Here is a 72,089-nt window from a genome sequence, read left to right on the forward strand (position 1 = left end):
TGTCCGGTTGCAGTGGTCATGTCCTGGCCGCTGTAATCGGAGAACACCGTTTCAAACCGGGAGAAGTATTCTGATTCGTCTTCCTGGGGTTTCTGGCGACAGGCCGTTACTATCGACCAGTCCACCTTCCTTTCTGGGACTAGGGTTTTTAATTTCTGCACGATCTTATCTGGTAGGTTTAGAATGGCTTTCAAAGGTTTCTGTCCCGGCTCTCGCTGTTTGTCTACATCACCGAGTTGTATCCAGGTATGTCCGAACAGCTCAAGGTGGTCGACTTCCCGGATTTGCTTCCACACATCAGCTGGCAGACATAACCCGAAAAACAAATCGATATCCGCTAGGGTCATAATCGTCGAACCCAAAGCGGTGGCTAATTCTGTATAGAAGGCTGTGGGGTTCTTTCGCAGATCAGGCAAGGACTTTCGGAAAGTCAGGATGTCTTGCCGATCCCATGGTTGGTAAACCCAGTTGTAAACTACCCTCCCTCTCGCATCTTGGTGGTTAATATCGTCGTGTGTTCCCTGTCCTCGTGGGGGGACCCAATAGGGAGCTGCCTCCTTTATGGGCATCATAGTGTCAATTTTTTCTACTCTGGCTTCAGTCGCTGCAGGAGTCGTGGTGTTAGTCTCTGGTTTCAGTTCCGTGAGGTGGCGGAAAACTTCAAGCGTACGCGTGAAGAGGTTCGTCACATCACACTCGCCCCCATCTTCGACATCAACTTTCCTATACAGGGTCGTTAGGTTTTCAGGGCCTTTTCCTTGGTATCCGTCCTCGTAGGCATTAAGGGTGTGGTAACAAAGGCATACGACAAAGTGTCGTCTGTGGCTATTGGCATATGTATTGTACATATCCGTTACATAATCCTCACTTTCCTTTCGCACCACCAGTGTCTTTACAATCTTATCGATCCCAGCTCGTTCATCCTTACTTAATCTATTCGATCTCGCAGGGTCTTTCCTCCCAGCTTCAGGATCATCTGAAATCGCTGCTCGCGCTGCGCTAAGTGCGAGGGGTTCGGTCGGCGCAGAGGCCATGAGGACCGAGGCTCCGGCACTACTCTCGCCTGTCGTTGGGGGTTGCGGGTGCTGCGCTAAGGGTTGGGAAGGGGCATATGGAGGGGGCATGTAGATGATCGGGGGACCTAGTAGTAAATCATCGTTCGTTCGCTGTTTCGAAGATAGCTCGGGGTAAAGTGTAGAGGGTGTCCTGACGGGACACTGGCCCGATGATTCGGAATCTTGTTTTAGCTTGGTTTCCTCTCTTTCTTTTATTTCTTCCTTCAATTTGTTAGCGGCTAGGTGAGCTGCTTTGCGTAATTCCTTTTCTAACCTGACCTCATTTCTCTTTTTCCGCTGTTCTGTTTCTTTGCGCCACATGCCGAAGCTATCGAGCATAGTGGGTGTTGTCTTATTGTTATAAAGGGCTGTTCCCAGCACGTTTATTTTATCGTTATCAAAGGATCCTATCAGTGGCCACTGATTTTCCCGATCCTTTCTCGTGTATTTATGCCACAGCTTACTATAAGCCACGGTGACTAGTCCATATTTAGTAAACATGTCCTTATTAGGGGTGCCCTCCAGTGGAGCCGGATGGTTCACCTCTAATAAGCGGTCCGGGCTGAACCAACTACCAACAAACGGGGCGAAGATAGGCATGACGGGTTACAAAGGGGACAAAAGTCTGCACTACCTATCCTTCACTATCCGCAAAGACTAAACAGAGTATTGCGACTCTGTGCTTATTTGTGAATAGAGAATAACCCAAAGAGAACCAATTCCGAACGATCAATGTTCGGATAAACAATCAATCAAATGAGGGATAAAAATAGGCACGACGGATTACAACGGGGGCAAAAGCCTGCGTTACCTATCCTTCACTATCTGCAAAGACTAAACAGAGTATTGCGACTCTGTGCATGTTTGCAAATAGAGAATGATCCAAAGAGAACCAATTCCAAAACAGTAAATGCTTGGATAACAATCAATCAAATGGAGAGGGAAGCAGGCACGACGGATTACAACGGGGCAAAGGCCTGCGTTACCTACCCTTTACTATCTGCAAAGACTAAACAGAGTATTGCGACTCTGTGCTTGTTTGCAAATAGAGAATCTCTCAGAAACAATCAAATGAGTAATACTAGTATTTTCAAACAATGAAACAATCAATTCGCAATTCGTCGTGTTACACGACCTTACCCGGACCGCATGGACGGTTTCTCGTCTTCCGCTTCCAGCGCCCGATCGTCCTCTATTCTCCGTAATTGCTGTGGCACTCCTGATGGTTCCCAGTCAGGACCGTAGATCACTCGAGAGAGGTCTGCTCAGAACCGGTGAAGTTCGGATGATCGGCTGCCAGATGAGGGTCTATCGGGCAGGAGCTCTTCCCGACCGTTGCAGTTGTTCACACTGTCGTCGGGACATCTCCCACTGGATCCACGTGTCGCTGATGGGCCCCACGTTGGGCGCCAATTGTGAAAAGGTAGGGCCGATGTCGACCAAGAACCTTCAGTGTTTGCCCGGCGTTAGCCGCCTCTCATACCATCCGATATTACCAAACAAAGAGGCAGGCGCTGGAGACAGGAAGGCAGGAAACAGGAGTTTATTCCGACGGAGCAGAACACGTCAAATCAGACAACAGGGTATCTTCTCGAGGTGCTCTAACCGCATCTCTGAGGCCTGGCCTCTTATACACAGGTTTATGGCTTTATTACATACACTGCATCCGTAATGTTTCTTTAAAGGACAGAAAAGACATCCTCGGAATCCCCGGTCCAGGCCCGTTCCCACACACATCTACAGTAGAGTTCCCACCCCAATCTCAGCATGTGGTGGTTATCGCGCAGCTGGACATTCCGCTGGGAACGGGGATGTGTGTGATCAGTCGGATCTTTGGGGTGCGAAAGCGTTGATTAATCCCCGCTCCTTTGATGGGGTGAGTTCCTACTGTAGGGGGCAATAAACTACATCTGTTGGGCTAGGTGATGGCCTGGGATCAGGCCGGACAATCGGGCAGGGAGGAAGAGGTTATCAAAAGGGCCTGTTCTTTGAATGAGATGAAAGAGCGAGGGGGTTCAGCACGGGATGTGGCTCCGGGACAGGGTCGCGTTAGAGGTGCATTTATGGCCCAAGCAGGAGAGACCGGGGGCTGTCGGGGCACGGGGGAATGCTTGCGAGGCCGGGGAGTGAGGGGGAGAGACGCGCAGGCTATTGGGAGTGGGCAGAGAGGCCATGGCAATCAAAATGGCTGCTGCTTACGCGCACGTATGGATCTGAAAAGGACAAGATGGCGCCGATAATGTTTACGCCACAATCCAGATTTTAACAGATTGTTCCACGACGCATAATTTACCAACACTGCTTTCCACATTACACTACTTTGAGCCTGACTTCCAAGCGGTAGCTGTGCTGTTAGATGCAGCAAAAGCTTTCGACTCTGTCCACTGGTCCTACATGTTCACTGTACTGAGTAGGATGGGACTCCCCCCCTTTTTTACACAGTGGCTAAAGGTACTATACAACGGACCGGTTGCACGGGTGTGTGTGAACGGCAAGGTGTCATCTTTATTCCCTATTGAGCGAGGCACCCGGCAGGGTTGCCCCTTGTCACCTATGCTTTTTTCATTAGCGCTAGAGCCGCTGGCATGTAAACTACGCCAGAAGCATTCGGACGCTGCGTTGCGCTTCAGGCAGCGCCCACTGATCGTCTCCTTATATGCGGACGATATGCTGCTTTATGTCAGAGAGCTATCAGTGTTTCTATCCCCGTTGCTCAGGGAATATGTCCTGTTTGAGACATTTTTGGGACTCGGAATCAACTTGTCCAAATCGATGGTCTTTCCACTCACGTAGTACACTAAGGAGGTTGAACTCGATTTCCCATTGTCCTGGACCTCTGATCCCGTGAAGTACCTGGTAGTATGGGTGCATCGCGATCCCCCAGTGGTGGTCAATGAGAATTATGGGTGTACAATCACCCGCATATCTGTGCAGGCTGAGCGGTGGTCCCACCTTCCCCTTTCATTGGCAGATAGAATAGCAGTCATAAAAATGGTCTTTTTGCCTAAGCGGCTATATTTTTTTGTTAATATACCCATTCGACTCAACATAGTACTGTTCCGCACCCTGCAGTCAGCTCTTCTGACATTCGTGTGGGGAGGAAAAAGCCTTGTTGCCTATGGGATCTCTTAGTGCAACCATTTGACAGGGGGGCTTTGAGGCTCCAGACTTAAGATTATATTATTTATGTGCACAGGCTCACTTCGCACACTACTGGCATTACCCGAAGCGTTCTCAAGAAGCAGATGCAGTGCTGCCTGTCTGGCTGCAGGCGATGATCCTGTCGGGTGGCTCTAGTGGGCCAAGAATAGAGATAAACCCACCACAGTGCACGCCTTGGGCTTGGCGCGCGCTGGCAGCCAGGGCTCAGCTGCCCTACCTGTATGCCCCATTACAACCTCTAGCATCTTACCCTGAGATATCAGCGGCGCGTGAACCTACTGCCCTGAAAAAGCTTTCAGCTGCGGGCATTACTAGAGTGGGGGATTTATATAAGGAGGGCCGCTTTAAGACCCTGTGTGAGGCACAAAATGGTGTGGAGCGCGAATTCATGTTTAATTTTTCATATGTCCGTGTACGCCAGGCTGTTCGCGCGGTATATCCTGATTATCCTACTGAGCCAACTGCGCTTCGTGTACTACAGGCCTTACTATCGGGTGAAGACCGCAAGGGACTAATTACTAAGTTAATATAATTCCTCGCTGCGGGAACAGGATCAGGAGGAGTGCTCCTCATGCCTGCGCTGGCAGGCCGCGATAGGCCACCCCATCACTCCGGAGATCTGGACGGCTTGCTGCCAACTCACAGGACGACTCACAGCCAATTGCAATCTCAGTCTTATTTATTTTCTTCAAAAAATATAGAATTTTTTATTTTTTTATTGTTTTCAGTTTATCATTGTTTATTTATTTTTATCTTTTTTCGTCATTACTTAGTTCATAAAAGACAATTTAACAAATATAAATTTCATAAACAGTTTCATGGTTCATACAAAAAAGAAAACATACAATAAAGTAAATACGACAATAACTGTATACACAAAAGCAATTCACCCAAATACTTGTGCCCCTGGTAACTAACAGTCTATCACAGCAGTCACTCACAATCATACCCTCACTACATTTATAGCCACAGCATCTGAAAAAAGAGAACTGAGTCTAGATTGGCAGAAACATCCTGCCAATTTGCAGGTCTCAGGACCCAATATGAGACCCCGCACTTGGTCGACGCGCGTTTCGGCGGCACAAAGCCACCTTCTTCAGGATCTCTTCCAGACAACCAAACCCAAATATCCAGGGGACGATTAAAACCAGTTTACTAATCCTAGCCCTTGCAGAAAGATGTCAAAAAGGTGATGAACCATGTATAATTGTAGATCATGACGATTCAACTTAGGCTCCCTCAACATGAAGAGAAAATGAATTTCGTTTGCGCTGGGTTGGTTTTTACTGAAGGAACGTTTCGAGGGTATTCGCCGATTCAGTACATAGTGTGTCCCTCAACTTTTTATTTAGTGAGACAGACGTATCGTGTTCTACCTCGAATATTAATCGGAAAAGAAACAGAGTAAGGAGTATCGAACGGAAGAACACGATACGTTGGTTGTCTGAAGAGGTCCTGAAGAAGGTGGCCTTGTGCCGCCGAAACGCACGTCGACCAAGTGCGGGATCTCATATTGGGTAAGACTATTGTGTATCTGTCACCTGCATTATATCAGGAATGGGATATATACCGGTATTGTAATATTGTGGCCATTGAGGGAATATTGCTCTCGTAGTTGTGTCCTTTTCATTCCCCTCTGTTCCCTGGCCGTAATTTAATTTTGAGGGGGTCCCATTATATTTGCTATTAAAACTGTTTATGAAATTTATATTTGTTAAATTGTCTTTTATGAACTAAGTAATGACAAAAAAAGATAAAAATAAATAAACAATGATAAACTGAAAACAATAAAAAAATAAAAAATTCTATATTTTTTGAAGAAAATAAATAAGACTATTGTGTATCTCTCACCTGCATTATATCAGGAATGGGATATATACCGGTATTGTAATATTGTGGCCATTGAGGGAATATTGCTCTCGTTGTTGCAATCTCAGAATTATACACTTTAAATACCTGCATCAGGTTTACTACTCTCCTGTGCAACTATACAAATATGGCCTGATGGAGTAGGCGAAATGAGTGAGGTGTGGGGCTGCAGATGCAGATTTTTATCATATCGCCTGGGTGTGCAGCGATGTGTTTGCTTATTGGACTTCGGTGGTTCGCATCCTGTCAGATATGGTGTTGGAACCGGTGAGTTGTATGCCTGACCTGTGCTTGCTGGGATATGTAAAACAGCTGAAACTGGCAAGCAGACGTATTGTGGCGATCTCCACTTTGTTTGCAAAGCGAGCAGTGGCGCAGCGCTGGGGATCCAGGTCAAGGCCCACTATCAAACAGTGGCTCTGAGATCTAGTTTATTGTAGGTATCAATTGAAAGTGTATGAAGAGGAGCTACCCGAATCCTCCCGCCCTAAGGACTTTTGGGCACCTGTCACGTCCTATTTAATGTCTAACCCTGATATACTCTCAATGTCATATATCATAAACTGGTTCTTTCTATCGTTTTTGGATTGCTCCTGTATGAGACAGTGTGCAGCACCTGGCCTCCTTCTGGCAGACGGACATTAAGGCAATTTTCATGGGGCCTGCCTCTCATTTATTGATCAATGTTTTGGCATACAGACCATGTGCAGCTATGTCTAAGAGCAGAAGTGATTTTGTTATGGATAATGACTGGGAGAGGGTTGGGGGGGTGGAGCAGGATGTTGGGTTTCTTTGGGACTGTAAGTTCCGATTAAGCAGCTGTATTGTCTGGATATCTACCTGTTTGAAACCAATAAATAGATCTAAAAAAAAAAGAGAATAATAAAAATAAAAAGCACGTCTAACTGGTGAAATGATCTACCAATCCATTTGTATTGATGCAAAAGATGTTCAAGTTTACTCATGTCATATTTGTGAAAATAGTCTGCACTGTTTATTTGTTATTATTGAAGGAAGCAATGCTTGTTGTCGTTTTGGGATTACTCGTGACATTTGGTTGTTGGTAACTATCTTATGACAATCAATCACCATAACACGTGGATAGACTCACGTTGGTCTCCGATCTGCATACTTCTGCTAACAGTCAGGCAAGACCCATGTGCAATGCTTGGTAACGAACACGCGTACCGAAAAAACGCGCACCTACAGTGTTACGCGTTCAGCTATAAAAAAAACACCGCTCGCTTCCTGGTGCTTCACTTCAAAGCGTCACCGCTGGTGTTCCGGAACCGCTTCCTGAGGAGACCTGTTTACTCACCTGAATTCCGGACCCGCTCCAGACCTGCTTCCTTTCTTTGAGCCTCGGTCCCTTCGGTTCCCTTCCGGGGATTCCTCTCTTCCTCTTCCTGTTCTGGCGCCTCGCCCTACAACTTCCGGGCGACTCTTCACGGCTTTCTCCTGCAAAAGAAAAATCAGTTAACAAGGATCAAAGAAGTAATTTATTCTTTTACCCAAAACAGAAGGCAGACAACGGCGGTAAGACTTTTGTTTAAAACCTTTGATACCCTACTACGGTTTTGAAAAAAAAAACCTTTGATACCCGACTTCATGACAGAAAAGCGCTTGTACATATTGCGCTAAAAGAAAACATTTAAGATAGCGTGTTTTGAGAAAGACGTAACAAGTCGAAATGCATGATTGAGAAAACTCGTTATATCGCGCTAAGAGAAAACATTAGGATTAGCGCTTTAAGAAAACTATTTAATAAGCTACACTTGCAGAGATAATTTTGTGATTGTTTTGGCACAGATTTTGTGGGACAGAAAAATTCCTAAAAGACAACGGTTAATTGTAAAAGTTAAGGTGCTGATGCAACTACAAGCACTATTGTCCAGTGTATCGTTCTTTTCTTGTTATTTTTCAGAATCATTGTAGGACAGACCTCTCAGTGATCAAAGGTGATCAGTGCCGTAATTGAGAAAACTGAGATACTTACCTTACGAAGTGTATGCATGGACTTTCCTGGATTGGGATGCACAGGTAATACCCAAGAACAAGGAAAAGAAAGGCCCAGAGTCACTTCATGCTGAGAGACAACGACATGACTCCCATCAGACAAAAGCCAGAGTCCTGTGTTTCTTTGTTTCTCATTCCAACTCCCCTTTCCCCCAGGGATGAATCGGGTTGGCAAGAGTCATCTTTCCTTGCTACTCTGGTTTGTCCAAGGAGGAATTAGGAATACGCAGCATCAAGAAGGAAAAAACCGGAACACCAGTGAGTGACTTCGTAACAGAAAGCGAAGCCAACCTTCCCTTGTTTCCTCTTTGTGCAATATAGAAGAAATGGATCCAACACAACTGACCCAATTAGTCTGCAAATTGAATGAGGAAATATAAGAGTTACGATTGGAAAATCAGACCCTTAGACAAGAATTAGATAGGACAAGGTCAGGGTTTACAAGTTGGAGGGATCCATCTGGGGAAGACAAAAGACCTGTACTTACTCCTAAGTTTGCTTCGACCATATTTCCTCCTCAGAGTGCATCCAGTCAAAATGCAGAGCAACCCTTGGAAGTTACCATAGTGACCCCAAATCCGATCCCCCTAGCAAACCCAGAAAGGTTCACAGGAGATAGTAGTCGTTACACAACCTTCATGAGTCAGTGTTAATTGCATTTCATGTGCAAACCACAGGTTTTTACTACAGATACATCCAAAGTAGCCTTTATTATTTCCTATTTGGGAGGTATGGCAGCCAATTGGGCTATGCCCCTGGTTGATACTAATGAACCATTGTTACACAATTTAACCAATTTCAAAGCAGCCATATCTAGTTTATTTGCTAAACATCTTTTCATTCAAGCCTCAGACAATGAGCTTTTAAATGTATGTCAGGGATGCAAAGATTTGATAACATATGTAACTAATTTTAATAGACTGTTGGCAGAAACTCATTGGCCAGATGAAAAGAGAGTATCCTTGTTCTATAGAGGCCTTAGGGATGACCTAAATGATTCTTTAGCGCTCATTGTTAATTTACCTGAGGATTACACAGAATTTCTGGATTTAGTAGTCAAGTTAGACCACAGACTGGGGAGCAAAAAAATGAGAGACCCAGAGGGGACATCAGAAATCTACATTGTAAGGTAGAAAAGAAGGAAACTGAAGAAAAGAATTCTCACGTAGAACCAATGCAAATTGGCGGTTTAAAAGGACCGCTTTCAGCTGAAGAGAAAGAACGTAGATGTAAAGGAAACTTGTGTCTCTATTGTGGCAAATCTGGTCACTGTGCTAAAGATTGCCCAGCAAAGACCAATAAAAAGAAGGCAATAGCTGTAGTCAGTGGGTTACCACAGGGTCGGAAAACTAGCTTTCTCGGGGAAAGATGAGATTGTTTCTTCGAGATTACTTGACAAGCAGATCTCCCAGTACACCACCAATGTAATTAACCACACCCCTAGACACATTACTGTAACGCTGACTTTTATCTTAACCACTCAACAAAGACATAGTATTCCTGTTCTAATAGATTCAGGAGCTACTGGTAATTTCTTTGATTTCGAACTAGCTCATAAACTACAGATAACACAAGTGCCCAAAACCGAGCCGGAACCTTTAAGAGCCGTGGATGGCTCAGCATTATCCTCTGGTCTAATCAGGTTTCACACTTCCCGTTTGACCATTGTTGCGGAGAATGGACATACAGAAGATACAATATTTGATCATATTGACACACCAGCCTTTGGCGTAATTCTAGGAGTTCGCTGGTTGGAACTTCATAATCCAAAAATTGATTGGATCAAACGAACAGTAACTCTGGATTCACCATACTGTAGGACTCACTGTTACCAAAAGACTAAAGATCCAGTAATGCCTCTTTTTTCCGCTGCCTTGAACCAAGAACCCTCCTGTATTACTGAAGATTATAAAGACTATTCTGATGTGTTTGATCCTATTAACCAAACTACCACCACAAGAATTTATGATTGTAGAATTGACTTAATTCCAGGTGCAGTCTTGCCCTGCAGTAGAATTTACGCCCTGACTTAACCAGAGAATCAATACTTAAGATCGTATTTGGATGATTTGCTAGAAATTGGCTTCATCCGACACTCAACATCGCCAGTTTCATCGCCACTTTTCTTTGTGGCTAAGAAGTCTGGCGATCTGAGAGCGTGTATTGACTATCGCGCGGTAAACAAGGCAACGATAAAAAATAGATACCCATTGCCCTTGATTCCAGTCCTGTTAAATCAAGTGAAAGGCTCGAGTATCTACACCAAATTGGACTTGTGGGGGGCCTATCACCTTGTCCGCATAAAAGAAGGTGATGAGTGGAAGACAGCCTTCCACACAAAATATGGCCTATTCTAGTATACAGTAATGCCTTTTGGTCTTTGTAACGCCCCAGCCACGTTTCAGTATTTCATCAATGAAGTCTTGCATGCCCTCCTGGACATCTGCGTTATTGTATACATCGTTGATATACTGATTTACTCGAAAAACCCAGAAGATCATATTGAACATGTTCACTCTGTTTTACAGAGATTAAGAGATAATTCCTTATTTGTTAAGCTGGAAAAGTGTGTATTCAACACAAAAAAGTCGAATTTTTAGGCTACTGGATTTCCCTGGAAGTAATAACCATGGATCCAAAAAAGGTGGAAGCAATCTTGAAGTGGCGTACTCCATCATCAGTAAAAGACACACAAAGAATTTTGGGGTTTGTCAATTTCTATAGGCGCTTCATATAAAAAATGTCTGCAATAGTAACACCGATCACTCAGTTGCTTAAAAAGGGAAAAACGTTTCAATGGAATTTTGAAGCGGAACAAGCCTTCGAGAAATTAAAAAAGGCTTTTACTTCTGCGCCCATTTTGATTCATTCTGACCCTGATAAGCCGTTCTTTGTCGAGGCTGATGCCTCTCAAACAGCTTTGGGAGGTGTACTAATGCAAAAGGATTCTGGAACAGGGCATCTACACCCAATAGCCTTTTACTCATGTAAGCTGTTACCTGCAGAACAGAACTACACTATTGCTGAACGTGAATTATTAGCAATAAGGCAGTCTACCAGGAATGGAGACACCACTTGTTGGGTGCTAAGCATGCAATCACAATATTTTCCGATCACATGAACCTGCAATTCTATTCAACAGCAAAGGCACTCACTCCCAGACAGATGCGTTGGTTGCAATTCTTTAGTGAGTTTGATTTTCTCATTACATATCGTCCTGGACCAAAACAACTCTTGTCCGATACCTTGTCTTGCTTGGTTTGTGAAAAACACAATGACCTAATCACTAATGCACAAAGTGTAATTCCTGCTGACGAAATAATTGCAGTCACCCACTCTGATGTGTTCCTAAATCAGGTAAAAGCAGGAGTCGAGACCTTGAATCAACACCAGTGGATATCTCAGAAACACAATACCATTCATGAGGGTTTATTCTTTCACAAAGATAAACTATATGTTCCTGATGAGGAATTATGTTTGCAAGTGTTGAACTGGAATCATGATTTAGGCACAGCTGGTCATCCAGGAGTCAATAAAACCCTAGAGTTATGTCAATGGTATTTTTGGTGGGACAGTATTAAAAAAGATGTACAACAATATGTAAAAGCTTGCCCAGTATGCGCACGACAAAAATCTCTTCATTCTTTACCTATGGGTTTTTTTACAACCAATGCCTATTCCTCCCCTTCCTTGGCACACAATTAGTATAGATTTTTATTACAGACTTACCTAAATCTCATGGCTTTACCACAATCTTAGTAGTGGTTGATCTGTTATCTAAAATGGTACATTTTATTCCTTTATGTAAACTACCTTCGGCAATAGAATTCAGTGAAATATTTTTGAACAATGTTGTAAAACTTCATGGCCTTCCAAGTAAGATAATTTCGGACAGGGGCCCCCAATGTGTTTCAAATTCCTGGAACCAACTTAGCCAACAGTTAGGATTAGAAATAGCATTATCATCAGCTTTTCACCCTCAGACGGATGGCCAGACCGAAAAAGTAAATCAGTATCTTGAACAAAGCTTGCAATGTCTGACCTCTATGGTATCGGCTTAATGGGATGAAGTATTACCATTAGCAAAATTTTCATACAACAACAGTTATCATGCAGCTTTAGGTTGTTCACCTTTCTATTTCTTAACTGGTCTACATCCACGTTCTATTCCAGTTATATTTCCTGAAGATGAACAAATTATGCCCGCTGTCATTGAACGATTGACTAAATTGCAAAAATTCCAGGAACAAGTTAAAAAGAGTTTGGCTAAAAATAAAAAGGTAAAATCATTAGTTGACAAACACAGATTACCAACACCACCATATAAGTTAGGAGACCATGTCTGGTTATCAACCAGAAACATTCAGATCGAAGGTCCCAAAAAACTAAAGCCAAGATTCATTGGACCATTCCCCATTAATAAGATTTTGAATCCGGTTTCTGTAAGGTTGAATCTGCCTAAAGACTATGCTATTCACCCAGTTTTTCATGTGTCCCTGCTCAAACCTCACAATCCATCTACACTACCTGATAATCCACCTCCACCAATAGTCATAGGAGATCACCTAGAATATGAACTAAACCGAATCTTGGATGCAAAACGCATTCATGGCCGTTTACATTACCTGATTGATTGGAAGGGGTATGATGGGTCTGAGAGATCCTGGGAACCAAAAAAACAATGTACACGCCCCAAGATTGGTCAAATCCTTTCACGCTCTACATCCTGAGAAACCTTGCCCACTACGACGACCTTTGGGGGGGGAACTGTTAAGGGTAACTCAAATTCAGCATCAAGCACGTCTAACTGGTGAAATGATCTACCAATCAATTTGTATTTATGCAAAAGATGTTCAAGTTTACTCATTTCATATTTGTGAAAATAGTCTGCATTGTTTATTTGTTATTATTGAAGGAAGCAATGCTTATTGTCGTTTTGGGATTACTCGTAACATTTGGTTGTTGGTAACTTCCTCATGACAATCAATCACCATAACACTTGGATAGACTCACATTGGTCTCCGATCTGCATACTTCTGGTAACAGTCAGGCAAGACCCACGTGCAAAGCTTGGTAACTAACACGCGTAAAGAAAAAACGTGCACCTGCAGTGTTCCGCGTTCAGCTATAAAAAACCCACCCGCTCGCCTCCCGGTGCTTCGCTTCAAAGCGTCATTGCTAGTGTTCCGGACCTGCTTCCTGAGGAGACCTGTTTACTCACCTGAATTCCGACCCGCTCTAGACGTGCTTTCAGAGGAGTTCCTTTCTTTGAGCCCCGGTCCCTTCGGTTCCCTTCTGGGGATTCATCTCTTCCTGTTCCGGCACTTCCGGGCGACTCTTCGCGGCTTTCTCCTGCAAAATAAAAATAAAAACACACCATAGAAAATACATTACCAAGCAACAAGGATCAGAGTGGTAATTTATTCTTTAACCCAAAACAGAAGGCAGACAACGTCGGTAAGACTTTTGTTTAAAACCTTTGACACCTGACTTCATGACTGAGAAGCGCTTGTACATATTGCGCTAAAAGAAAACATTTAAGATAGCGCGCTTTGAGAAAGACGTAACAAGTCAAACTGCATGATTGAGAAAACTCGCTATATCGCGCTAAGAGAAAACATTAGGATTAGCGCTTTGAGAAATCTATTTAATAGGCTACACTTGCAAAGATAATTTTGTGATTGTTTTGGCACAGATTTTGTGGGACAGAAAAATTCCAAAAACACAAAGGTTAGCTGTAAAAGTTAAGGTGCTGATGCAACTACAAGCACTATTGTCCTGTGTATCTTTCTTTTCTTGTTATTTTTCAGAACCATTTTAGGACAGACTTCTCAGTGATCAAAGGTGATCAATGCTGTAATTGAGAAAACTGAGATACTTACCTTACCAAGTGAATGCATGGGCTTTCCTGGATTGGGATGTACAGGTAATACCCAAGAACAAGGAAAAGAAAGGCCCAGAGTCACTTCATGCTGAGAGACAACAACACGACTTCCATCAGACAAAAGCCAGAGTCCTGTGTTTCTTTGTTTCTCATTCCAACTCCCCTTTCCCCTAGGGACAAAGCAGGTTGGCAAGAGTCATCTTTCCTTGCTACTCTGGTTGGTCCAAGGAGGAATTAGGAATACGCAGCATCAAGAAGGAAACAACTGGAACACCGGTGAGTGACTTCGTAACACCAGGTGGACAGGACATAACTGGACAATAAGGGCAACACCTCAGAGGAACAGGAGACATCAGGGAAGATCAAGGGAATCCAGGAACTAGAACTACTAAAGCTGAAGAACCCAGGAATTCCTAGAGTTTATCAGAAGCAAAGAAACACTCCATCAGGAATTGAAAGAAGTGTTGTGACGCAAGGAGTAAAGGAAATCTGAGCTATATATACCCTAACCACAGGAAATTACCTCACAAACAAATAGTCGCTATCATGAATTAGGAATCTTAAATGATGTTCATTAGGGTGGCAACCATCTTGGTTTGCGCTGAATATACTTCCCAGAAATCCTCACTAGAGGATTCTGGGAAGCAGAAAGTTTCACAGCATGGAAACGCTGAAAGCAGTGGAGCGAGGGCACAGAACACTCTACTGGTGGGCCAGCTACAGTAAGGTAAGCTTACAGGGAGAATGCAGCAGCCCACTGGTATCTCCACTGCTCGACTCGTACCCAGCAAGTCACATGTCTCATTTGCAGAAGACCAACTCATGATCTGCTATCAGCTGGGGCGCTGTCAGCGGCACAATAGTGGTCACCCTTGACATATTTTGGTAATCCTTGGAGGTATAGAGCACATCCTTGGCATAAAGGCAGATTGTGTGCACCATTGACATATTTGTGGGAGAAACATCCATTACAAAGCTGTACATTGCATGCCATTGCAACGCATGCCATTACAACGCATGTCACTACAACGCATGCCATTATAACGCATACCATTACAAACCATGCAATTGCAACGCATTATAAGGTAAGGGTTGTAAGGTTATTTCTTCTCTTTTTTCTTTACATCAATACTCTCCCTTCTGTTCATCCTGAATGACTGGAGAATGTTGTAGGATGTCACAGAATGTTGGTGTGTGGCTTGGTGAGAGTGGCAGTTGAAGATGAGAGGCTGAGCAGACAGGGAGTCTGCTCCTGGTGGGGCTACCCTACTATCTTACTTCCATCTTATTTACCATCCTACTATCATCTTACTACATCTATAATTGAAACCTAATAAAGGAATTACTTGGAACCTACAACTTGTCTGCATGTGGATTTTCATACTACAACAGTAAGTACTGGAGATTTTTTAGTTTTAGGGTGGGTATGGGTTTTGGGGTAGATGGGAATAGTCATTTTTACCCCTACACTATCCACCACTTTCACTACTGTTGCACTCACTGGAGTTGGAATAGTAATTGTTACCCCTAGACTATCCAACATTTACCCTACTGTTGCCCTAAAAGCATTATGCGTTGAAATGGTATGCGTTATAATGGTATGCGTTGTAATGGAATTCGTTGTAATGGTAGTTTTTAAAAATGCGTTGTAATGGCATGCATTGTAAAATCAAGCGATGTAATGGTAGTTGCGATGTAAAAAACGCGTTCTAAAAGCATGCATTGTAAATGTTTGTGTTGTATTTGAATTTGAATTTAATGGTATTTGTTGAGCGCTCGTTTACCAGGCGGTTTCATGGCGCTGTTGAGGAGGAATCCTGAGTTAGATGGCAAAGCGGATTAGATATTAAAAGCCTGTGAAAACAGAGTGGTTTTCAGGGTGCTGCGAAACTCCAGATAGGATGGTGTTGATCTCATTGGGAGAGGTAAAGAGTTCCAAAATTGCGGAGCAAGGACAGAGAACTTAGAACCTCCCATTCTGCTCTTCTTGAACCTGGGCATCACCAAGAGGGACAAAGAGGAGGAACGGAGTTGTCTGCTGGCGGTGTAGGGTGCGATTTTGGACTTAATAAAAGACGGAGCTTTTCCCGCAAGGGCCTGGAACGTAATACATCCCATCTTAAAAAGGGCCCTTTCTCTAATAGGGAGCCAATGGAGGGATCTTAGAAGGGGTGTAATGCGATGTGATTTAGGTAAGCCGTAGACCAAGCGGGCAGCTTGGTTCTACACCAGTTGGAGCCGCCGGAAGGCGTAAGCGGGGGCACCATTGTACAGAACGTTACCATAATCTAAACGGGAAAGGACCATAGCCATAAGGATCAGTTTGCGAGCTGAGAAGGAAAAAAACGTGAGATCTTACGAATGGTGCGCAAAATAAAAAAACAAGAAGAGACCACCGTGCTGATCTGGGAGTGTAAGGTGAGATGTTGATTGAGCGTGATCCCCAGTGTCTTAACGGAGGGAGAAGGAGAGGGGGGAGGACCAAAAGAGGGGGGCCAAAAAGTAGAAGACCAAGGGTTGAGTTTACCACCAGTGAGGAGAAGCTCGGTCTTATCAGGGTTGAGCTTAAGATGGTTAAAGCTCATCCAATCCCTGATAAAGACCATCACCGACTGGAAATTGTGGATAGAATCAGGAGAATCAGAGAGGTTAAAAATGAGCTGGAGGTCATCGGCGTAATTAAACACCGTGACCTCCATCCTCTGCAGGGCAGAAATAAGTGGAAAGATTTACAAATTAAAAAGAAAAGGGAAGAGAGAAGATCCCTGGGGGACGCCACATTGCACTTTGCGGGCAGGGGAGGAAAAGTTCGCCAGATGAACTGCCTGTGAGCGGTCGCTCAGAAAAGAGCTGAGCCAGGCCAGGGCAGAACCTCCAATGCCTGCCGCCTCGACACGGGAAAGAAGGATGGTTTGGTCCACCGTGTCGAAGGTGGCCGAAAAGTCAAGAAGAACCAGTGCCTGTGGAAGATTAGCATCTAGCCCCTCTCTAAGTGAGTCCATGACAGAGACCACCACTTTTTCGGTGGAATGGAGAGGGCCGAACCCTGCTTGTAACGGTGCGAGATAGTCACTGTCTTCGATGAAAGAACTGAGGACTTTAGTGGCGTGGCGGTTAAGGACTTTGGCCAAGTAAGGGAGAAGGGAAATAGGCCGATAGTTTACTAACGCTGTTGAATCTGCGCCTGGTTTTTTTAAGATTGGGATGATGGTGGCTGATTTGTGACAAGGAGGGACAATTCCTGACTTGAGGGTCTCATTGAGAAAAGTAAGAGGAGGGGAAGGGCAGGTCAGGAAAATGTCGCGCAAGATGTAAGCCAGGCAGATGTCGGAAGGGGATCCAGACTTGATGCAGGGGAGCAAAGAGAGAAAAATGTCTTTAGACAGAGGAGTTATATGATCAAGGTGATTGGTATTGGGTGATGGGTCGGGGTTTAAAAAGGCTGGGGAAGGAGGGGGAATGTTAGCCTTAATATCTGCAATGTTATTAATAAAAAAAATCATTCAGAGAGTCACACAGGGGCTGGGAAGGTACAGGTTTGGAGGTGGTCCTGTCCGAAGAGGCTAATTCAAAGACTGTGGCAAAGATTTCTCTGGGTTGGTTCTCTGCCCGGAGGATCTTATTGGAGAAATAGCTGGTTTTAGCATCTAGGATGGCTTTCTTGTACTCAGCCTGGATGGAGGAGTACAGTAATTTAGAGGCAGTGCAATAAGTACGTCTCCAAGCACGCTCTGCTCGGCGGACAGACAGTTTTTTCTCCTTGAGCTCCGGGCTGAACCATTTGTTGACGTCATGGGCGCGTCTTACCCTAATGCGCCTTAGGGGGGCCACCTGATCACAGGCATTGGACAGTCATTTATTTAAAGTCTCTGCTTGAAGCGGTATGGAAAGTTCCTCTATAGCTGGACTGGAGGCTAATAGAGAGGAGCAGAGAGAGGGAATATCAACTGTGCCCCAGTTACGAGCCCAGGTGTTCTTGGGCAAGGGGGGTTTTGTGGTTAAACTTAGATCCAAGGAAAAGGAAATCAAATGATGGTCAGACCACAAACAGGGGGTGACAGTAGGAGCAGGGATAGGGATATTGAGAGACCAGACTTGGTCCAGAATATGACCCTGAACGTGGGTTGGAGTATGAATATGTGATATGAAATTCAGACTGTGAAGTGATTCCGTGAAGTCTCTGGAAGGGGCGTCTTCAGCCGGATTAGGTGGCCAAAAATTAAAATCTCCAAGTACCAGGACCGCCGAGTTATTCACAGCCAATGTAGCTAACAGGTCCTGAAAAGCCGGAAGGAAATGAGGCATATTTTGGGGAGGGCGATACATCAAAACACAAGTGATTGGTGTCTGAAAGGAGTTAGAGCGTACAACCAAATAGTCAACTGCTGCGATTAGTGGGTAGGATAATAGTTGAAAGTGTAAGTCGGAACGAATGATCAGAGCCACTCCCCCCCCTGTTTTGCCAGGAGGCCGATCTGCCCGTAAAGCATAGTACGAAGTGGGCAGGGCCGCAAGTAAGTTGGGCAGGGAGTCCTGGCAAAACCAAGTTTCCGTGAGGAACAATAGGTCCGGTTTTTGAGTGTCCAAGAAAATGAACAAGTCGAGATGGTGTTTAACAGGCGACCATGTATTTAATAGGAAGACATCATGTAACATCATATATTCTATTTGTGGCCTTGTCTGTCATTATGGTAGAAACCTGTGGCTTGAAGGCATTATAGGCTGAATCTTCATTGCATCACAGTTATATTTATGATTTATAAGTGAAAATAAAAAACTTCTGCTTCGGAATCAAATGTGTATATAATAAAAATGAGGAGCAGGTTTTTCTGACTCGTGCCATTGACCGAGCTGCACTGTACAGGTTATGTTATGTCTATACCACGCTCGGTCACCAAACGGTTTCATGGCGCTCATAACAAATGCGGAGGGCAGGAACGGGGATTACTCAAACGCTGACTGAAAAAGGAAGGTTTTCAGCGTCCTGCGAAAGCAATCATAAGTTGAACAATGTCGGAAAGCAGTCGGGAAGGAATTCCAAATCTTGGGGGCCAAAAAAGAAAAACAAAGACCACCATGCTTTTTACGTTTGATTTTAGGGATGACTAATAGATTGTGTGAAGTGGAGCGGAGATCTCTCAGGGGCACATATCGCTTCAAACAAGAAGAGATAAAGGCAGGAGCTTGGTCAGACAGAGCTTTAAAGATTGTACAACCAAGTTTAAAGGTGCAACGTTTGGCCACCGGGAGCCAATGCAGGCTCTGAAGCAGCGGCGAGACGTGCTGGTGTTAGATGTTGTGAGAGTAGAGGAATGAGCTCACTGCAGGACAACAGAAATCTGCACCTGCAAAAATGCGAAGGTGTAGTCAATATATACAAGGTGACCAGGTGGCTGCTTTTCAGAGCTGAAAAGAAGTGCATGATCTGCAATATCGTAAGGATTGCTGGAGTATGGCTTAAGGAAGTGGACGAGAATCAGAGAAAAGTAATTTTCTAAACGAGAGGCTGAACTCAAAACGCCAACACTGAACTATATATTTATTGAATTAGGTAGCACAACTCCACCAACCATATTTTAGAGCAAAATAGTCAGGCATATATTGACTATGGTACTATATAAATAAGGATTGTTTTTAGCAAAAAGTATTTGCATAATTTTTACAGGGGAAATTAGAATGAAGTTATAATAGAGATGAGTGATGTGTTTCAGTAACATGAAAACTCAAGCACAACTAAATTAAGCTCAACATCAGCAACACTTAAATACATTAAATAGGTATCAGGTGGTCCCTTGTTTTGCATCCCTGCCAAGTACTACGCATCCGAGGTTAGACTAACGCATTTTAGTGAAGATGCCCTCAGCATGGCTCTAAAATGCTTAGTCATGCATTTCTAGCTCCTAGCAGTGCAACAAGGCATCTACAGGCGGCTTGAGGGAATATTTGGACTTTATCCAAAGCAGCCAGTCCTCTTTCTGTGTGCCGCTGCCTCTGGCATTAATGAGACAAGCCCCGTTCGTGTAGAGGTGATTATCTGCTATGGTGACCTCCTCAACGAGACCGTTGTTATATTAACTTTCAGCTTTGAAAGTGCTGCCCAGCGGTTGGAAGCATAGAGCACTGGCAGGTGAGCTGCAGACACTATTGGAGCGCTGTCTAAGGCCAGCACCACCGGTGACCCCCTCGCACAGGCCGAAGGTGCTCTAGCTGAGCCTGAAGACACAAACCCTGGGTACCTTTAGATTCTTCAACATAAGCAACATAAGGAAAAAAGACGTAAAATTGGCCTGGATATCTTTTCTTTTGTGGAAAAAAGTGATGAAGGCTTGAGCGCAAACTGTCCTAGAAATGAAAGAAGAACATTGGTGGGAAATACTCATCACTTGAAGGGTTAAACGATTCTAAAAAGGCTTATGTATAACAACAGCAACACTTTCGCCAAGATCAGGGCTTGCTCTACACTAGGTCTGGGTGAAAAAGTGCCCAAAAAACTATGTGAGATTACTTGCTGTTATGCAGAATGCTGATTTTGGCCATTGCATTATATTTATTGTGAAAAGGGCACTGACGTTAATTTTTGGTGCAAGAACTAAATTCGTGCAAATAAATAATGCAAAACTGTATTTGGCGTGAACAACAGCAGCTGACATTTGTTTGTTTTTTTGCTTTCTACATCTGCTCCCATAGAAGGATTTTTACTCAGACCAGGGGGCATACATACAAGGGGATATCACCACCAGAACGTCACTTTTAGTGACGTTCTGGTGGAACGTCACTTTTAGCGACCTTCTGGTGGTGCTATGCCCTTCTCCATATTTACAAAGCGGCGTTTGTAGCTCAAGGCCGCTTTGTATATAAGGCCCCTTTACATGCATCACTTAGCATGCAGGGGGTGTGTAATGGGTGCTGCTGTGGGCGTTCCACTGCAACGCCTATTGCTTTTACGCTACCCCAGATTTATAAGGAGGTGTAAATCTAAGGCAGCGCCAAAAACTAACACCATGCAAGGGCACTCATTAGAATGGTGAAACAAAGAGATATACTTCCATTTCTCCTTGTTTTTGCTTTCTGCAGCACACATAGAAAGAGCAAAACACCATGAATGATTGTTTATGTGCGGAAGGTGTCGCTTCCTGCACAGTAACAATCATTAAATAATGATGATTTGCAACTTCTATGTATAAAGCATTCTGCAGCACACATAGAAGTAACAAATGACCATTAGTGATTGTTTGTGAGCAGGAAAGGACACCTTCCTGCACATAAACAATAATCGTCTGCAATGCAGGCACCCATGCACTATAGTGCTAGATAGTTAATTTTAGCACCTGCGCTAGGGAAAGCACAGTAGTGAACAGAATTCTTGTGAAAATGTCAGAGCGTGGCGATGCCAAATGTGGCACATCTTCGTTCTCCGACGTTTTCTCGTAAATGTGCCCCCAAGTTTCAAGTACGTGATGGCCTAATCGGAGGCATTTTGTGTAATAATCGTAACATGAAATGTTAGAAATAACAGCGGATGCGCCCTGTCCCAAAGAAGAGAGTGCCCAGGCTGCTATCCTATTATTTCTTACCTAATTTTCATTGTGGGTGTTGTTTACTCCATTCCCAGAATCGCTTAAAGGATTTACAAGTCTTAGGCTTGGCTCTATACAGAAACGTCAGCCGCGGGTGCCTTAGAGAGCTTGTGGCTCACATTTGTCTGTCAGTCACATGGTCTGTGACTGCCGGCCACCCCCCGCCTTAACATGCGTACTACAGTTACACATTTATCAGACTGACACCGAATTTCTTTGGAAGGCAGGGGGTCTGGAGCCCGAGACCCCCCGGCCGTATTTATTAAAATATGAAACAAAATTAAAAATTTTAATAAAATAACATTTACATAATTATTAAATGCAAACTTCAGAACATTAGATTTACATCCATTTGGACAGGTATGATGGGCTAACCTTAACAAATGTCTAATACAGCGTGGTTCCTAACCGAATCTAACATCCTGATAAATTTTTGCATTCTAATAATTTCTGGTCCTACGGCAAGGTCGCTAACCGGTGTCAGATCCTTTTACCAGCTACGCTCTCACGTCCGAGATGCGCATGCGCAACAAGGGCCCGTTTACCCTTGTGCGCTCCGTGAACTCCATTTAACCATAACAGGAGGGCCCTTACACTTGCACCCCTTGATGACGTCATAGTGTATGTGAGGGGTGGCTACCAGCCTGAGGAAAGCGTGACTCCCTCCCCCGCACCCTTTTCAAGTGATGGATATCCTGCCCCTGAAGTTCTGGGAGAGACCAGTGGCCCCTCCCCCTGGGCGGCCCCTTTCGTGAATGGGACCGCCTCTCCCTAAGGACCTTAAATTGCTGCTCACCGATTATGACCTTACCGCCAGATCCACATAATAAATACGACAATATTAATCTAAGAGGGAAAAAAGGCCTAAGGAAAACGAGTTAGTGCAAAAGCAAAACACATACAGAAAACACATACATCTTAACAATGCCTGTAACATGGGAAAAAAGGCCTAAGGAGGAAAAACTACGGGGCATATTACCAAGCAATAGCGATAATTATCGCTATTGCTTGGTTAGAGACAAAATTTTACCGCTGAGCTGCGGGGATTTTTATCGCAGATAAACCTTGGTATTACCAAGATTTATCGCAAATGCGATAAAAAACGGCCGCAATGCATGAATATCACTGAAAAGTCAGCGATATTCATGCATTACCGAGCTAATGCTCTTAGCCATGTTATCCACCTCCCATTGGATAACATGGCTAAGAACTGCTCAGGGCAGGTGTTAGCTTTTGGAGATATTCGTGCTTAGTGCGAATATCTCCAAAAGTTGGTAATAGGAGATAGCGATGTTAGCAACTGTTTCCAGTCGCTAACATCATGGCACGCCCACTTTGCATATCATTAGTGATAAATATCACTGACATGCAAAGTGGGCCCCAAGATGGTTGCTATCTCCTACTAGCTGTCGCTAACTGGTGTTAGCGACAGCTAGGTAATAGGGAGATAATTTTTTCTCCGCTTTCTTGGCTTTCAAAGCCAAAAAAGCGGAGATAAACCCCCTTGATAATATGCCCCTACATTCTTACAATATTGCATAGTATTACACCGTATACCTACTAGTGTCCTTACGAAACTTCTGCTACCAGGGGATGGAGGGTGGGGAAAATTAACGGCCCCAACAGCGGGGCGAGGAGCGAGCCTGGGAAGCGCGGGCACAAAGAGGCCGCTTCCCGCGCTCCCCAGGCTCTTAATCCCTCCTATGCCGCGATCCCGCCCCCTTGCCCCGGAAACGCAAAACTGCTTCCGGGGCAATGGGCGCGACACGCGACCAACCAGGACCAGCGACATGGGGGGGCCGGACCCAGCCATGTGTGCGTGGGGGCCGATCGGCCCCCCCTTTCCTGGGGCAAAGATACCAGTGGTGCAGCCGGTGCAATGCGCCATGACCCAAGGGTGGAAGGGGGCTAACTACAAAGGGCCCGTGAGCCCTGAGAGGGCACCTACTACCAGAGGCGCTGGAAGTAATGGTGCAGGTGATGCTGTAGCACCAGGCGGCATTGCTGCAAGCTTCAGAACCATGGCACCATTTTAAAACAGCATTCTTCATCATTGTTTACACTTCCAAGATGGGAGAGTAAAGCAAAGCTTTACTTTTTAGTTTTTTAATTGAATCACATGCCCTCCCCAGGAGCTGCATTTTTTTTTCTTTTGTTTCTTTGTTTCTTTCTTTATTTTAGCATATCCTTGCTCTACAAAGAAAACCACTACCTTATTTTTTTTATTAGAAGTCAACAAGGACTTCCCTGCAAGTCTACAAACATTGGACTCAGATAGTTGGTGGTGCTAGTCCAAGTGTGATAACCTCAGTGGACATTTAGGCTTCAATGTAGCTCATCTCAGCATCTTCGAATCGCACTAGTGGACAGATGCACCAGATACTCAACCTGCACCTCCTTTGCAATCACCTGCCCCTTCCTGGTGAGCGGTGACCTGTGTGTGAGCAGTGTGCTTGTGTCAGTGCAGGACAGCAACCAGGTTTTGTCAGTGCATTATGATTGGTGTGCCTGTGTGAATGCACAATGAACATTGCCTTTTTAGTTAGCTCAGGGTAAGTAGTCTACAGGTTGAAAGTTCTGCCTGTGTCAGTGCAGAGCGAGGCATATGCCCGTGTGAGTGTTGCGTGAGAAAAGTGCCTATGTGAGGGCAGCAGGGTGAGTGTGGGATCCGTGCAGATTATATTTTTGTGTACATGCACTTTACAAGCACCAAACCTTTTGCCTTTGGTCATTTTTTTAGGGTTATGACTTTGGCTTGCAGAAATGCCGCGCAGGGAGTGGACATACAATAGTGAGTGTATGAGAATGGTGCCATTGCAGGGGTGTCCAAAGAAGGCCCAGGAGTGCCAGATTTTCAAGATAAACACTATGAAAATGTGCTCCATATACAATAAATTTACTTTACATTGATTTTCTGAAAATCTGATGTAACTCGTACTCTCCTGTAGGATGGACACTCCTCGAACACTCCTTCTATGTCCTCTTCTATATACCCTGGAAGAGTGAATGCCACAACTTCAGGGCCCTTCTGGAAGCAGAAAGAGAAAGTGTTTGAGACACAACTGTTTTCACTTCCATTTCCTTGTAGCTGACAGCTCATTCTTATTTTTAAATCTTTTTTATCTTTTGATTACTAAATTGCTCGATGTTATTCTTAGCCACCTCAAATTAGATGCAGGTGCAAATGAACGGTCTAATTACAGGAGCTCTGAGTCAGCCAGTGCTCTTTGTTGTGCTGAGGACAGGTTGCAGCCCTGCTATAAGATGCTGTTCGATGCAGTGACTGGTGGGCGACTAATGCTCGCCTCAAGCCGCGCTTTGTGCTCCTTGGTGCACACCTACAGAAGTATCCACATGTGACAGACAATACACATGAGAACAGAATGCTGGCAGGGCCTTGGCAGCCAAATCCAGGGAATAATAGACCCAGCAGCTGCATAACTTGCTCATACAAAAAACAAGCACTGGCAAACCCAACCAGCCTTGCCTTTTAAAAGCAATGCAGAACTGATAGAGTGCGCAGGTCACCCGACTATAATTTTACCATATACGTATTGGGCCCATACATTTTCAATTCACCATATTTATAAATCGGGTAACCTTACACTCTACTACCAGTAACCCTCTTCCTTCCTATTTTATTTCCAATGTACCCAACTTACCAATCCACCGTTACGGGTACCTATGACCACAATGGATCAGGGAGCTAGCTGTAAAAGAAAGGCAGACACCAAAATACAAAATACCTTTTCTATGTTTGCACTCATATAATAACCACAGACTCGGGAAGTTTTAAAACCTTTATATAGTTTTCATCAAGATCCGAAAGCATAAGGTTCACAGCAAGTAAACTGTCAATAACTAAGATTATAAAGAGCACATATTCATACAGGAAGTAAATAAAACCAACCATTTAGGACTTTAAAGGAAGGTAAGAACAGGGAACATGCTAGTAAGAATTTTCAGGAATATAGACTAGACGTGGAGTGTCTAAAGGACGGGAAAAATAAGGAACATGCTAGAATGTCATAGTTTGTATACCCCTCTAAAGTGGGCAAAACACGAGAATTTAGTCAGTCTATGGGAACTCAAAGGTAACATGTATCTATAGGGAAGGTAAAAGTGGAACACGCTAATATTCCAGAGCAATCATTTCATTTAGCTAAAGGAAGGTAAGGTAAAAGGAACATCTATATTTCATGAACTGTATGCAGGAACGTACTTAAAGGATAGGGAAAATTGGAACATGCTAGTATAACAACTATAATGTATGACTTTTTCATTTGTCAATGCAAAAGGAAAGCATGGAAAATCAATATGCAAGAACACGTCTTTATTAAAGCAAAGAAAAAGGAATGAAGGATGCAGAATAGGTTCCCCAGCACTATATTTACCTAGAACGACGTGAAGACCAACCCTGGCCACGGGTCAGTTAAGGACAAGAGAAACCCCAAGGAAGGACAGTCGCCAGTAGGCCAGCAGGTGCTGAATGGACATCCCAGGACAGGACAGGAAGACCAGATTAGGATCAGGACAGGACCATCAAGGAAAGACCAGCACCCGCAGTTCGGTAGCAACGCCTGCGCTACACCCTCTCTGCAGCTATCAGTCAGAACCCCGTTTGGGTTATCGAATTCCCCAGCAAAGTGCTCCGCCAGCACTTAAGGTTCTTAAAACCCTGATTGAGTCTCAGGAAATTACGGACAGAGTGCTCCGCAGCTCTCTGTATCAGTCACCTATTGAGTGCGTTGGGTCAGTGACAGGTCAGCTATTCGGACAAGTCGGACAACTCTCTAGCTAAACCTAGGCTAGTTATACTGTTTTTGGGTCAGTGTACCACCCCCCAAATGTTGCAAGTGTAAGAATCCTCAATTTCGATTGGTCCACAAGTAGGACTGGTCAACACACCAACCAGGATTAGACTTTTACAAGTCCCAATTTACATCTTTTGGGACCGCCTATTGAATTTGGGGTTCCCAGGATATGTGCTCTACCTAACAATGGTGCACACAGATTTTATTACAATTGTTTCAAATGCAGTACATCTCAGCTTCGTCCTGCTGGGTCACAGGTCGGTTCTCATGAGCATCTTGACTGTGGCTGCCAGCTGGCTAGGTTCCACTGGTACAAGGTTTTCTTCCCTCTGCCCGGGTGACATGCGCAGTAGGGACTTCTAAGATGGAATTTCAAACACCTCCCAGGCCCAAACGATTCGCCACATGAAAAGTAAAGGAAAACAATTTAGAACATAGAAATAAATTAATACACTGTATACCAGGAATCCCTATATGACTCCCATTACTTTATACTAATTATAGCATTAGGATTAGTGCAAGACGAAGGAGTTGGCCTAACGGCTAGGGCGCTCGACCTCGGACCTGGGGATCTGGGTTCGAGTCTCGGTAACGACGCCAAAACCTCCTGTGATTCTGGGCAAATCACTTAATCTCCCCGTGCCTAAAATGAAAGTGTGTCCTCATGTAACGTAACTGGAAAATATGTCAAAGCCCTCTGATACCTGATTCGGTTCGGGTCTAGTTCACGCTATATAAAACTCTGCAAAAAAAAAAAAGAAAGCATCGGACATGTGAGAACACAAAGCAGCCATTTTAACTAGTGCGCAGGCGCAAAGTTTTCCCACTAGAACTGCAACTACGTCACGTCACGTGAGTGTGACCGACGCATGCGCAGAAGAAATTCCCGCTAAGCAGCGGCATTTTAGAGGCAAGCGTATTAGGATAAGTAAACACATAGGCAAGCGTTACTGGGAAACCCCGTGTAATGTAAAATTTGCAATATTAGTAACACGAACAGGTTGATTATATTTCATTAATGTTATTTTAGGTTCTTGATCCAAGCAAGTCGCTTTACGTGCGAATCCTTGCTCCATCAGAACGACTGACTTTTCTCATGCCTTTTGCTTATGCTGCTACTCATCAGTAAAAGTAACAAAAATTCTTGTTTGTCAAAAGAAAAAAAAGTTTGATGATCACTGAGCGCGCATGTGTCATGAGACTACGGTGAACCAGCGTGATGATATATATTTGTGCATGCATTATCGTGCATGCACTTGCACACAGTCAGTATAACAAGGCAGCAATGTTTTTTATTATTTTTTAATAAGTACTGGGGCAGCAAATAAAAAAATGAATAAAATGTGCAAAAGCAGGTGTTAAGAAAAAGAAAGAGGAGTGATCTGGCAGCAAATGTAAAATTCGTAAAAAACAGAAACCTGATGGTGGTGTGGGGAGCAGGGGAGCAATGGCGAGGGCGAGCCAATGCCAGGGAGGAAGTCAATGCCACTGAGCAGTAAGAGCAGCAGGAGTGAGGGGGCAGCAACGGAGTGGAGGGGTGTCGGGCAACAGAAGGGGGAGTCAGGAGGTTAAAATAAGTTTTAAAAAGTAGCAGTGGGAGCAATGGAATAGCTGAGAGGCAGGAGTAGGGGGTTTTAAGTGGGGAAGCAAGAGGATATATGTTAGAATTTAAAACACACAGCTGCTTCTCAGTACTACTCACTGCCTGTACTGATAGGAAGCTGAGCAGCAGAGGAGACACGCCTGGGTGGAAGGTATGAATGTAGAGTTTGTCTGGTGCCAACTTGGCAGAAGGACTGTGGAGCACTGTGTGTGGATGAAGGCAGAGAGACAGAGATCACTGGCAACTGTCAGGACCTGCCACAAACTTTAGAAATATGGATGCAAGCAGGTCTCTTACCTCCCAAGAACAGAGTACACTCATGCTTGAATGACAGCCATTCACAAAGGGCCGGATATAGATCTCCTCAGCGGATATCCCATCTGCCGAAATATGAATCCCATTATATCCTACGGGATAGTAACAGACCGAGGGGAACCAGGAAAGAAGAGGCGGATAAAAGAAACACTTGTCCCGATAAGAAGTCTATTGTCACCCCAGTACCGTTAGGGTATACAAAGTCACAAAAATTATTGTTAGTTATGTCAATTGACACACTTTAACATATTAAAAACATAATATATATACTTAACATTGTAGGCTTGGCCGAGGGTACAATTGACAACAATTTCCTCAATAGTGCACGCCAGGAGATGGAATAAGTAGAAAAGCTGTGAGGCTGGAGGACCATGAATGCCCTGAAGACTGGAGACAATAGGACTCTAATAGTAGGGAGAAGCTTCAGAGAATGTAAGTACTCAAAGGAACAAAAAACAAACCAAAGGTGCACACAAAAGGAAGCAGAGTGTGAACTGGCATGAGATGTAACAAACCCTCAGCAAGCACACAGTGGGCAGGTTAGCGCACATGTTGAGCACCTTCTTATGTATAGCACTGCTGGTTGTGACCCAGAATTTCCTCTCTGAAAGTTGGTGCCATCTTGAAAATGGATGAAGACATTCATGCTCAGTGGCAATGCCATCTTGGAATTAGGAAAGATGTCAAAATGTTAGTAGTGACTTAAGGCTTTCAATGGTGCACAGAAGCTGAGAATGCAATGTCGACACTGATGTGATAGAGACCAAATGTGCCATCCTGTTTGGCCATGCAGGAAATACCAATTTTCCCATAGCCTTTTATGTTTTGACTTGCCCTTATATGAGGAGAACTCTGCACTCTTTCCGACTGCTGATTACTCACATAGTTCCTGACAGCAACAGAGAATGAGGTTGCATTTCAATGAGTGTGATCATAGGAAATTTGCTATAATAGCAGTTGTCCCTAAATGCCAAATTCCATTTCTTCCACCAGGAAAATGTAGGTGTTACAAAAGCCTACAGCAGGGGTGTTCAACATAGGGCAGGATCCATGTCAGCTTTTCATGATGCCTACCGAGTATGTTTTTTTTTTTGTTTAATGGAATGGATAGATCAAAGAAGAAACAATTGCACAAAACGCTTTTCATCCAATAAAACAATCAATTCCGACATAGCACAATAAATTACTGATGCAATGTCGATAAAGTGCCAAACAACTTGAGTCCAATCATATAATTGATACATGAATACATTGGTAAAATGCTAGTGCAATAGGCATAAAGGGCCCGATTCACAGAACTAACAAGTCAAAATCCTAAACTTACTACTTTTGGTATTCACAGAAGTTAGGATTTTGTCTTAAGTTTGTCTTAAAACAGACTTAAGACAGACTTAAGACAGACTTAAGTTAGGATTTTGTCTTAAGTCTGTCTTAAGTCTGTCTTAAGACAAACTCCTAACTTCTGTGAATACCAAAAGTAGTAAGTTTAGGATTTTGTCATAAGTTAGTTCTGTGAATCGGGCCAGGTTCGAGAATAGAATACAACAGTAAAGTGCTAAAGTAATGGTGCAAAAAGTGCTAGAAGTGGAAATAGAGAATATTGGTGAGATATAGGAAGAGCAGGAGCCTTTGTCCAATGAGACTAATGATTAAAAAATAAATCGGTAAAGTGCTAGTTTGATAGAAGTAAAGTGCTAACAATACCAGATCAAGGATCAGAAAAACAACAAAAACACCTGGAGCATCAGGTCCCGACTTTTGCAGTTGGGGAGAAATGGTTTATCTACCCTTTTTCACGCTCCTTCAATCCTGCACACAAAGAACCTTACTGAGGAGAGCTTGGGGGCTTGCCTTCATGGTGTGTTGGTGGCACGTTTTTATTTTCTCTGAAGTGTCAACTGAAGGAGCAGGATATTTCTGGTGAGGCAATTTTTGTCTGTTAATTTTTTTATTTTCATTTGAGGCATCCTTCCAACTGGACAGTTTAACTGACGCGTTTGTTTTTAAAACCGAGGAACAAGTCATGAGCTGTGCGAGCGCTCTTACCTTTCACGAGGATCTCCATGGAGCTCTAGCTTCTTTGGGACGCTGTGGAGCTCCAACATGCTTGAAGCCACCCGGCGCGACTGACGCTGCGGGCCGCCATCTTGTGGCTGGTGGCTCATTCTCATTTTGTAGGATACTGTTTGTCCACTGCCAACCACACTATTATTTGCGTCCTACATTTAAGTTGACGTCATGTTACTTCCAACTACTATTTCTTTGAGGATCTTGTTTGTCATCGAAGTTTGTCAAGCAACAATGCCCTGCTTAACTGCTGTAACTAAGATGCACACATCGCAAAGGTCTTACTCGTGTTGCCAGAAATGTTGTCCTGTGTAAGTCGCCCGCGCTTCAGATATTGTCTTGTGTAAGTCACCCTGCGCCTGACCCTCTATGTGGTCCATATTGTGGTACACGTGTATTTGTAGTGTTGGTTCACCCTTGTTGTATGTTTCTGGCCTCAGGTGTTTGTCGCGGATGTGTGCAGCCTTCACTACATTATTTTCAAATGTTTCTTTTGGGAAGGATGGAGTTATTGCTAGTTTGTTATTTAATATTCCTTTACAATTTTTATTCCTTCCCAAAAGTACGCAGTGATATTTGCTGCTCCGCGTTTTAACACAGTTTGTAATTGGATGTTTTATTTCATGTTTTGAAATGACTTAATAATCTTCATGAGGGAGGATGGAAGATTTTGATGCATGTTTTTATATGTCGTATTTTGCCCATCTTTTCTTTATTTGCATTGTTCTCTCTTTTGTGATGTTTTACTTTTAGTTGCATCCCTGAGTTAAGAACATTATTGCTTTTCTTGTGTATAGTTTTCTTCTTTAAATTGTAACTTTTGTTTCCATTTTAAAAGGAAAGGGATAATGTTATATCCTGAGTATTACATTTATATGTAATCAGCCTAGGTCCTCCTAGCTGCTCAGCCAGAGTGAGAGATGGTAACGGAATGTTGGTGTGACTGTGATGAATGGAATGCCTGGGTGCCTGAGTGGATGTGTGGTGAAAGTTGGAGATCGGCTGAGCAACTAGGGAGGCTGCTCCTGGTGGGGCTGGTGTAGGAGATGTAGGAGTTGGCACATGGCTGGACTGTGATTGTTAATACCCTGACGTGGAACTAATAAAGAAGATTTTAAACTACTCTACAAGGCAACCAGTGTCACAATGCGCAGGATACAACAGTATGCAATTCGGTAAAATACGCTTTAGGAAGATGAATTAACAAAAATACCAATAATGGTAATATAGACATTTTGACCAATGAAATCCAGCCAATTAAAGTTAAAGGGAGCAGAGACCATCTATCTAAAAAGCCTCTTGGCTTTTTCCAGAGTGTTTCCATAATTTAGCCTAAAAGGTTAGTCATAGGCTACTTGCATAGATACCTAAGTACCTAATAGGTCTGGACATAGTCTGTTGAGGATGAAAAGACAGCAAGACAGATGGGGCATTAAACCAAAGCACCTCCGTCTTAGCTTGATTTAACCTCTGTCTTAGCTTGACTTAACCTATACCCACCTATTCTTGTAAACTCTTGTACTTCAGCAAATGCATTTAGAATATTAGATGGTTCTGCTGCTAAATAGAAAATAATATCGTCTGCAAATAATTTCAACTTTGGCGTGGCTACTATTGAGGGCACTATCTGGAGATTATTGCAAATTTGTATTGCCTGGGCCTACCGAGTATGTTAATTAGTTCTGTGTAAATTTACTGTATATAAGATTAACTTTGGTGGGTATCCTGAAAATATGGCATGCACCCAAACCTTCTGGATATGCGCTACACAACTGGTAATTGCCAATATAAAGAACACAGGTGTTTTCAAGGATAAGGTTAAACTATGGCCTTTGATGGCTAACCACGTATATCCAATAGCAATTGGTTTATTCAAGGACATCTTAAGAGGTTGCATGTGTGTTGGGCCATGCTCTTTGGAACTTAAGGAACTTTGCTTATATTTTAAGGCAAATTAATTTACTATCTTGGGGAGATGTGTGGCGGGGGATTGGAGGTGGAGCATCAATAAAATTGTTTCTAAAGTTTTTGCTTCTCTGACTTTTAGATCCTCTTGAATTGTGTCTCTAGTGTTGGTCTCTCTACTAGCACCTTTGATGGGTGCCATTTGTCTATTGAACTCTCACTCATATGTTCATTGCATGACCACGTTAATGTATTAAGTGTGGCTCAATGGTTAGAGCGGCAGACCCTGATGCAGAGGTCTAGCCCAGGGTTCAATTCCCCACCTCGGCAGGTCTTGGGCTCAAAATTCCACAGACCTGATAATTCTCACCTCGGTGCCTATTCCAATCATGGAGTCCCACTCTGCAACTCTGGGCAATAGCTTGCTTAATCTCCACAACGGCCCCCACAACGCTAAGGATGCCTGGCTTCCACCTTGGGGGTGCCCAGGAGTGGACACCTCACAGGGAAAGCCAGGATGGGTTCTACAGCGTTATTCATACAAGCGCCTTGAGACCCTTGCGGGTGAGTAGTGCGCTATACAAGTATCAATTTGCATTTTGCATTTGCATTTGTATTCTTTCAGGATCATGTAAAGCGCTCTGACATCTACGGGTCTAGCTAGCGCTATAAAAACCTTATATGAATAAAATAAATAAAGACCGTATTGAAGAAAGGTAGTTGCCTGAGATTATATGCCTGTAACCGTGTCTGAAGAAATGGGAGGGGAGGATATTGTATTTCATTTCAAGATTGGTAGCCCAACTACAGATGCCAATGATATTGATAGGGCACATTTTGGCTGTCATGCATAGATACATGTATTTAACATTGTCATTCTATATAATCAGTACAAAGAGATCATAGGGCCAAATGCACAATGTATTGCTTGCAAAATTTGCAGCCAGTATTTTTGCGAACTGTATATTATTTTCTGAACTGATCTATGTACATATAAGTCAGTTTGACAAATTAGGATGCTGAGTGGGCCATAATCCAACCCACCTTTTTAAATATTCATAAGTTAGGTCACAAATTGTAATTAACTCTGGCTAGAGGCACTCACAGGGATGGTGGTCTCCTTGGGTCAACAGACCAGCATGTTTCTACTTGCCATTCAATAAAACAACCTTTTTTAAGGCAGTCCATTTTCCTTACAAGAAAATGAAAAGTTTACTTAAAAAATAATGATAATAATAATAATAAGCTTGTTTGAGAGTTGGCAGTGGTTCTGTGGACCATTTTCAAATGCACCCCTTCCCTTCTGTGAATGGGTTACCAACCCAAGTTGGAATTCAGGAACTTTTCAATGGTTTACGACCACTGTTCCTGATCTAAACCATTGATATATGGATGGGAATTGCTATTTTGAAGCTCGGGCTACTACAATCCCCTTCTAAATAGTTATTCCTTATTCATTTCAAATCCTATTTTAGGAGTCAGAAAATAGTTTTAAACCTTGAATATGGATTTAGCACATGTTTTTGTGGTTGCATACTGTGAATCGGAGGATTAATGACCACAAAACTGCTTTGTATATCTGGCCCATTTAGTTTATTACAACAGCCCAGATTTCCTAATTTCAAAGTTACTCTCACACTGCAGCAGGCTCTGGATCCAAAATGGCCCACAGGGCAAACTGGCAGTTCCTGAAGGACGTGTCTGACAGGTCACTGTGTGAGCCGGGCTTTTGCTGTTTGTGAGCCTCTTTTATGGTCTGGTGGGCCGCTTTTTACTGTTGATTTCCCTGATATTGCCACAAACATTGCCTGCATCAAGCACAAATTCATGCAGTCTCCTATACTTTGTAAAAGACTTCTGAAGTATGTCTTTACAAAATCTGTACCAATTTGCAGAATATAGGCAACTTGTTTAGCTGTCGATTTCACTATTGGGGTCGTGGCCCTTTTATTTTGGTACCAGGGCCTTGTCCCAGTCCGACACTGAGCAAAGTTTCTTATTTCCACCGACTTTCCTTCAGTTTGTCCAATGCCAATAGAATACATCCAGAGCCGTACAGGGCTTTTAGTCCACCAGGCATATCCCTGGTAGGCTTGAGACCTTGGAGGCCAGTTTTGAAAGCCCAGAGCTGCTCCTTGTGCCTCTGCCACTTTTTCCACCTCCCAGAGCAATTGCAGCAGGTACAGGGAGGCTTCAGGAGAGAGGGAAAGAGAGGGGATGGCGAAGGTAGAGAGAAAGTAATCAGAGAGGGAGAAAAGAGGGGGTGAGAGAGAGAGTGAATAGATGAGAGATTGTGCAAGGAAATAAAGGGAGAAGGGCTGGTTAGCCAGGGCTGTTTTACAAGGGCTGCTTTTGGTTCCTCAGACCAGCTCTGAACACGTTTGCCTTTTGTTAAGCATCAGTGGCGGCAACCGTTTAAAAAATATGGTAGGGCATGATGGCACCAAAGTCACTATACATGTCGCACTTCTCCCCTGCATTCCACGAGCAGGATGGGAAGGACTTCCTGCTTAGTGGAATGTGAATCCAACCAATCCTGGAGCTGCTCTCATCAGCGTGAGAGCAGCTCCAGGACTGGTGGGCGAGAAAGCAAAAGACACATAATTGATGGATGGAATGCAGAACAAATCAAAACATTCACCCCCAGTCAAGAGATCAGGGTTAAATCCATCATTCTTTTGCTCACCATGCCACCCCAGTTTAGACCCATTTTGAGGCTGTTTAACAGTTGGGGGATTGCTAGTTCTACAGTGCAATTGTCAAGCCAACAGAAGGTAGCCAGCCGGCCAACCCGACATACGTACTAAAAAGAGCAGCAGTAATAAGCCCCGCCCCCTGCCTCACGCTCACGCTGTACAATGCGCGAGGTTGCTGCAAAATAATATGCCATTATTATGGCATTTTATTTTTGTGTGTTTGGTTCCTGCACTTGCAGTAAGCGGGGTTTCGCTCCTCTACCCTCTCCTGTGGAGGAGCCACAGCTGCTAAGCATGCTTTTTAATTCTCATCATGTTAAATAGACAACTTATATTTTGTTTGGAAAAGTCATTAAAAATAAACCACCTTGTTTACCTCCTGAAGTGCAGTTTTACAGTGGTGTGGAACACGGGCTGAAAAGCGACATATGCTTCCTGAATTATTTTTAACATTTGAAACATATAGATCGATAAACCCATCCAAGGACTTTATAGGCCCAATTTAGAGTTTGCCTGACGGGTTACTATGTCACAAAGGTGACGGACATCCCTTCCACATATTACAGGCGCCATAGGTTATAATGCATTTGAAATAAGTCAGACTGAATATCCACCATGCTTGTGATGGAGTAACCCAACCGCCACTCTAGAAATCAAGCCCAAAATCTGTGAAATTTGGATTTTAAGCACAGCCTCACATTTGGCATACTCATAGTGATATACACCTTTTTGTATTTGTATTTTTGCCGTTATTACTAGGGATGATACCGGTTTACTGACGTGTGACAGCAGAAGCGCAACTAGAGTCAAATTTCGGGGGGGGGGCTAAGAAAAGATTTCGGGGGGGGGGCTGAATCTTTAGGCAATCGGCAGAGTCGAGCTGCAGGGGCTCTTAGAAGGGGTAAAACAACAACAAAGCCCCATTAACATGCACAAGGTCTTTTAAGGACCTGTGAAGTGCTCGGGTGCGGCTGTGAGCGGCCCGGGAAGTGTCTAATCCCGGGCTGCCACACACGACTGGGGGGGCTGAAGCCCTTTGAGGCCAATGGGTGTTGCGTGCCTGTGCAGGGCCGGACTGGGAACCAAAACCGGCCCTGGCAAAGAGCTCGGCCGGCCCCCCGCCCCCTCCCCCCGCTAGGTTGTGGGTGCCTCCGAGCTCTTTGCCGGGGCCGGTTTACGGCCGATTTTGTTACAGGGCCCACTGTGCTGCATAAACCGCCCTGTAACAAAATCGGGCCCCAGGGGGGCAAAATCAGCCCCCACCCGTACGGCGCACCGGGGGATTGCCTGGTGCCCGCTACGGCCAGTCCGGGCCTGCGCCTGTGTGACAGTCAAATGATTTGTTCGGAAAGGGCACAAACATCTACGACAGTGAAAATGCTTTTTTAATTTGCAAAGGTTTGCAAATGTCCTTGTTTCTCGCCCACTGCAAAGTTTCATTATTTAACTTATAGTATAGTATAATACTTTGGGGCATATTGCGAAGCCTGGCGAAAGGACATTATCGCCGCTTTAGCGGCCGTTTTCGGCCGCTAAGCGGCGATAATATCATCGCCCTATTAGCAAGCTGTCGCTAACTGATTTTAGCGACAGCTTTTAGGTGATAGTAAACGGTTTGAGGCCCGCTTTGCATGTCAGCGATGTTTATCGCTAATGACATGCAAAGTGGGCGTACCCAACCTGTTAGCGACTGAAAGCAGTCGCTAACGTCGCTATCGCCTATAAGCAAGGCAGGCGTAGCGATGGAAATATTCCTGCTATCGCCAAAAACTAACGCCTGCTCAGACCAGTTCTTAGCCATGTTATCCAATGGGAGGTGGATAACATGGCTAAGAGCATTTTGTCGCAAATGCGTGAATATCGCTGTATTCTCAGCGATATTCACGCATTTCGCCTGATTTTTATCGCTTTTGAAAGAAACCTTGCTAATAGCAAGTTATCTCAGCGATAAAAACCGGTGATGCGCGGCGATAAAAATATTGCCGCTAACCCTACTTAGCGATAAATATCGCTATTTGTTGGTAATATGCCCCTTTATTTTCACTGCAGTCAAATTCAACCAAGCTGAAAAAACATCTACAGAACTTGTAACTGTCTGGCCACCTTTCTCACAAGCGTTCTATGCAGGAATAGATCACCAAGGCCCGGATTCACACAGAGTAGGTGTGACTTACTCTTGTAGTATTCCTGATGTACTCCTTGTTTACTCCTAGGATTCAGTAGTTCCTAGGGAGTACTATACGAGCGGGGTTGGACAGGCCCACAGGGCAATCAGGCAATGCCTGGTGGGCTGGTCTGACAGGTCAGTGTGTGGGTCGGTTTTTTAACAGTTTCTGGCTGGCCTACGTTTATGGCCAAGTGGGTCACTTTTTACTGCTAATTTCCTTGATATTGCCACACGCATTCCCTGCAGTGAACACACAAGCATACATTCTCCTCTGCCTTGCAAAATAGCCTCACAGTGGGCATACAGCTTGTGTTTGCATGCTAAAAACTGACCTGATATGCAAATTTGGGCCACTTTATTTAGCTATCTGGCTCGCTAATCGGGCCACTTTTATTTTGGTGCCCGGGTCTATTTTTTCCCCAGTCCGACCTTGTACAAGAATACGTCCTAGCAACATTTTTGTGACCCGAGCACAGTTTCTATAAAATACATATCCCGCTGATCATTTTTTTTGTGTTATTGAAATATATATGAATACAGATTAACGCATAGCCTCACTTTACACTGAAATGTTAAAAAGTGAAAAAACTTTGCAACCTTTAATGAATACAAACACCTCTTTTTTTGCAGGGTGCATCTGGTAGTGCTATTTTGGGAAGATGTCTTTTCATTCCATGCTTTTCTTGTTTATGAACAGATGGAGTACCCTTCACACAGATTTTAGATTGTTCTTTAAGCCCTGAATTTCAGGAGTGAGACTGTTACTCAGACAGACATCTTCTGAATCAGGATCAATTTTTTTCCTGTTTCTAAGTTTAATAAACTTTCAAAAGTTGAACAAAAACGTTACCCTGCCTGCCCCAAGACCATTGCTGCAGAAATGCCCTTGATTTTGAGTCTCCCAGACTGGGCAAGATCTTGATAGGTGAACTTTACATATTTTCTCGACCAAAACTTGAGGCACGACTAGAAGAAATTAGTTTTCAACGAGTATTGTCCTTCAGTTCTTCTGAATAGCTTGTGTTCGGGTGACTATGATCAATCATGGGGTCACAATAATGATCCTGATTCCTTGACTCATATAATATTGGTCTGTGACTACGTCATATTTTATTACAATGATGCATTTGTAGCAGTGCTTAACTTGTAAACAAATTATGTGCTAGGGCTCTCGTCGGGAGGCTACTGCGGCTTGCACCGCAGATTGCCCCTGCCAGCACTGCCAATGATGGCAACAACACAACGGCTAACCATCACACACCTACAAGTGTGACGATTTGGACTATTTAAGGCCCCCAACGCTATAGGAACGACTTGGGCGGCAAGTAATATTGATTTTTGATTTCTATTGAATTAATAATTAACTGTTGTTGTGGTCATCTCTAAATTGGCCAGACGGCGCCACCTTGTGGCAGACTGTCACAAGTATCGGTATTGACAATTAAGTGCCGAGCACCGGAAACCCCTGGCTCAAATTAAGCACTGATTTGTAATGTGAATATGTTCCCCCGTCTGACCTAGAAACCTCAGCAGTCTCAGCCCCTTCACTGTCACGCTGTCTTATGTATGGTTGACGCTCTCTCAAATAATGGTTGAAAGACTAAACACAATGTTTTGAAGGACTGAAACCTGGCATGAACATTCTTCTTCTGTGCACAAACATGATAGAATCAAGAAAATACTTGTAGATTTTTCCACTTAATTAATCTAAAAAATCTCTTTAAATGTCCTTAATTTATTGCTTTGTGATTTGACTGCTTCATTTCATTTGAGTGCAGATCTTTTTTGTGTTGTCTTTAATGTGGTTTGCCTTGGGCAGGAAATGGTAAAATAGGGGAAACCTGAAATTTAATAGATACAGAGTATAAGCCCAGATAACTGTAAGAAGGAAATAGAAGGTAGTAGAAAGCATCAATGTCAGCCTCCTCACTAACATGTGCATTGTTATGTTCATTAGGGAGGAACAACTAAACCCGGCCTTTCAACATTAGAAGAATTAATTAATGAAATAAGAGTTAAAGAGAGATATAGAGAAGATAATAATATCAAGTGACTTGTTATCAATCATGTGACTTGTAAAGCATGACTAAACACCAGTAAGGGTCTCAAGGCTCTGGGGTGGGAGGCGGAGGGGACTGCTGATCAGTCGAAGGCACTGTGGTTCAGTCAAAGAGTCAGTTCTTGAGGTCCTTCTTAGATTGGGGCAGTGACGGTGATTGCCTGAGGTGGAGAGGCAGGGTGTTCCAGGTCTTTCTTGTGAAGTAAGAGAATGAATTTCCCTCGGCTGTGGTCTTGGGCATACGTGGGATGGTGGCCAGGGTAGAGAAAAGGTCTCTGGTGGGTGCGTGGAATGCGAGGGTATGGTTAGGGTACGCAGGTCCCGCATCATGTAGGGCTTTGTAGGCATGTGTGAGGAGCTTGAAGGTGAATCTTTTGTTGACTGGGAGCCAGTGGAGGTCTCTCAGGTTGCTGGTGATGTGGCTGCATCAGGGGATATTGAGGATGAGTCTGGTGGAAGCGTTCAGAATCTTCTGCAGTTTCTTGAGGAGTTTCTGGGTGATGCCAGAGTACAGTGTGGTGCTGTGGTCGAGTCTGCTGCTGATGAGTGCGTGGGTAAATGCCTCTCTGGACACTTGATGATCTTTCGGGACAGGCGTAGCGTGTGGAACAGGATGATGAGACAGCATTGATCTGGCAGTTCATGGTGAGCGAGGAGTTCAAGATGATGCTGAGATTTTGTGCGTGGTCTGTGGGTGTGGGGGACATAAGATGTGCGGGCAACCAGGAGTTATCCCAGGGAGAGGGGGTTGAGCCCAGGATGAGGACTTTGGTCTTCTCTGAGTTTAGCTTGAGGCAGCTATCTTTCATCCAGGTGGTGACAGCGTTCATCCCGTCGTGAAAGTTGTTCTTGGTGACTTTGGATTTGTTGGTGAGGGAGAGGATCAGCTGGGTGTCATTGGCATAAGAGACGATGGTTCCTGACGATGCCTGCGATCGGGGCCATATAGATGTTAAAGAGTGTGGGGCTCAGGGAGGAGCCTTGAGGCACTCCGCAGCTAATCTTTGCAGGTCCGGAGTGGAACAGTGGTAGTCTGACTCTCTGTGTTCAGCCAGTGAGGAAGGAGCAGATCCATTTCAGGGCTTTGTCGTGGATGTCAGCTTCATGGAGTCCTGTGCATAGGGTACAGTGGGAGACTGTGTCGAAGGTGGCCGAGAGGTCCAAGAGGATGAGGGTTGCAACTTTCGCCTCAGTCGAGGAGGGTGCAGAAATCATCTGTGGCAGCAAGGAGGGCGGTCTCAGTACTGCTTCGGAAGCCAGATTCTGAGAAGTCCAGGATGTGGTTAGCTTTGATGAACTCAGAGAGTTGGGCGTTGATGGCCTTGTCAATGACCTTGGTTGACAAGGGGAGCAGAGAGATGGGTCTGAGGTTCTTGTGGTCTTTTGGGTCTGCAGAGGGTTTCTTCAGCAAGGGGAATGTGGCGGAGTCGATGGAGCAGTTAGTGGTGCAGCAGAGTTCGGGGGCAATGGAGGTGCTGGCTCTGTTGAATATGTGGTGTGCGCAAGGGTCCGAGGGTGCTCTGGAGTGGATGTCCTTCATGATCTTGAGGGTGTGGTCAGCGGTGAGGGGAGTTCATATGGTCACGGTCTGCTGGTATCCGGTGTCATTGGGTGTGGTGGTTGTGAGTGGAGTGAGAGGGTCTTGGGTATTGGGCTGTTGAAGCTGTCATAGATCTCCTTAATCTTGTGGTGGAAGAAAGTACTGAGGTTGTTGCAGAGATCTTGGGAGAGTAGGATGTCTGCTGTCTCTGTCCTGGGTATGGCAAATTATTTGATCACAGTGAACAGTTCTTTGCTACTGAGTGCATTGGCATTGATCCTTTCTTGTAGGGCTAATGAGCTGGTGATGTGCGGTGACAACGGTTCTGAAGGCTAAGCGGTTTTCTGGGGTCTTGATGTTCCTCCATGTCTTCTCGAGCTGTCTACTGATGCATCTGGACTCATGAAGGGTGGGAGAGAACCAAGTGGCTTTTTTGGAGTGTGGCTTGCTTTGTGCTTTCTTGAGGGGAGACAGTGCGTCTACACAGTTGGTGATTCATCGGTGGAGGTTGCATGCTGAGGTATTAGCATCTGCAGATGTTGGAGGTGGGGTTTGGCTGAGGGAGGTGGTAGCTGTTCTTCTGTGACCTTCTTCCAACTTTTGCCAGGGTAGTACTGAGTGTGGTGGTGTACAGTGGGTTTGGTGAAGGAGAAGTGGACGCAGCAGTGGTCAGTCCAAATCAGCTCAGAGGTGAGACTGAAGGTGATATTATCGCTGGCGGAGAAAATGGGGTCGACCGTGTGTCCTGCTGATTGTATTGGGGAGGTAACCCTTTGTTTGAGTCTCACGTGTGGTAAGGTTTTCCAGCAGGGATGATATGTTCATGGCGTTAGGGTTGTCCAGGTGAAAGTAGAGGTCATTGAGGAGGATGTAGTCTGAGGAGGCAAGAGCGTGGGGTGCGATGTAGTCCATTATGGAGTTGCTTAAGGGTGGAGTGGGTGCAGGATCTGTAGATGAGGGTGCTCCAGAGGGTGGTGTACGAGTTGGTCTGATCCTGGAAGTGGAGGCGTTGGTTGCGTGGTTGTCTGAGTAGATGGTGAGACGAAGGGTGCTTTTGTCTGAGATGGCGATGTCGCCACCCGGTTTATGGATGCGATACTTGTGGATGATGTGGAATAGGATTGGTGGATTACATCTAGACGTTTTTAGTCTAAGGCAAGCTTCTCCAGCTGCTAGCTTGTGAGCTACTGGTAGCTCTCTAGCTACCCGGAAAAAGCTCTCCAGTGTGGAGACCTGCCTACGAAAATAGAAGCTTTTGCTTGGTTGAATTTACATATACTAAAATAGAGATTGTATATTTGATAGGGAAATTATTTTATTTTCATAACACATAAGCAGATATAAAAAAATATATATATATATATATTTAAAACCGATATTTGAGTGATAAATTGTGTGGGATTGGAGAGATTTTTTACAATTGTTATTTATTACCTTGGTGCCAGAGCCATGGCAGCTAAGGTTGTTATGTGTTACCCATGCAGAGGCATTCTATATTGAGAAAAACTTTTTTACTTTACTGCTGGCAACCATGCCTGATGCACTGAGGTGATGGTTGGTAGTAATCTTGCATATGTTGGCCACCAATGTAATCATGTCTGATGTGGTCACTATCACAAAACTAATATTAGTAGTTCTCACTAACTTTTATGGAACATAAGTAGCTCCCATGACAGAGAAGGCTGTTGACTCCTGATCTAAGAACTGCTGCCAATGATATTGATATGATCAATTGTAGCTCTATCACATATATTCATATTTTTAACTTAGACAGGAAAGGTAATCAGTTCACAAAGATCACAGAGTGCAATGTAATCAGACTGGATCTCCTAGTTCCATTGTTACTCTACCCACTAGAGCAACCGTACTGATTTACACCAACTTTTTATTTGATCGTATAAATAATTCAGACTCTCCATTGATGATACAATACGTCTGCCGTCTCGTTAGATCACAGAATTCCACGCTGTGTAGGAAATGCTTTAAAAATGACCCAAGTTGTCTACCTTCTGAAGTGCAGTTTTTCAATAATTAGGAATTGGGTTATGTGTGAAGTTATAATGATAAAAGCAACGTTTTGCAGAATTTACAAAGTTGCAGAGTTTGTCAACTATGTTAAACTTCACCTTCAGGTGAAATGTTATGCCATAAACCTTTTGTGGCAGGTGACTTTAGTGCGAGGATTCACTGCACATTTTTACTGTTGTTTCAAAACTTACTTGCAGGATTATATATGTGCTATACAAAAAAGACAAGGTTGAGAGAGAATATGACATTAGTGGAGTTCCACCCTAGTGTTGCTCCTACATTGAGGCCTCACCAGGATTCTATGGCTCCCACATATTGCATTGAGATATTCCTATGCGCCTCTGCCACTGCTGCATATTGTGCGCTCAGCCAAATCCTATGCATTTCAATGAGAATCCAATGCATAAATGTTGCATATTGATATTTGATTTCTAGACATCATGGAATATTTGTCCCTGCATTGAGATGCTCCACCAGTTTCCATGCTCCTGTTGCTAAGGTTCTGGTCAAAATGTTTCCGGTTACTTGGTTATATAGTGCTGGAAATTTCCGCCAATTTCTTTTTTTTACTGTAAAGTCCTCTGGTAGCATTTTTAGTCTTTTTAAAGAGTTCTTGAGTTCTTTGTTCAGTAGTCCAGCAATCTTTTAAATGTACACAAAAGGCATAAACAGACCTCTGTAATGTAAATGTGTCACTGGCAGACCAGTGAGCCCCAGATTGTCTTTGCATTACTAACGTATAATTCCAGCACGGTTGACCCCCAGCTCTGCTCCCTTTTGGCTAGGTTTGCACAATACACATGTCTCTTACGTACTCACTAGCAGTTCTAGGGCACATTCAGCTTTTAAAGTCTCGGCTAGACAGTGCATGCACTGCTCTTAAGAAACATGTTATGTTTCATTTGTGGACTTCAGCCCATCCACATGCTCCCCTTTTACTTGCTCCATTGTCTGTCTCATATTCTTGGTCACCATTTGTCCCTGGCATGCATGGCTATGCCTCTTCCTGTGTTTAGCCCTCCTCCTAGAGCACAGACCAAGTACTTGAAAACATCCACTGCTCCCATTTTGATGACCACTTTAGGACCTACTTTTTTCTTTCTTTTTCGGCACTCAACACAGTGCTCATGGTTTTACTGGCTCCGTCTCCTTCCACCTGCCCTCATGCCCCATCCACAGATCACCCACTCCTCGTCACTGCTTTTCCTATCGTTGCTGCTTTCCGTTTCCCCCACCACCTCCCTTCCGTCACTGCTTGCTACCTTGCACCAACCGGTGCTTGCCCCTCCATAGATCACCCTCGCCCAGTCCCCCATCATTGATTTTCCTTTTGTTGCTTCTTTCTGTTTCCCCACCTCTCCCTCCCATCTCTGCTTGCTCCCACACATCTCACAGTGCTTGCCCTGTCCACAAATCACCCCCTCACCTGACCCGTCTCTGCTTCAAACCCTCATTGTATTCTGTTTTGTTCTAGTGAGTAGTGGTGTCCTGCCTGTTAATGCCCTGTTAGTGTATTACTGATGTGCTGATTGGCGCATGTGTGCACGGCTGCAATTACTTGGGACACGTGTAGTCTCTGTTTATCTTCTGCACGTTTAGGTACTAGGTGTATGTGTGTTTACATCATATGTGGTAGTTTAGCAAGCTAGAAATTCAGACCTCAAGTGTATCAGGTATGCGTTATCACAGGGCATGTCAGAGCTTCTAAAGTAACTGCGTCATCTGCTGTAATTGCATAGCCATGTTTCTGTATGTGTCTCACCTTGTTATTATTAATTTCCTAGGGTGAGACTTACATTTTCCGCATTCTCCAGTGAAGTGTTTCTGTGCACCATTGTTGCTTAACTTTAATTCTCTTCCAAGGAGCCAGGCTGAGTCTTGATGTCAATAAGGTCTACCAGCCAGTCAGTGTCTATGGCAAAAGTAGTGCTTTTAGTGTGGTTGCCAATGAAATGTATTTTCTCATGTTCACCACTGTAAACTAGCCTAACATTGTGATTCTTTCTGTTTTTTTGGGGCAGTTTTATATAGCGTCAACACAAGCAGAAGGTATTGGAGTTGTTTACATTAGCACCAGTTCCCTTACACAAGGACACAATCATTTTTGTAGGCACAGGGAGATTAAGTGATTTGTCCAGTATAAAGGATGTTAAGCCGATGCCGAAACTCAACCCCAGTGTCCCAGCTCCATAGTTAGAAGCTGTGGCGCTTACGCCACATCCTCTCACAAGAGGATGCTACATCATCTCCCTAGCCTCAGTTCCACAGTTCATGATTACGGAAATAGAGATTGCCTAATTGTGATTTTCTGAGAATCGCAATTAGGTAATCATTATTCCTAATGTATGAAACTCCATGAGTTTCATTTAGTGATTCCTAGGGAATGCAAATCAACGCATTAGTAATTGCTAAAATCACGAGAATGGTGGCCTTCTGGGGTCAGCAGACCACCATGTCCGTGATTGCTTTTAAATGAAGCAATATTTTTTTTTAAATGCAGCCCGTTTTAATTAAAGAAAAACGGGTCGCAATTAAAAAAGAAAAATGAAAAGTTTTCTTTTTCTTTTTTAAGAGAAGGTAGTGGTTTGTGGGACCACTGCCTGCTCTTAAAAAATACTAAACTACCATTCACAAAGAGGATGGGGTTCCTTAGGGACCCTTTCCCATTTGCAAAGGGTTAACACCAACTTGAAGTTAGTAGTAAAATGCAAATGTTTTGAGACCGTATTTCGGTCGCAAAACATTGTTATCTACAGCTGTGATTCAGCATTAGGAAGGGACGCCCTAAACACGCCCCTTTTTAACTCTGAATCCCGAACCCTAACTGCAATTCGGTAATAAGTTACTGTATCTGAAATAGGGTTTGTTATAGGAAAAGCCTTTTTTTCCGGTCGTAAACAGCCTGGTTCTGCTGATCGGGCCGTTTGCGACGGTAAAAAAGGTACATACATGTGGCCCTTAATCTCCTTGTGGCAGCCTTCATTTGCTTTTGGTTGCCCATCTACCTCCCACCCTTTGCTACTTGCCCTGCTGAACTACGTTGCACAGATCACCTCCTCCCCTGAATCTGCTTTTCAAATTTTTTGTGTGCAGTATTATATAGCGCCAACAGCACCTGAATGTATTGGAGCGCTTTACATCAGCACCAGTTACTTTACACAAGGACACATTCATTCTTGTAGGCAAGATGAGATTAAATGATTTGCTATTACACAAAACAGGGAGAGGGGGGTCAGAGGGAAGAAGAGATTTAAGACCTACTACAAGTTCACTTCCCCAGCTACATACTATGAAAAATAGAACAGAACTTGTAAGGTCTAGCAGCCAAATAAATTGGCCCAACTGACATGAAGTACACTATGTCAGTAGGTGCTATAGTCACCTCTAAACAGGGAGGAGTGGCCCTGATGAAAGCCAAGGGACGTTTAGCCCATTAGGCAGAAACATGTCGGCCCTATTAGCGACAGTCATTTTTTCCATACGGTCTTTTGCACTGTTCCTGTTCTTTTAATTAGGGGATGAGCCTTGTTCCTAATGAAGAGTAGTTAAGACACATCACCCTATTTTAGACTCACCACGTTTGTGTTATGTTGCACTGTTTTTTCACCACTCTCACCCATCACTAACTGGCCAACAATTGATGGTTCACAACGCACTGTGGACCCGATCCAGTACTAACAACTTACTGTGTGGCACAGGGTCTAGATGATCTAAAGACCGGCCTGGTCACAGTGTGGACGACCAAATGATATGACTGATCACTTGGTTCGTTTGATGGTTATCCATAATAACCTGCTCTGCATTTTGGTGACCAGTTCGTGATTACACTCTGATCTTCTCACACATGTGACTCACACTCTCTCACACTCTCTCACTCTGTTTAGAAGTGACTATAGCACCTACTGACATAGTGTACTTCATGTCAGTTGGGCCAATTTATTTGGCTGTTAGACCTTACAAGTTCTGTTCTGTTTTTCATTAAATGATTTGCTTCAAATCAAGGATTTTAAACCAACACCGAAACTCAAACCCAGTTTACCAGCTCCGCAGTTGACAGCTCTGGACCTTACGCCACATCCTCTTGCAAAAGTACACCATATAATTTCCCTAGCCTTTGCCTCAGTTCCATATTTTGTGATTATGGACAAATAACGTAATCTCTCACTTTCTAAACACAACAAGCATGCAGCCAGTAAGTTTCACCTGTGCGAAATCTATTGTTTTAAGGTCTCGGCTAGACAGCACATGAGCTGCTCGGCTAGACAGCGCATGCACTGTCTCGAAGAAACTTGCTATGTTCTATCTGTGGGCTTAGAGGCTGTCCATCTCCTACCATAGCTAAACTTCACTCTCATTTTCTTTGATGCCATTCATCATGGCATGTGGGTGTCATGCCCTCTTCTTGTGTTTGGCCCTCCCATAGCACATGGACCAAGTACATGTCTCGTTACACTGCGCCTGGATTGTGCAACTATTTTCTTTGTTTTCATGCACTCTATAGGAGTACTTGTGTTTTCAGGTCATCTCCCTTGTACACATACCACTAAAATGCATGCGTGTGTACATAAAAGAAAGCATTTCTTAAAAAGTTGGTAAAACACAAACAGCACTTGTTTATTTTTGTTTCTGCACAATCCAATGGTATTGGAGTGCATGCTCTGTCTTCCCATAGCACGAATACGAGCCAATGATATAGGAGCACTTTCAATGCTCACCAGTTACTTTCCTAAAACACATACATTTTTGCTTCAATTTAGGTATTATTTTATCCATTCATTTTTGCTTCCTCCCGCCCTCCCCGTCATTGTTTGCCCTTCTCCACATCCCCTCCTGCTTCCCTGCTTCACCAATCCCCCCACTTCCTCCCTTGATGCTGCTACTTTTATTTTTTTGTACGATATGATGGTATTGAAGCGCTTATTCTGTTCTCCGTCTTGCCATAGTTTCAATTGTACACATACCACTGAAATGCATGCATGTGTACATAAACAAATGCATTTCTTAAAATGTTTCTAAAACATGTTTATTTTTTTTTGTACAATCCCAATGCATTCTCCATCTTTCCATTGGGCAAACACAAGCCAATGCTATTGGAGCACTTTAAGTGATCGCCAGTTACATTCCTCAATTACATATTTTTTCCCTCTTCTTTGTTGCTTCCTCCCACCCACTCCCATCTTGCTTGCCCATATTTCCATCACCTCCTGCTTCTCTGCTTGACCCGTCTCCCACTACCTTCCTCGTCGCTGCTGCTTTTATTTTATTTTGCATGATCTGATGGTATTGGAGCGCTTGTTCCGTCCTCCATCTTGCCATAGTGCTAACACCAGCCGATGGTATTGAAGCAATTTAAGTACTCACCAGTTACATTACACAATGACACATTCATTGTTGAATGCAGGGGTAAGCATTTGTGGTTTGCCCAGAATCACAAAATGTTCAGCTGACCCCCAGATTATAACCTGGTTCTCCAGGTCCCCTGTCGGCAGTTCTGACCATTACGCCACATCCTCACTTCACTTCAAAGCTCCTCAACTGTTTCTCACTATCACTTCCACATTTGTTCATCAAGATCTTGTCAACACCGAACAAGCATTGGCAAAGCCTACAGATCTCACCAATGCCCGAGCTATTGGCTTTGTCAACCTGAATGAATTTTAGCGATCTGCTTTTAAGCATGGCTTAAAGCCACTGAAAAAAGCATTATGATGAGACCAGTGCAGGCCCCATCACAGACTTTTTTGTGTTAGGAAGGGCATGACAGTAAACTCAACATGGAAGACAAAGATACTCAGATATGGCTAAACATCTTTTGATTTTGGGCTTTCAGTAACTTTCCACTCTGCTGAACACAGATGTGCTGCTAGATAACATGGCTAAAAGACATTCACACTGACAAGGCCAATTGCTCAGGCATTGCCGAGATGTATTGGCTTTGTCAATCCTTGTCTTAGATGCATTATATGTATTTTGTATTTGGCAACAGGTTAGAAAGTTGTGCAAGTTTCCTGATGTCTGCTAACAACTGATACGACGATGTTCACATAGTTATTGGCTGCTGCAGGAAGATAGCATCTGACACCGTTCAATACACATGCACAAAACTGTTGCATCCTTCATGTGCTTATGCTGGATTTAAGGAGACCATGGATTCTCAGCCATGTCTCTTTATGAATGAATTTCGGGTCTAAGACTAAAAACAAAACAACAGTCTACCTGGCATTACTTCTTCCTGTATTCCTCCAGCATCTCTGCGGGTAAACTGGCTCATAATCTCTCTTTGTTGCAAACGCCAATAGAAGTCTTAAAATGTTTATTAACGGGTGTGGCTGACCAACATGGCTGCACGGACGTAAATCCGTGTAGCTGAGCCCATGAGATTTGCCTGCCATAACACCCGAAAAGCGAATAAAAACACACGATCTAACGGCGTAAGGTGTGCTGCATCAGGAGGGCACTGTGAGGTTTGATAGCCCTCGCTCCTTGCTGCCTTTTGCCCCAGAGGAAGGAAGGACCCGCAATGCAGAGCGGCTCCCAAGATGGGGGCGGCTTGGACTGTTCAGTAAGACAGATTGCAGATGTGGCGCATTAGGCCCCACAGCAGCAGGTCCGTCCAGAAGCTGCCCGGGGAGACCTGATCTGACCCGAGCGGCCCGTGACACGGAGTTTCTCCCAAGATGGCGGCTACTGCGGTCTTAGGCAAGGAGAGATGCGACCGCGGGACCTCTTCATCTGGCCATAGAAGAAAGAGAAATGGTGCAGGGCGCTGACGCAAACCATCACTAAAGGACCCGGTCGAGTCACCCACTACTGAGAAGCCAAACGCAGAGGTCCTGTTGCATCATGGCACTAAGGTAGGGGGCCTACAATACAGTGGAGGACAGTGAGGGAGAAGCCTGAGGGTAAACCACTCTAGCGCCATAGGAATTTGGGCCAGGATCCTGCTGGTGCTGCCTGCCCTCAATATGGTGCCCAACCAACTCCACTACTAACAGGACAACCCAGTTGGACTGCTGAGGAGGGAGCACGAGGACCGGGGGATGATGTCCAGGGTGATCTGTAACAAACAGCAGCGGGGTCTGTGAGGCAACGGGACCCAGAGAGGAGAGAGAGGCTTCCACCCCAGTATAAACAGCCTAGGGGCCAACACCGGGAGGCCAGGGCAGCAGAATCATATCGCCTCCCTAGCGACGACCCTCGGCATATTGGTGGGCCCCTCTGCTGGCTTCGCGCTTGACTGAACAGAGGGTGGCTCGGTGCGGTCCAAGGACCACATCCCTTTGCCTCCTAATAAAGCTCAAGGTAATAGAGTCGCAAATTAATTTGCCCCATCGGATGCCCGGGTGGGAAAACACAGCGACAAGCAAACAGGGAGTGCAATGGCCATCACTGGAGAAGAGCTGATGGTGTCGCTGAGAGATTTTAAAAAAAAGAACTCCGGGAGGACATCAAATCTGACATAAATGTCTCTTTCGATGCATTCAGAATGGAGATGGGTACGAAACTGGTGGCACTACAAGTTGATGTAGACTCGGTGGGAACTTGCACTCCTGATCTAGAAACGAAGTGCCGAGAACTAGAGGAGCAGTTGACGCCCCAGGAGGAGAGTCCAGCTTCCTTGTACAACTAACTCCGCGCCACCACCCTCAAATGCAAAGACCTCGAGAATCGCTCCCATAGAGACAACATACGGGTGAGATGCTTGGAGGAGGGACATGAAGGACTCGATCTAGAAGCATTCATGGTGGGACTTTTCTCCACGCTATTGGGTGATGGCAGCCAAGAAGTCCAGCTGTAACGGGTCCATTGGGTTGGTCCACGACATCAGAATGACAACAAGTGACCCAGAGATATTCTCGCTAAGGTTAGCTCTTCCAAAGTCAAAGTGATGATCCTTCAAAAGGCTAGAAGCAGCAACATGGTCACCTTTCAGGGAGCGACGTGCTCTCTCTTCCAGAACGTGGCCCAAGCAACACAGGCCCGAAGATAACAAATTTGCCTGGTCACAGATGAGGGAACTCCAAATTAAATACAGATGAACTTACCCCTTTGGCATAGCTTTTCTGTTCAACAACAAGCACCTCCACTTCACAGAGCTAGAGGAAGCAGCTGATCTGCTTGGCCTTAAGCACACTTCACCACGACAAGCAGCATCCTGCAGAGATGACAACGCAAACTAACAGACGCAACAACGCTCACCTGGGCCCTGGTAGATGTTCAGGAAAGGTGGCACAAAGCCAAAGGGGTGACATTTGCGGTACTCTCAGCCCCCTGCCATCAGACTCAAGATGTTCACGGGGTATTGCCCTTGGTTCTCTCTAAACAAGACATGGTAAAGCAAGGTGGGGGGTTGAAAACCTATGCAGGGTGAACTCTGCGTGCAACCGAACTCTGTGAAAGACGGTGACGCTAGCCCCCTAGCCTGAGACTTAAGAGGTCCCCGAGGTGCTCCCCATGGTTCTCTTCAAACACGATACAGTAAAGTAGAGGGACCTGGGAGGGGAAACACTTTCTTCAGAGGGGTGGACTCTGCGCACACCTAAACGCTTTGGACATGAGCATGAGTCAATAAGGGCTATGGGCACTATAAATACACTGATAAAGATGATGTTTTTCTATTTTCACTGGTGGGGGCTTTCGGGACTGCCTGTGCCCCGTAGGGTGCACTACTGGGGCTCTGGAAGCGGAAATGGGCTCGTCCCCAGAGCAATTGTTAGGAAGGTTCCTCTATTTTCTTGGAAGCCTCTCAGCTCCAGTGTATTGTTTCTATTTGATGTTAATGTGTATTACCGTGGTTTCTCATGATGTAACTTTCATGCATGGTCTGATTGGAGAGGACTAGAGGGGGGGAGTGTAGGGAGGTAATTGAGACATACCAGGGGTTGCTAATCCAGTGCAGAGTCACTGAGTATCATACAAGGTATGGCGGTTAATTACATGTTTCGGAATGTGAGGGGTATTAACTCCCCCAATAAAAGGCAACGCTTTTGGAAATTTTTGAGAGATCACCATATAGGGATAGTAGCGCTACAAGAAACTCACTTGATAAAAGGCAATGATCTTCGCCTGAAATATAAAACATACATGTTAATCGTTCGCTCCTCAACTACCACAAAACAGTATGGAGTTGTCCTTCTCTACCACAATTCGGTTCACTTTCACCCCCACGACACTAAGACTGATAGAGAGGGAAGATTTGTTATGGTCAGGGGCGACTTGAGGGGCAGACCATGCACCATAGCCATGGTGTATGAGCCGAACACAGGGCACCTGGAATTCCTACTCAGTGTGTAGCGACACTAGAGGGATTCGCCAAAGGCGACATAATCTTGCTAAGGGATTTTAACCTTATTTTGGATCCATCAGTGGATACGACTCACTCCCACAGATCAGCTGGAGGGGTCTTCAGCAAATCACTAAAGGCATCCCTTCAATGCATGGGCCTCGTAGACGCGTGGAGGACCCGGAACACCTTATCTAGGGATTACTCTTTTTTCTCTCACTCCCATAGAACATACTCTAGGATTGATCACATCTTCATTAGTCAGACGCTTTCCCAGACACTTTTAGGAACCCGCTTCCACCCGATATGCCTTTCGGATCATTCCCCATTCAAGATATCACTCAATTGTCCGGCCCAGCGCACAAAACATGCAAGATGGTACTTCCCCAACTCCCTTAGCAGGGATAGCATCCTTCGGGATGAACTACGGGGTGCGATCAAAGAATACTTTACTATAAATGAGCCCATAGACACCTCCCATGCAAATAATTGGGATGCCTTTAAGGCAGTTATAAGGGGGAAATGCACAGCCCTAGCCACTGCATTAAAGAACAGCATACTGAAGAAAGACTGATTTTAGAGAGGGACCTACATGAGGAAGAAAGAGTACATAAACTCTCCCCATCAACAAAGCGTTAAGGGGTAAATTACAGGCCACCTACACTGACAGAGTAGAAGAAACCGTCCTTCATCGCCAAGCCTAAGTGTACAAGGGGGGAAACAAAATAGGCCCACTCCTGGCACAACCAACTTAGAGCAAATCGCGAGAAAGGGTACATAAAACAAACTATTGACGACACAGGCGTCACACATGTTAGTGATAGTGGGAAAACAAGAGCATTCAGAGTCTTTTACAGCTCACTTTACACTGCAGATACCCAAAGCAGGGAAGGACCCCCAATGATGTGCCTCATATCGTCCCATAGCCCTCTTGAGCCTAGACGCCAAACTTTACTCCAAGATACTGGCGACTCACCAGGAAAACATACTACTAATCCACCCCGACTGGTCGGGCTTCATCAAAGGGCGACAGACCCATGACAACCTCCGCAGGACACTTCACTTAATAGAGAAGGCACAGAAAAACACACATCCCGGTGGCCCTTCTCTCCTTAGATGCGGTGGGAAGCTGGGTTTCTGTTGCAGTGACCACTGATGCACTTTGACTTGATGTGCCCTGGGTCCCTGCTAATCAGGTTCCCAGGGCCTGTGTTCTTTCCCAAAAACTGTACCTTGTACCCCCAATTGGCACCCTGGCCACAGGTTAGCGCCTGGTAAATGGTACCACAGGTACCCAGGGCACTGCGACCAGAGAAGACCTCCAAGGGCTGGAGCACTTATTGTGCCACACGTAGAGGCCCTGTACCTTTACACTCACACACTGCCTTTGCAGGCTGCATGTTTTGGTGCAGAACAAAGTGAAGAGTCAACATTGTACATTTCCTTGTGTACTGAAAGGAAGGAACCGCTGCACTCCAAGGTGTTTGTTATGTAAACGATGGTAGTTCAAATTTAGCGAACTTATAGGTGCGCCGGGTGTTCACCTTCTGGGTCCTAAGGTGCTGTGTGGAAAATTAGTACGGTCTGGTAAACATTATCTGCGCCATCTTGCCTTTTTCCCCTGATGCCACACTTTTTGTCGTGCGCACCCGCCATTTTAGGTGCCTCGATCAGAACAACCCTTTTTGCCTACCACTGGCCCCCAGCATAGCCCTCCTCCCTCACAAAGCCCGCACTCTGACAACCCCCGCTCGCACATGCCTTGGGTCATAAACCCCTCTTCAGCGCAGCTCTGCCTCAGAACTCCATCCTGTCCCCAGCGCGACACCTCCCTTCCTTCCTTTCATGGTCCCAGGCCTTTTTGATACAAATCCCCTTTTCCTGTGTGCCCGTTTGTCTTCCTCGTTCCCAGGCCGACACCTAGCTCTGCCGATACTGTTTATTGCCCCCCCCGTACAGTAGGAAGCTTCCCTCATTGAAGGACCCTCGAGTTGATCAAAGCCCCCTCCCTATGAGATCCGATCAAACCCCCCACATTCCGTGAATCGGCGGAATGTCCCGCTGCGCGATAATCATCACCTGTTGTGACCGGGGTGGGGACTTCTACTGTATATGTGTGTGGGAACGGGCTTGGAGTGGGGATTCCGAGAATGTCCTTCCGTACATCAAAGCATTGCCAAGAATGTGTTGTATGTAATAAAGCAATAAAGCTGTGTATAAGAGGCCAGGCCTCAGAGATGCGGTTAGAGCACCTCAGAACGATACCTGCTGTTTGAACTGATGTGTTCTCCTCCGGAGAGAATAAACCTTGTTTCCTGCCTTCCCGTCTCCAGCGCCTGCCTCTTCATTGATTAATAATTCGTGGGTTAAAGAGGCGATACCGCCGGGCAAATATCGATTGTCCCTTGACCTTAGATTTAACAATTGGCTTCCCAAGCGTGGGGCCCATCAGCGACTCGTGGATCCAGTGGGAGAGGTCCTGACGACAGAGTGAACGACTGCAACGATCGGGAGAGCTCTTGCCCAATAGACCCTCGTCTGGCAGCCGATCATCCGAACTTCACTGGTTCCGAACAGACCTCTCCCGAGTGATCTACGGTCCTGACTGGGAACCATCAGGAGTGCTGCGAGGAATACAAAGAAAAGAGGACGATCGGGCGCTGGATTCGGAAGACAAGAAACTGTCCATACGGTCCGGGTAAGGTCGTGTAGACACGACGAATCACGAAATAATTGTTTAATTGTTCAGAAAATACTAGTATTACTCTTTGTTGACCTATTTGGAGATTCACTGTCTGCACACGAAGAAACAGTAGGCTCTTTCTCTTTGCAAACAGTGAAGGATAAGTAACGCAGCCAGCGTGCCTATCTTTCTCCCCCACTGATCGTTCATTTGTTCACGAATTATTTTTGGGAGATTTCCCCCTCCCACACTGATTAACGGTTTTTGACCTCGAACTACTGTTCGCGGATTGTTTTCTGGAGATTCTCTGTCTACAAACAGGAAAGAACAGGTTCCCCTTTGCAGATAGTGAAAGGGTAGAGGACGCAGACCTTTGCGGACCTACTTATTCTCCCCACTGGTCGTTTATTTATTGTTTTGATATTGGTTCATGAGGTATTCACTGCTTGCAAACAACGTAGAATAGAAATATTCTGTCTAGTCTTTGCACACAGTGATAAGATAGGCAGTGCTGACTTTTTGTCCCTCATTGTTGAGCTGTCATGTCTGTCTTCTCCCCACTGGTCGATAGCTGGTTCAGCCCGGACCGTTTATTAGAGGTGGATCATCTAGCTCCGCTGGAAGGCACCCCTAATAAAGACATGTTCATAAACTATGGATTAGTTACCATGGCCTATAGTAAACTGTGGCACAGGTATACCAAAGAAAATCAAGAGAAACAGTGGCCACTGATAGGATCCTTCGATCTTGATAAAATAGAAACGTTAGAAATAGCCCTTCGTGATAATAAGACAACGCCTATTATGCTTGACTGCCTCGGTATGTGGCGCAAAGAAGCAATGCAACGAAAGAAAAAAGACGAGGGCAGAGAAGGTAAAGGAACGTATCGACAGGACGACCCCAGGACACAACGTCCCGAAAGTAATCCCCCGACACTACGCACAGGACGGCCAGACTTAGGGCAAAACCAATGTGCTTTTTGTAGATATGCCGGGCACTGGAAAGCCCAATGCCCGACTCTACTGAACGTGAGTAGGAGCAGAGGACCGACAGGAATAACAGGCCGGCAGAAAGGGAAAAGGCGCGAGACAAAGATGAATCAGACTGACATGGACAGGCCAGATAGAACCACCACGTTCGATTATGCCCGATGGCACAGATTTCGCCAAGCCGATTTCAGCGACATGTTCGAGTCCTCATAGATCAAAACAACGATAAGACGGGAAAACCCAGTCTAGCTCTAAATTGACAGACGACAAACCCCGAAGAAACCCGAAAGAATAACGTACACACATGATCAAGCAACCTTACGTTTAGCCAAGTAGGGAAAAGTCTAGGGTATTTCGAGGTAAGGGTTACACAAGTATCCTTCGCCGAGAGGACTAGGGAGATTGCCAATGTCTGAAAACCTACTACCTCCTTTCTTCCGCATCCTTATAGGCATATAACTAAAGCCTGCCCCATTGCTCTAACAAAAAGTATGCGCAGCATATAGAAATAAGATAATTGTGGCCAATAACTGTTTTATGTTTGTCTTGGGTCTTTTTATATAATACTTGTACTGTCTCCCCGTCTGAGTTTGTGTGTACGTGATGCATGAATCTGCGTCATACCTCTGCCTGTGTTACCGTGTTACTTAAACTTCTGTTAACAGAAGCTTTAGCATGAAACAACCTGGAAAGAAGGGAATGAGAAAACAAAATCCGTAGGCCACTGATGAACTTGAACTTTTATTTAACATGACGAACAAGAAACAAATAACAGTACGTAATAATAACAGTAAACTAGAAAATGAAAGTCAGCAGAACATTCGCCCCCCCCCCATTCTGGAACCTTCCAAAGTAGGGCAGGGTTACGGCTACGCCCAGCCGGCAGCAACCCATATAAGGCGGGTCCTGCTGCCAACAGTCGGCCAGGAAATCGTAACATAGGGTGGAGCCGGAGGAGAGACAAGGGCCAGCGGGACCCAGCCAGAGGATCACCTTGACCACACCGGAGAGTTGTAGGGGGGGGAATGTCTATGTCCTCGACCCCCCTCTCTCTCTCCCCCAGTCCGGCCACGGTGGCACGTGAGAGTTGCAGATAGTCCCGCCACATGTCTTCCCGGTCCGGCCACCAATGGCCAGGGACTGGGGCCAACTGGATCCGGCTGCAGCCGATGAGCCAAGGAACCCGTTCATGGGGCCAGAGCAAGAGGCGTCCGGCCGACATCCACCGGAAGCCCGGCCCAGAGACGGACGGGACATTTTTCCTTTTCTCCTCCGTAATGGCCGCGACAACGCGCCAGGCGCCACTTCTTTCTTTTCTCCTCCGTAATGGCGGCAGCAACACGCCAGGCGCCACTTCTTTCTTGAATAATGGCTGCGACAACTCTGGAGGGGGGATGTCTTGTACATACCTCCGCGAAAATTAGTCCAGGTCGGGCTGGGAGGGAGAGGCGACGCGGACGAGCCTCTCCCACCTCCACGGATAGGAGGTTTCCCAGCCCCCGGCCCAGCGCCGAACTCCTCCAGCCAGGCGGTGGTGCCAATACCTGCGTAGCACCGAACATACCATGGTGGCGCCCCAGTACTTGCGCAGCACCGAACATGCAACGGTGCCGATACTTGCGCAGCACCGAACATGCAACGGTGCCGATACTTGCACAGCACCGAACATGCACCGCAGGTGGCCATACTTCCGCAGCACTGGACATGGGTTCATTCCAAAAGGTCTCCTCCACTCTTGCAGACTCGACGAAGGGCGGCTGCTGCAGGCCTCAAAATGGCATCTGGGCCCCCTGGAAGGCGGGTCTCGGCCGCTAGAGTAACAGTGAACAGCAACGTAACTCGGGCGCTTGCCCACCGGAGCACGAGCCCCCACCTCCAACAGCACCCCCACAGCCTTGAAGATTCTACAAAGGTCCCAGGAGCCCTCGGCCCCTGCAGGCTTCCGGTGAGGAACAACTGCCTTGGTCGCTAACGAAATAAGCATGACATAGCCACTCCTTCTGTTAGCATGAATTCTCGAACTGCCGAAAAGGACTCTGGTCCAACTGCCGGTTGTAGGAGACATTTTTCCCTGACGCTACTTCCGGACTAACCCGGCCCCGCCCAAAATGGCGCCGGTATCAATAGGAACTCACGAACACCTCGTGGTGTTTTTTTTAGCTAAAAAGACTCGATGTTCTGAAAAATATATATGATCCTTTGTACACTTGACGGAAAAGAGGAAGGATACACTCGACGAACATGTAAAAGGACCTCGTGAAAAATGTTTTTCAATGTACGATTCATTATGATATTATCATATCTGACATGTAACCTCGCTTATGACACACTCCCATGGTATACCTATAGGAATTTGATTACAACTAGTCCAACTGTGTTTCCAATTATGAAATGAATGCCCCTTGGTCCCTCAACTATTCGATAGACGTTTTTAGTTCCCTGCAAATGAATGAATGAACCTTTTTAAACATGTTTTTAATCCTACAAGATAGCCCCCCCCCCTCTACTGTACGCACTTTAGCCATTGCCGTATCCGGCCAACCCCGATCACACTGTCCTATCAACATGCTGAACGATTGTGCAAATAAAGGTTTTTGAAACTATGAACTGGTATTGCATGCCTCACAGTACTCTCTTTTTAATTGTATTGCTCTCTTGTCAGTTGCGTTACTGGTTGCTAACAGCGCGGAGATACTCCTTCGGGAGTCTATTCATAGCGCTATAAAAACACGCAAATATATAAATATATAAATTTAAAATATGGGATCGGCGAGAGAGTTTTTTTCTGTGCACCCTACTCTGCTCTCTCTTTAAGGTTGATAGAAGATGGTTGCCCAGCCCCGGATGGAGGATCGAATCTAAGACACGACACTCTGCCGTCAAATATGCGACTGACTCAGGGACTCGCGCGTGGAGAAAGACCTCGATTTCTGGGGTTGGGTAAGGCGAAACGGTGTAAAAGATGGAATATAAAGGATGGGTAAAGTGAAACGATGTAAATGATAGAATATTATAAAGATACGACACTCAAAGGTACTAGGGAACAGAGTTGACCGAAGAGCTGATAAACCTTAGAACATCACAGCGTTGGAAGAGATTTAAGGACCCCGACAGCTAAATACACCTACCAACTAGAAACCTCGCGCTAAGTGCTTCTGATTCTCTAACGTTTTCCTACTCACAGCCTATAAGGGCACACTGCCCCCCCCCCCCTTTTTGGCTCCAGAAACCACAACCCCAGGGATTCTATCCCGAGGAGATAAGACGAGTATGAGGTAAGTAAAAGACCTTCGTACCCGTGCTTTTGATGTGCTCGAATGTTGTCCCCCTCCCCTCCCCTCTTTTTTCCCCCCCTGCAGGCCACATCGGAATCACGACCAAGGTATGGTGAAGATCTGAAGCCTCGCCATGTCTGATACACGAAGCGGACTAACACTGCCTGGTGGCACCTAAACACACCCACAAACTGCTCTTGTACCAAAAGAGCCAATAAATTGTATGACATGATGAAAGCGATCACCCTTAATCCGTGTTGCGTGAATGGACACCTGTCACGTATGTCTGAAACTATGAGATGATGTTTGTGTATGACTGACGCGTTGACTTAACTGGTTAAAGGACCGAGAATGCAAGAAATGCGACACAATGGTGCCCCTTTTTTTACTCGATGTATGTCCCCTGTACCCGGCCTAATGCTCGTCCATCCCAAACTGCATGCTTTCAAAATTCTAACACAGACCCGTAATGTCTTATGTTATATAACGCGCTGAACAGCCTATCTTAATGCACGGTCACTCCCCATGTCGCACGTGTACTATTTAGCCTGTTGTTGCACATCTCTCTCTCTCTCTCTCTCTCTCTCTCTCTCTCTCTCTCTCTCTCTCTCTCTCTCTCTCTCTCGCTCTTCCGAGCGACTAGCACCTAAATTGGCAAACCGCCACCCCTAGTGCACCACCCAATTGGCACCAAATACCACGAGTATTTGCTCAAAATTTATCCTAAATAAAAATCACCATGACGCCGTGTCACTACCTCTCCTTTCTGCTAAAAATTGATGAAACCGAGATTTGGCCATTAGGGAAAGGACAGGTAAGACGACTGAGGTTCCCTAATCTGACCCGAAATAAGGGAACTACATGTCAGCGGCTCCTGTGTTATAAAAAGATGCCTCAGATAACGCGACCTTCCCCGTCCCGAATTGTCGCAATACCCAAACAGTAAAGGTGATCGAAACATCCTCATGTTCCCGGAACGCCCCCTGTTTCGTATCAGCTGCCCCAGACGAGGGTTATAAAACTGTCCCTCACCCCCGGTCATAAGAGATGGGTCTACTTACGCCCTTACCACAGTTTTCTATGTCCCTAGTTGTTTCCCATAAGACCCCTGTCTTTTCTAATTAAGTAGTCAGGCCGTAAGAGGCTACGCAGGAACCAGAATTATGTTTTACAAAGTTAAAAATTAGACCGAAGCGAAGAAATTATTGCAATGAACCCTGTTGAAAGCGAAAATGTTTAGGCAGGACGCATTGATAGAATGAAAAATGTTTAGCCTATGTTCGTCCCTCAGCAAGATACCTGTCAGACCATGGTGATAGCACACAGCACCCTTTTTAAATATAAAGCCCTGGAGAACGGTATAGCTTTGTAAGGCTCGTAGTAAGAAGGTGGGTCTCCGTCAGAAGAACTGACGTAACTGAAATGCAATAACAGGTACCAGATCTCGTACCACGACCAACAAACACCAAAGTAATAGTTGTGAAGGAAAGTTATAGTAAATCCAGCAAGCCCATCATCAATCATTTATATGTTAATTGTGAACCCCAATATAACGGACGTTTCCCATTTTTGCCTGGAGCTGGGAGAGAAATAGACTTATGTGATTACCTTCCTCTGTCAATTCTCTAAAGACTGTCTTTTCAAACTCATTTAAGGGTACGACTGTCGGAGGAAAGAAGGACCGGATGTGGGAGCACGTGGCCTGACTACAGATCGTGGAACATCTGCGACATTGGCCAAGGCGAGACCGCGACAGAAAGGAGTTGCAGGACGAGGCACTGTTTCCGTCAAAGTGAGAGGAAAGGGCTGACCTGATGCCCCTGCTCAATGTTCAACGTGTGCCGGAAAGTCCCCGCTCTCTGAATTCGGTCATGAGCCTGCCTACCTGAAATTTCCGCCCCCCTGATCTGTTCCCGATTTGGCCCAGCTCCATCCCCCCCCCCCCCTTTTCTCCGACCTACCCTATGGACTACACACTCTTCTTCCATCTGAACCTTTTTGACAATCAACTCAAAGGACACAGGGCGAAAAGGACCTTTTTGACCAGAAGCGCGAGGAAAAGGTCGTGCCCTGCAACGCGGGACCTAGAATAGAGCTGGACCCGTAGCTCCACCGCCGGTGCTCCACAGCGCCAACAAAAGACGACAAAGAATGCTGAGAACTCATTAACTTCAAACATTGACACCCTCAATTATCGTTTCTACTACGTCTCATTTCTCTCCCAGCCACCATTGTATTAATTATGCTCCAACCAAACATGAACAGAACTCACATATGTAATGACCTATCAATTTACATTCCAAACGACTATAAGCAGCTATGAAATGTACCCAATGCTCTCACTACAGAATCATCTTTGTCTGTTATTGCATTACTATGGTTTTCCTGCAAACAAGTTTTTATCGATAGACCCGCCTCCTAAGATGAAAGATTTTAAAATGTAATGTTTATAACTCCTTCACCTGGGTACCTACTTCTTTTCCTATGACCACCACAGTCGACATGAATTGGAAATAGGCCAGCAAGATGTCTTGGATATGTTAAAGGGAGGACTGTGGAAAATTAGTACGGTCTGGTAAACATTATCTGCGCCATCTTGCCTTTTTCCCCTGATGCCACACTTTTTGTCGTGCGCACCCGCCATTTTAGGTGCCTCGATCAGAACAACCCTTTTTGCCTGCCACTGGCCCCCAGCATAGCCCTCCTCCCTCACAAAGCCCGCACTCTGACAACCCCCGCTCGCACATGCCTTGGGTCATAAACCTCTCTTCAGCGCAGCTCTGCCTCAGAACTCCATCCTGTCCCCAGCGCGACACCTCCCTTCCTTCCTTTCATGGTCCCAGGCCTTTTTGATACAAATCCCCTTTTCCTGTGTGCCCGTTTGTCTTCCTCGTTCCCAGGCCGACACCTAGCTCTGCCGATACTGTTTATTGCCCCCCCCATACAGTAGGAAGCTTCCCTCATTGAAGGACCCTCGAGTTGATCAAAGCCCCCTCCCTATAAGATCCGATCAAACCCCCCACATTCCGTGAATCGGCGGAATGTCCCGCTGCGCGATAATCATCACCTGTTGTGACCGGGGTGGGGACTTCTACTGTATATGTGTGTGGGAACGGGCTTGGAGTGGGGATTCCGAGAATGTCCTTCCGTACATCAAAGCATTGCCAAGAATGTGTTGTATGTAATAAAGCAATAAAGCTGTGTATAAGAGGCCAGGCCTCAGAGATGCGGTTAGAGCACCTCAGAACGATACCTGCTGTTTGAACTGATGTGTTCTCCTCCGGAGAGAATAAACCTTGTTTCCTGCCTTCCCGTCTCCAGCGCCTGCCTCTTCATTGATTAATAATTCGTGGGTTAAAGAGGCGATACCGCCGGGCAAATATCGATTGTCCCTTGACCTTAGATTTAACAGCTGGATGAACAATAGTGAGGAAAATCTTACTGAAGAGTAAGAATTACCCGGGGCACTCTTGAATACATACTGGGTGTAGTATATCCGTAATCATATGTTTGAAATAAAGTGTTACAAACCAAATATATTCGGTTGATTTATTCAAAATTGTTTCTTATTCCATCATATTAAATCCATATGGTGAAGTAATATAAAGACATATCCGTCATTCATAATTCATGGTTCATCAATAAACATCCACAGTATGATGTGATCCCCGATGCATTTCGCGCTAAACAAGCGCTTCGTCAGGGGGGGTCTGTAAATGTTAAACAAGGGAAACAATGTGTAACTACTGGATATCAGGAGCGAGAACAATGTGAAAAGATAGCATGGTAGAAAGGGATGGTCGTGGCTATAAACAACAAGGGGAACTAGCCGTGCACAGAACGTGGAAACCAGGAGGTGCGTGGACCTGATTACAAAATGTGCAAGATCAAAGGAATCACGGGTTAACACTCTGATGTATGTGACAAGCGGTGCAACGGAAACGACGATGCAGAGGAAAACGTGACACGGTAAATAGAAGTGGGACGTGCAGACTGATTAAACATGGTGAAAGTGAATAAAAGTATCCGGTGTAATTCAAAAGGTGTAAAAATAGCGTGGGAGGTAAAGTGAGTTACGACGCAGGAGCGTGGCGGAGATGGCATGCACTTTAGTTCCTATTATCCGCCGTGAGGTGTTGTTAAATAACATATAAATGATGTTAAATCGAAGGGATCTTACCCGTGGAAGGTACGTGATGAAACTTCTAGGTTGGAATCATGAAGAGGTGAAAGCCAGGTCCCGAGTGAACGCGAACCCGGAAGACGCCGCGCATGCGTGGTGGATGTACTGATAAGGTGAAGGCCTAAACATAGAAAGCGGACTACTGTAGTCAGTGTCGTGTATGTGTAAATGTGATTTCTATCGGGAAACAAGCATGGGCAAAGGGTATGTGAAAACAAAGTGGAAGAGCAGGAGAGTAGTGGTGGATTAATGAAACAAAAATAATGGAGAGTAATAGTGAAAAACGGGTGCTAACAATACTTAGGATGACACGGTGGGCTGGACAGAAATGAAAAAAAATTAAAAAGAAACTGTAGTAACGTACTTAAGTGTTACACGGAGAATAATATACCAAAAATGATCAAAAATCACAGCTGCAAGAGAGGTCATGTGACAATATCAAATAGCAAATTCAGTACATTATACATGACAACTAAATTCAAGTCTTTCATTCAATCCTTTGGGCTGGGCGGCCTGTAAACGGTATATCCAAAAAAGTTCACGTTGCAACAAAAATTTACTATTGTCTTTGTGGGGCATTTTCTTCACATTTTCCAAAATTAAGAATCTGATTTCCCTTGTTTAACATTTACAGACCCCTGACGAAGCGCTTGTTTAGCGCGAAATGCATCGGGGATCACATCATACTGTGGATGTTTATTGATGAACCATGAATTATGAATGACGGATATGTCTTTATATTACTTCACCATATGGATTTAATATGATGGAATAAGAAACAATTTTGAATAAATCAACCGAATATATTTGGTTTGTAACACTTTATTTCAAACATATGATTACGGATATACTACACCCAGCGTGTATTCAAGAGTGCCCCGGGTAATTCTTACTCTTCAGTAAGATTTTCCTCACTATTACACACATTTCCTTGTGTGCCATGCCTACAACCCACAGCCCTGGCATAGGTCAGTCACCCCTCTAGCTGGGTGCATTATACCATTGGTGAGGGTACAGGTGCATGAGCCCTATACCTGCTGTCTGGCCATTATTAGGTCTCTGCGGAAGATTCTTCCTCTGCTACCATCTCATGCTCATGCATTGGTAGTGCGCAGTACTATTCTTAGTAGACTTGATTATTGCAATGCTTTGTTTCTTGAGTCTCCTAAATTCTTGCTTGACAGGTTGCAGAGGATTCAGTCTACCACCGCCAAGTTGGCCCTGGGGTGTCCCAGAAGATCTGCTTCCTCGGCGGCCATGGCTGAACTACATTGGCTTCCGCTGAGACAAAGAGTCCAGTTCAAGTCTCTCTGCATAGTGTTTAAAGCCTTGCATAGGTTGGGGCCTGTATCTATGCAGAGAAAGTTTGAGTGGTATGCTCCTGTGAGAAGCCTTCGTTCTTCCTTAGCAAGACTTTTAGAAATTCCCAGATTCAGGAAAGTCAGGACAGGTGGTCGATCCTTTGGGTTCGCTGCTGCCAAACTTCGGAATCAGCTTCCTGCGGAGCTAAGACAAGTTAGTAATCTCCTTGACTTTAGAAGGAGATTCTAAACCTGGTTGTTTCCTAAAACTTAGTTGGTTGCCAGCTCCGGTGCACTCTTTTTCCTTTCTTGAGCAACCAGCGCCAGGATGCCTTTTTGGTGATAGTGCGCTCTATAAGTTAAATAAATAAATAACCTCTCCAGTGTCTGAGCCAGTGCTCAGACACTGTAAGTGCAGTACTGCCATTAAGAGCATATGGTGCTTGGAGGTTGTCATTACGAACTCCACAGCACCATAATGGCTTTACTGAAGACTGAGAAGTTTGGTATCAAACCTCTCAGCACATTAAACCCACACTGATGCCATTGTGGGATTTAATGAAAAATGCACTCAGAGTGCATCTTAGAGATGCCCCCTGAAAAACAACCAGACTCTGCTGGGTTTCCTGACTGGTACACACCAACCTGCCACCACAAGACATGTTTGTGGACCCCTGGGGTGGGAGCCTTCACTCCCTGAGCCCAGAAACAAACCATTTCACACCTCCACCAGGCCTGGAAGAGCCATCTGTGGCAAGGGAGCTTCAAAGGCCTTGCAGCCTTTGTAAAGCGACCCCCAGCCTCTCCTGTTATCAGGAGCAGGCCCCTTCCTGTCTCCCCACCTTTTCAGCTGGAAGACAGGTGGAAAAAATTAGCCTGCCCAGAAGTTGTGCCCACCTCTGCCATTCCCAGCCCTCCGGTGGGGATGGCGAGGTGAAGCCCACTCTTCAGTGCCCGCCATCTTGTAGGTGGCTGGCACTCCCCAATCAGGATTAGGGACTGTGCTCACTCCCCCAAGTGGGGTGAGCACACCAAGGGTGTAGTCACCCTAAGGTCAGTAGCCTATGGGCAACTGACCCCGAGACCCCTAAACACCCCCTAAATACAGTATTTAGGGGGCAGCCCTGAACCAAGAAGTCTGATTCCCGCAACCTACGAAGAAGGACGAAAGAAGACGACCAGCAGAGGAGACTGCAAAAAACAACTGACTTGGCCCCAGCCCTACCGGCCCCTCTGCAGTTTCCAGAGATCCTGCGCAACAGTCACCTTGTCCTGCAGCAAGCGACCTCCAGAACCCTGGGAGGACTGACTGCCTTCAACAAAGACCGGATCTCCTGTGAACAGCAGCTCTGTTCAAAAGAAACTCCGAAAACAGAGCCTGCTGAGGACAAAGAAATCCAAGGCCTGGAACTACCACTGCACACGTCGCCTATGGCCCGAGTTCGAGTGGCTCACTGGTCCCAGTGAGGTCCCCTAGTGCTCTAGAGTTCGGGTCCACTGTGACCTCCAGGACTCCCGGACATCGTCTGCTGCCTCTGCACGGAGACCCCCCAACCTCGAGTGGCCGGGTAAGGTGACATCCGACCTCAAAAGACACCCCTGCATCCAGCCACCCTGCACCCCGGAGAAAAGAACGCGAGGTGCACCTACGTCCCCGAGCCTTCCAACTTATCTGCCCAACTGTTGGTTCCTCCCAGAAGTCTGCCTTGACCAAGCCTGCAGCTGAAAAACAAAACCGAAAATCCCCATTGAAAGCTACAGGGCATGTGAAACCGCACTCTGCACCCGGCCGCCCCGGGCCACTGAGGGTGCACCTTTTCGTCTGGCCTGAACCCCCATTTGCCAACAACTGGAGGCCCCTTATCCCCCATTGGATAACATTGGGCCTCAGCACTCTGCACCCGGCCGCCCTAGTTCAGCTGAGGGTGTAGCGAGAATGCATTCCTGACCCTGGGGGACCCCTGAGTCTACCCCCAGAACCTCAACTCCCACTACCAAGTACTTACCTTAAATCCGATAACACTATATTCCTCCATAGGATAGCATTGACTGTTTTTTTCTGGGAAAAGTTTCTAAGTGTGGAGTTTGAAAACCTAAAGAAATTCTTCAAAATTGAACTAACTAACAAAAACGATTTTACTAAATGTCCCAGTGTGGTATCCAGGTATGCTACACTGTGTAAGAAAAGTAATCTCAAAAGTAACTTACCTGTAATTTTGCTACAAAACCCATTCAAAGTATATGTACTGTTTTTACAAAGCATTGCATTTCTCAGTAGCAATACTGTAAGTCAAAACAAAGTGCATATACAATTACAATCCAAACTGTATTACATCTGTATATTTACTGCAAAGTACTTATCACTTACCTGTGCCAGGCTTGCTTGGTTCTAGGAAATAAAATAACTAAAAGAATATTTTTATACAAAAACAATTGGTCTGAAGTTCAGTCTTTGAGTGGGTGAAATCATTTGCTGACTGGGTGTGTGCAACAAATGCTTAACACTGTCCTCAGATACAGCCTTACGGCTCAGCCACACTACCATACATAGAGAGTAAGGTGCTATCTAACTTTACTTCTACTTACCCTTGGGGTTCCACTGGACTCTGTGTACACTATACTTCACTTTGGGATAGTTTATACAGAGCCAGCTTCCTACAAACGCAGAGAAGGCCTTTTGACCGCGTCGACTGGGCCTTCCTCTATCTCACTATACGTCGGTTCGGATTCAATGACTCCTTTATAGGTATGGTGCAGTCTAACTATCATGCCACAGATCCCGTATCCTGGTGAATGGGGTGATTTCGGATTCCTTTCAGCTCTCTCGAGGGACGAAAAAGGGCTGTCCCCTTTCCCTTATGCTCTTCGCCCTTTGCCTTGAACCACTGACAGCGAGAATATGGGCGGACCCCAACATTCGGGGGATCAGATTCGGCCAATATGAGCATAACATGTTGCTCTTTGCTGGTGAGGGCCTTTTGCCAGTCACCGACCCAATGACTTCTCATTCAGCCATACAAGCTGAACTCACCCTCTTCGAAAGGACAGCTGGGTTAAAGGTGAACTTACCTAAATCCTTCCTCCTTAATTTAACTCCTCCCCGAAAGACGATGGCGGAGATTGAGGCGACATCCCCCTACACGTGTTTGCAAAAAAATCACCTATCTGGACATTAGATCACCCCAAAAATGTCAAGCCTCTACAAAGCTAATTCCTCCCCCCCCCTCCAGTGACAACTTAAAACAGACTTTAAAAAATGATGTTCGGGATTCATATCTTGGATAGACAGAATAAATGCCATCAAGATTAATGTTTTACCGCAACTCCATTATTTTTTCCAGGGTCTTCCCATTGCAGTGGAGAGGGACCTGTTCTCTGAACTGAACAAGATGACAACTAAATTCATATGTTTAACAAAAAAGGGGTACCCCTGTGTCCCTCAGAACCTGGGTAAGTATGATTAAAGAAAAAAGTGGTTCTGTTGGGTGGCAGAATGCATTGCTTCAAAAAAAGGCAATATTAGCTCATGACACAATAGATGAATTAGGTTCATTCAAATTCAATAAAACCTCTCTGAGAACAAACGAAATTGAGTGTTACGTCAGCAGTTGTTCTATCTGGACCTAGAAGAAAACTAGAAGCGCTCTGCTCCTGTATCAGCTTCGCTATATAGTTTTCACTGTATGAAAGGATTTCTTTATCAGACATTATGAGTTCTTACGTATTGTACATTGAAAAAGTTTTTTTTTTTAAAGAAATTAATCAGCAAAATTGACCCTCGCAAGTCAGCACTTGCAAAAGATTGTTTAACAAAAAAAGGCGTAACCCTGTGTCCCTCAGAACCTGGGTAAGTATGATTAAAGAAAAAAGTGGTTCTGTTGGGTGGCAGAATGCATTGCTTCAAAAAAAGGCAATATTAGCTCATGACACAATAGATGAATTAGGTTCATTCAAATTCAATAAAACCTCTCTGAGAACAAACGAAATACAAGGCTTTTATATAGTAAAAAGTAACAGTTGCAATATAGCGGAATTACTTCATTCCGTATGCGTTTCAATAAATGCTAAAAACAAGTGAAAAGTGACTGTTGGTGAACAAAGTGAATAGTGCAATATTATTCAGTGACACTTATATACAACTTGATACAGTAATGTACACGGGGGGGGGAAAAAGTCTTTTTGTTTAGCGGTCAGAATTCTGAGTTGATGCTCCAAGGGAACAGATGGTTACTATGCCCGTTCCTGGAGGTTACTTGACCAAAGTTGTACGTCGACGTTTCGACCCTGATGCGCCCCGATTGGTGGTCACGGCGGGTCTTTATCAAGACAGTGGTGGGGGGGGGAGGGATCTGGAAGGAAAGGCAAGGAGTTTCAGAGAGGTGTAGAGCTTGGCTTATCCAAATTACTTGGAGTGAGTACCATATACTCACATGTGGGTCTGGACGTTGCAGGCGGAAAATATCACACCATGGAGGAAAGCCAGAAGGTCAATTTTAGGGGGAGGCAAGCGTAATGATTACCTGACCAGTATTATTAGTGGTATCTAGCATTATATGCACGATGGAAGCATGCGGAAGACTAAGTGGGTTCTAAGTTGGATAAACCATGCAGGAACCACATTAAACTGGTGGAGCCAAAAATTTAATTAAAATTGGACCATTAGAGTCAATCAGTGAATTGCGTACATAGTAATGTGAGGAAGGCACCATTAAACCCAAAGTTGTTTTAATGCTGCAGTTAGAGACGGCAAGCAAGTAATAGGGCCCGCGTTCTGTGAGGTTAATACAGATTGAGAACGGCATGTAACTAACAAGCGCTCGTCATGGATAAAGGCACTCGCAATGGAATTGCAGACGACAAGCAAATAATAGGGCGTTCTGTGAGGTTAAGACAGATTGAAGATGGCGTGTAACTAACAGGCGCTCGTCGTGGGTAAAAAAAAAACACTCGCAACGGAATTGCAGACAGACTGTGTGTATTACCCAGAGTGCTATGTGCCTAAGCGCGATCAATGCTGAAGGTGATGCTCGCATCCTCCAGTGCCTAAGCGAGAATAATCAAGGAGCGCTAAATGCTCGTGACAAAGCCGTGTAGAGAACACTCATGGTGCGCTCTAAGAAATGGGAGAGTAGGCTTACCCTGAATCAACAAATATGCGTGCCTTCACTGCAGTAGCCGAGCGCCGTCTGACGTGTCATGCAGGAACTCGATCAGGGGTGGCGCCGAGCTCGAGGACGTTATGCACGTAGGTTACCTAGCAATGCCGTAGCGTTGAATGGGTGCGTCATGACAACGGCGGATTACCAGGGAGTCATTGGCTGGGAGTCACGCGCCCCTGGGTTGCCAGGCAATGCAACTGTGTCTATGCGACGCGTAAGGGAACGTATCCATTGACAGGCTGTGCGCAGAGGATTTGGTCAAGGCAAAATATATCAGACTCTATGGCAATAACGTGCTGAGGCGAACTCGAGTGTGACGTCTATGAACAGGGCATCGTTAATTCCTAGGGGGAACCAAAATTAATTAACGTTACAATCATGTGGGACTTAGCTTATTCATACAGACAGGAGTTCATATACAGTCCGATATGTAATGGTATAGCGTACAAATCATGAACAACATTCCGAACAGGAAGGAAGGAAATTGCAAAATTAGTACATTCTCTCTCACAGTAGTCATTAGGGGAAAAAAAACAAAGATTTTACATCATTGGGGGAAAGCAAAATTGTTTCATCATAGGGGGAAAGGAAAAGTACATTATCTCATGATTATAGTAGGCCCATTTGTTTAGAGATCTCCTCATGTTCGTTTAATCCCTGACTGACAGAGTTCAAAATGTGGATCCATTTGCACTCCTTTCTATTGAGTACAGAGGTTAAGGAGCCTCCTCGTGGATTTATATTGATTTTTTCCAATATGCGCCAGCGCATACTGTCCGGATCATGGTTTTGGCTGACAAAGTGATCAACCATAGGGGCTCCCTGAACCTTACAACGGATTCTACTCATATGTTGTAGTACACGAGCCTTGACCTTCTGTGTTGTTTGGCCCACATATGGTTTTTCACATGGACATAAAATGATGTATATGACATTAGAGCTGTTGCAATTTGTCAATGTAGGCAATGTGTATGTTTTGTTGTGGGTGTACATTACTGTATAAAGTTGTATATAAGTGTCACTGAATAATATTGCACTATTCACTTTGTTCACCAACAGTCACTTTTCACTTGTTGTTAGCATTTATTGAAACGCATACGGAATGAAGTAATTCCGCTATATTGCAACTGTGACTTTTTACTATATAAAAGCCTTGAATTTCATTTGTTCTCAGAGAGGTTTTATTGAATTTGAATGAACCTAATTCATCTATTGTGTCATGAGCTAATATTGCCTTTTTTTGAAGCAACTAAATTCATATGGCAAAACCAAAGAGCCCTCTTATCTCAGCGAATACTAAGCTGGCCAAAATAGGAAGGAGGGCTGGCCCTTCCAGATTTCAAAGGCTATTACAAAGCGGCCCAACTCCGGATTATGGCTGAATGGTCTCTGAGGAAATCTGAAAAACACTGGCTCCTCATGGACCGGCAAATAACAGGCAGAACTATATGGGATCTTCCTTGGAAACGGAAGCAAGACAGACTGCCCAATGCATATATTAGCACCCCCCTGGCCACCACACTTCGGGTATGGGATAGTGTAACCAAGTCGCTACCTCTGATATGCTTTCCTTCCCCCTACACCCCCATTTTAATCCAGCTTTTTCACCGGCTCTTGTAGAAGGACCCTTTTACACGTGGAGAGAGGGTGGATGCCTTATGCTGTCGGATCTCTTTAAGACGGGGAAAATGCTTACCTTTGTGTAATGTGCCACCCTATATAAATTGCCACCCACAGAAAAATTCTGTTATCTTCTGGCTGCAACAAGAAAAATGTATGCAAACGGGCACTACAACAAAGGATTGTATTTCATTCCTGTACTCCTTCTGATTAACAGCTGGACCCCAAATGACCCCAAGGCCCCCGAGATTATGGGAAACCCTACTCCCCTCCCCCTTGGAAAATGAGTAATGGACCTCCCTGAACAAAGATGTTCCTAAGTATAACCGTTCTCTGTTTTTATGGGAAGTCCGCTACAAAATCATGTGTGAATGGTACCTACAACCCCAGAAACTGCACACAATTTTCCCTAATGTTGGCGTGGCTGTGGGTTGATGGAGACTTTCGCCATTTATGGTGGGATTGCCCCTCTATCCAACCCTTTTGGAAAGAAATTCTCTCCCAAATTAAAACTATTCTGGGATACCCAATTCTGAACACCTTTAAGCATATGCTCTTGGGCTTGAGGGACCCAATGCTTAAGTATGATACCCAGGGGGACCGATCCATCATGTGGCTGTGTCTGGGAGCGGCCAAGATGGCAATAGCAGAAGGCTGGAAAAAAACAGAGGCCCCCTCCGAGACCCAAGGCATTCTCTACTGTGGCGGCCATTAGCACTTGAGAGGATGACAGACAATGTTGAAGACGCACGGAGGGGCTTAGCTCGTCAGGATGCACGGTGCTTGTGTGCTCATGACGAGCTGAGCTCGTCATGACCACACCCATTCCTATTACTGTC

Source organism: Lissotriton helveticus, chromosome 6 (genome assembly GCF_964261635.1).
Source record: "Lissotriton helveticus chromosome 6, aLisHel1.1, whole genome shotgun sequence".
Lineage (NCBI taxonomy): Eukaryota > Metazoa > Chordata > Amphibia > Caudata > Salamandridae > Lissotriton > Lissotriton helveticus.